This window comes from Pinus tabuliformis, chromosome 6 (genome assembly GCF_031772625.1).
Source record: "Pinus tabuliformis cultivar Carrire ecotype Pingquan chromosome 6, CPIR1, whole genome shotgun sequence".
NCBI lineage: Eukaryota > Viridiplantae > Streptophyta > Pinopsida > Pinales > Pinaceae > Pinus > Pinus tabuliformis.
This window is the reverse complement of record NC_142292.1, coordinates 776,915,059-776,987,147: the sequence shown is the minus strand read 5'-3', so window position 1 is coordinate 776,987,147 and position 72,089 is coordinate 776,915,059. Positions and strand designations below refer to the sequence as shown.

General features: G+C 36.7%; 1 protein-coding gene and 1 pseudogene across 4 annotated transcripts in view; both read right to left on the bottom strand.

The window, feature by feature from the left end:
* Nucleotides 1–12,428: 12,428 nt before the first annotated feature.
* Nucleotides 12,429–64,972, bottom strand: LOC149261027 (F-box/LRR-repeat protein 15-like; annotated as a pseudogene).
* A 6,211-nt stretch (nucleotides 64,973–71,183) lies between these two features.
* The window catches only part of LOC149261026 (uncharacterized), a 4,025-nt gene continuing 3,119 nt past the window's right edge, over nucleotides 71,184–72,089 (bottom strand). For 3 of the 4 annotated variants that reach the window (XM_089381010.1, XM_089381014.1, XM_089381017.1), the window contains exons 13-14: nucleotides 71,945–72,089; nucleotides 71,185–71,865 (exon numbers count right to left, since the gene is read on the bottom strand). The exon at nucleotides 71,945–72,089 is cut by the window's right edge and continues 491 nt beyond it. In XM_089381010.1, coding sequence (XP_089237136.1) covers nucleotides 71,717–71,865; nucleotides 71,945–72,089 — 294 coding nt within the window. In that variant the 3' untranslated portion in view covers nucleotides 71,185–71,716. Of the gene's footprint in view, nucleotides 71,866–71,944 lie in introns of all 4 variants that reach the window. The other variant, XM_089381011.1, reaches the window with a different exon arrangement.

Genomic DNA, 72,089 nt, shown 5'->3' with positions numbered 1-72,089 from the left:
CACGCTTGTATGTGTAATACTATTGATCTTTCCTATTTTTTCCTAAATAGCTTAATAAAATATTATTCATCTTTCTCATTTTGGCTTGTATGTGTAATACTATTTAAAATAGCTTAGTAAAAGAAGATCAACTATAAGGTTTGTATGTGCAATATTATTGATCATTCTTATTTTTAAAATAGCTCAATAAAAGAAGATCAACTACAAGGCTGGTATGTTTTTCTGTTCCCTGAGTAGGTGCTCTCAATTCTTGCATTGGCTCGTGTTGCTCAATAATTGGCTTTGTTTTAAAATAGCTCAATAAAAGAAGATCAACTACAAGGCTTGTATGTGCAATACTACTGATCATTCTTATTTTTAAAATAGCTCAATAAAAGAAGATCAACTACAAGGCTTGTAGGTGCAATACTATTCATCATTCTTATTTTTTTGGTTGCTCCATAATTGACTCTGTTTTAAAATAGACAAATAAAATATCAACTACTTTAGTTGCTTGATAATTGGCTTTGTTTTAAAATAGTCAAATAAAAGATCAACTTCAAGACTTGTACATGTGCAATATTGTTGATCATTCTTTTGTTTCTGGTTGCTTGATAATTGGCTCTATTCTAAAATAGCCTAATAAAAGATAAGCTAAGAAGCAGATTGAGCAGTTGTGGAAAGACATTTCGAAAGAAGGGAAGCCGGCACATATGCCATATTGTTGATCATTCTTTTGTTTCTGATGACAACTCCTCTACAATCTCTTTTCACAATGCTTGAACTAGCAGGGTTGTCAAATGAAGGAAAAACCCACATAATTGAGATTTTGAAGTGATCGATTTGGGCTTCCTTCCACATGAATCTTATCATCCCTCAAATAAGACTTATTTTGTTTTCCATGTAGTTTTGTGATGCAGGAGCATCCTTGGCCTCGGGAAATCCTCATCAACCAAAAACAAGTTTATGTTGAGTTCGTAATAAGTGTTGTTACTCTCGTGTGTTTTAAGTTGTTGATACACCCAACTAGTAGTTGTTGCTACTCCTGTAGCTACATTTTATTAAAGCAATAATTGCTTTCAAGTCAGTGACACTCTTAGGATCATGTGTTGATACCCTTGTTGCGTGGAGTTATTGACACATCCAAAAATCGACAGTTGTTTAGTTCTATTGCTACAAGACAACCACTACAAGATGCACTGTGAGAATGAGACAAAGGTTACAAATTTGGTTTGTCAGCATACTAAAAAGAAGCAAATTGACTCAATGCTAGAAGGTGAAGCAGTCAATGGTAGGGGAAGCAATTTGTTTTAGTGGAATAAGAAGAGGTCAGCAACGTGAGGATAAATTTCATGAACACGGAAGAAAAGGAGTTGTTTTTATTTTTGTTATTGATTTGTGTGGGTTCGCTTCGGGGTCTTGGACTTTTGGCTCTTAGACTGTTGGTGTTGGTTTGGTTGTTGCATGATTTTCAGAGAGCGCGACTAGCTAATGTACGAGTTAGTGAGGGTGTTTGGTTGTTGTGCGTGGTATTGTTGTGTAACAACATGGGAATTTCAAGTACTTTGAGAAATCCACTCTCAAATTTGTATTTTTATCTGTAACAATGCAGTTTGAATGAATAAAAAGATATTTGAATCATTTTTTTGTGTTCTCATGAGCATACTCGAATTACTCTTTATTTGTGCTCTATGATTTAGTCATTGAATTAATTAATATAGTAGATGAATTCCAATTGTCTGGTTTGTGTGCTCTATAATAGCGATTCAAATTTTGTAGGTGTTGTGAAAGCTACAGAAGTATGGGTTGTGTCAATTGGTATTAGAGTAGGATTCGTGCTAGGATTTGCACCTTGAATTGATTCGTGTAACAGGGTACCAAGAAACCTTGTCATTCGTTCCACAACAAGAGTGTTGAAGGTACGAGTTGGGTCATAGAACCTGGGTTGAGGTCTGTGGATGTTGGTGAGCCATTTGCAACTGTAAGGATGCCACCAAGGAGAAGGGGAGCAGGACGAGGAGGTGTAGGAAATCGAGAGCTAGAAGAGTTAATAAGAAGAATAGAAGAGATGGAGCATAAAAGAAATGGAGATGCAAAAGTAGATCCAGAGCCCGAAGAAGAATTTAATGAATAACAAGAGGTTGAGGATAGAGTCCCAACAGCGAATTTAATTTCATATTTGAGCAATAGAGGAAATGCAAGAGTTGAATTTTTTGTTGGAAATAATACTAATAGTGGGGGGGTGAATCAGTGTTTACAAATCAATAACTTTTTATTTATATAATCAGATTTATATATGCCACTTCAGTGAATGGAACTCGCGTGTGCACGCAATTGTTCTTAAGGCAACCAGAATATATCTAGTGAACTTATGATTTAGTTAATTCATCATATGTTGATCTTTAATCAATGCATCAGTACTTTATTAAACATTAAACAGTAACCATATGCAATAATAACATAATAAACTATCAGACATAAGCAACACACATGAACACCAAGATTTAAGGTGGAAACCCAATGTGGGTGAAAACCACCTGCTGTTGTCGTCTCTGTCTTCTTTTAATAATAATAAAATGTGTTTACAATCTAATACTGGTGCAGACCCATACCAATATGCAGGCAGCCACCTGCAGAAGGTTACAACCTTTTCTCGTTTGCCAGCTTCTACTCGAAGGGAGTTGCAACCCCCTAGCTCTTGTACTAGCCAATGTGTTTACTAGTACATAGGCATCGGCCTACAGAAGGCTACGACCTTCTCTCTTCTTCCAGGGACCACTTTTCATAAATTTTTCAGACTGGATGCTCCTGGCACACAACAATATACATTAAGGCCTCGTTTCATCAAATTTTCATACTAGACCCATTAGTAACATTGAAGCTCAAAATCAATCACCACTGCAATACAACCATCAAAACCAATCACTAAAACTCATTCATCAATCTCTGACATAACTGAAACCAATCATCAATCTCTGACATAATTGAAACCAACCATCAATCTCTAAATCAACCATAACTGAATCAATCAATCACTAAAACCTTTGACATACTGAATCAAATAATCATTGAACCTCTAACACAACTTAATCAACCATTCATTCAAACTTAATCAAATTCAACCTATCAACTGGAACAGACAGATCACAGTAACCAGTACACAGATCTGAACCCAAAACATTGCATCAAAAGCCAGAACCAATTATAACCTCAAAAATCATGTGTCAGACTTTATACGCTTCTTCAATGAAGCCAACCTGCGTGTATACGCACCTTCCTTTAGCCCAACCTACGTATACCTCTAAAGATACTGAATCATAAAACCTTTGAACCACAAACTGTACCAATAAGTGAAATTTTGAATATCTAATGTCATTTACAAAGTTCTAAATAGATAGTAGCAAGGATCACCCTTCTTACTCAATCAATCAATTAATCAGACACAAACTCTTTATGCATTCAGTTTTACTTTCAGATCTAAGAAGACTTCATTGACAGACAACAGTAAAACAGTAGCATTGATCTGATAGATCAGTCATCCCTGAACATCAAGCTTTTATTTTGCATACGCTACTTGGAAGAGTCGAACCAGCATGTATACGCACCTTCACCAAAGCGAACCAACGTATAGATCTGCAAATACTTACTTATAACTTCACTGCAATTCTAGACTTCAGACATACCCAGATCATCACATATAAAGGATAAAACGTGTGTTAGCAATCAGATCTAGCCTATCCATTATTAGATCACATAATGATAAGTCATTATGATCCTAATCCATCATCAAACACTCAAGTGCATACTTAGTTCAGATCAAGCAAAGCATCAGAAACCCATAACATGCATATTTCCTTTTGATCTAACACTTCATAAGATATCCATTACTTTTGCACTTAACCCTTTGATCTTCTCCTCCTTATATAGTTTTATCCTTTCTCAATACCTCGGATCCAAACAACAATCAGAGCCTGTGGTATTCTTAGACGGGATCAAATAATTGTTACTCTGCTCAATATTGTGGGCTAATACCATGGTATTAACCCTTGGTATTCTTTCACCTTAATTTCCTTAATTTTTCATCCCATACACGCATTTTCTTCTATGGAATTGTGTGCATACGTATATGTGCTTTTTGTACAGTGAACCCGCACGTACATGCTCTTTTTGTACAGTGAATCCGTGTATACAACTTAACATACCTGAAAATGTCCTTTTTCTTCAAATTCTTGATTCTAATCTGTAGTCCTTTGTTCCTTCATCCTCTTCTTTTGTACCATTACTTTGTTCCCTCTAAATAGACCTACTATAATGTGATTTGCCATTGTACATTAGTTTTGAACTGATTCCTTTGAACTGCCCTGCATTTTGTCACAGTTGTAAACACAATTTCCATGCATTCTGTCACATCTAATATCTCTCATGTAGATTCATCTAGTTACATAGATTCATCTAGTTACTATATACAAGTGAGTTGTTTTGCTACAAGTGGGTTGCCATCAAGTACAACACATGTATCATAATGCCAAAAATCTCCCCCTTTGGACTTGATGGCAACCATGTTGGTGTTGATTACTGCAAGTTGTAGAAAATGTTAGAGAAAACAAGCAACACCAAAATACTCTCCCTCTTTAACATCAAGGGAAAAGGGTGGACCAAGATACTCTTCCCCCTTTGATATCAAGGGTAAAGGGCTGACCAAAATGAAGACTTTCATATCTGAACAGTTGAATATGAACATTGATCATGCTCCCCCTAGGCACATGTTGAATTCTTTGATTAAAATCCCCCTTTGTACATGTTGAGATGCACTAGATGGTCCATGATCCCCCTAAGCACATGCAGAGTCTACAAAAAATATTTTCCAAAGGACTAACATGAATCTATAACTCAACTATGTGAGTATGACCTTCCTATCACCAATGACTCATACATACATCAATCTCCCAACCAAGTGGGGATATTCCAAATGTTTATACATGACTGAAATATAGCAATTATTACATCATCCTTCCCATGCATAGTGGGGAAACAAATTACATCATATGTCCAATAGGACTCATTCAAATATAGACTATGACAGAAGGAGTCATATCATGGGCCTTTATATGACCTTTACATCAAATGATATATGTGACATTTATAACAAAGACCAAAGATCTAAACAAGACAATGATAGTCATCAGCAACTATCATACACCATATATGATCTGCTCCATAAGCATCTGTCAGCAACATCCAGACCAACAACTGTATATGTCCATCATCAGTTCCCAAGATATGACGATGTAAATATCATCAACCTATGACAAAGTATGTCGCATATAGATATCAACTCATCCTCTTGATCTCATCAAGATCAACTTGCTATGTTTCCTTAGTAGAAGGAACCTTATCATAACCTTCAATGAATCAAGTAAGCATATGTCATATCTCCAAACAGTAACACAAAATCATATCATATGTATGTGAAAACACCATAGTCATCATCTATGATCATAGCATCATCATCAAGAACTACATGATATTTCGACAAGAGCCCTCAATATATCAACCATGTATCATCGCTAGGGAACATCCCACATCTGATAAGCATTAATCAACATATGTGAGTATCAAACCTATCATCATAAAGTAATAAGGCATCATCATTATGTGACTAAGTAAACCATGTCTATGAATATCCATGTCTTGAAATATTTGTCTTCATGAGACCTGCAATAACACCATTCTCTTGGCCAACCAACAATATTTATCAATATGCAACTTAAGTAATCATCCATGTATCCATCATAATGTATATTCATCAAAGAGATAACAATATGTGTCTAGCAAACCATGAGCTCATAGTCATTTGTCAAGTTTCCTTGATACCATCAACAGCGACAATCCTCAACCATGTGAGAGCCAATAGCTATAGGAATCCTGCATCATAACTACACCATATGAACTTTATGCATCTTTGCAGGCATGATGACAGCAACATAAAATAAATGAGTGGCTCATCGTCAAAAAATGAATTTGTGTACTCAAGCTTTGTACTTCTCCTTGTCCTTATGAAGATCACCATGTAAGCAACATATATGTATTGTATGCATCATCAAAAGTCATCCACAATCACCCATAAATCTGATCTGAATAACAACTATGTAACCCCAAGCAATACAAGTATCATCATCATAAGCAACTCATAACTACAACATAGCATGATGTATCATTTAAACACTTTAGCCACATAAGCATCATCACCATTGATAAGAATCATTAGGTACCAAAGACTTCTAAACATAATGCCAACAATGCAATATTAGAAGCATAACATATTCTCCCCCTGAACCTATGCCACTTGTTCACTGTCAGATCTGATCATTGCATATATCAGTAAGAAATATCAAGGCATCATCATCAATCAGATATACATCAAGTCATCAACAACTTATGAGGATAAAAAGCACTTCTAAATAACATCCACAGACTGTAGTCATCAATCATCAAGATAGAAAAGATAATTGATAATTGTCTGAACCATATCAGATCATTTTTATGAGTCTGTCCCACTGCTTCTTCATCAAACCAACATATACGCGATTGTACAGCTTTGAAATCGCGTATATACGCGCCTTGTCTTCATGATAACTGCGTATGAGAATTAGAACACTGAAATTTCATACTCTAAGTTTCTCCTGAGTCTGTTATGTCTGTACACTAAGCTATGCCACATATTTCTAGTTGTACTTCCTTCTTCTTCCATACCTTGGTGTAGAAAATATGTGTAAGTTAACCCAATAATGCAATATAATTCAAAGCATAATACTATAACCTACTTCTACAATCAATTTGCAGAAGCTTAAAGATTGAGCTGAACAATATAACCAGAAGAAGAAGAATCAATGACACAACACACATGAAAATAATTTGGGGAAAGCCTCAGCTTAAAACCCCACACTATTGTATTATCATACATGGTGGAAATACATAGGAATTATACGAGCCTTAGCTCTCACAGCTAGCTAGCTCTCAGTACAATCCTCACAGATGCTCACAGGCAATCTTGGCTTCTCTCTAGCCTTCCTCTCTACCCTCCAAGCTCCTATTTCCTTGTGTTGTTCCTTGTGGATGATTTGCCTTTACCAAGTGGAAAACCTCCCTTCAAAACTGTGCAATCCTCAAGGATAAATCCTTGACTACATTCATGAGTTTTCTCCATGAGAAAACACATGCAACTGATAGTACATTGTCCTTGATCATTTATCTCAACTGGGTCTTTCTCAGAATATACATGCATGAGTTTATGATGAGGGAATCTTCAGTTAACTGAAGTAGCACTAGTTGAGTGCATTAATGATTCAACTGACTGTTAACTCACTATTAGTTCCTCAAACAGTTTGGAACTAATTTAACTGGGCTTAACTCAGTAAACTTAGTTAAATAATTACAACTCAAATATAACTCAATCTTATCTCCTTAATTTAAGGGATAACTCTTGCATGACTTCAGAAATACTTCTAACATGAATTTATCCAACTAATTAATTTAAAATAAATTAATTAATTGTTTCCAAGTAGCTGTTAAGGCTAAATTCGATTTTAATTCACAATTTAATTCAAGGAAAAATTAAATTGGAATATTTTTGTTGCCATATTTCAACACTCCCTCTCAACAAGAAAGGGATTATCTGCCACACTGATCCTGTCCCTATGGAACTCGAATTTACACTTTGACAATGCCTTTGTCAAAATGTCAGCATCTTGCTCCTCTGTCGAAATATACTGTAGCAACATGATCCTCCTCGACTTGTGAAAAGCCAAGGCAACAAATATTGCCTTATGCTTCTCCACACTACCATCAGCAACTTGCTTTACCTTGTAAAGCCAACAGGAACTCACAACTGACAATTGTGACCCCATTTGTTACCATCAAACGTCAAGGTGAACTCTTGTATGAACTCGAATATCAAAAGATCGCATTTATCAAATGAATGAGTGAGGGTCGAAAATCAGCCCCAATGTCCATGTGTCATTTTTCAACATCATCCCAACCCTAACATTGTGAACAGTCTCACGGGTAGTTAGCTTGTTAGTTGGTCGAGGTAAAATGAGTATTTGGAATCAAGGTATACTTTTACCATAGTCAAGTCTGACCATAGTGGGAAGTACCACTGTTTTGGAAATAGGACAAAGCACCTACTTTATTTTATTTTATATATTAATTAAAATGTTATGTTTAAATTTATAATATAAATAATTATTATACGAATTGAATTTTGTTGCTTTCGAAAAAATTTAGATGATGGTTTTCTTCTTTTTAAATGCCTAGTATTATGTCATATTTTCATAATAATAAATATAGAATACTTTTAAATTTTATTTTTAATATTTAATTGGCTATGATATTAATAATTTAATAATCATTTTTTAATTAAAATATTATTTTAATTATTATACATGATTATTGTCATTCAAAACTTATCTCAAGAGATTAGTGATTAAAAAAAATAAAAATAAAATGACAGGCACATATCACAACCATACACCCTTTACAACTCCACTGATTCCATGTGGACAATGCCTTGGCACACACTACAACTCAGTCACCGCTTACACCGCGACGTTGCTCCAATAGACGACCTTTTAATCAATACATGCTTCAAATAGGCGATTGAGAAAGGTCACAAAATCTAGAGTTTTCAACAATGCATTTAGTATCCTTTTTAAAGCAAAAACTAAGAAATTTTTAAAAATAATAAGACTTCCATTTTAAAACATTGTGCTATATGTTGCTTTTTAAATAGAATATATTGTATTTCAAATATCATTGCCTTAAATTTTAAAGACATTTTTAAATTCATATAATAATTAATATTATATAGAACTATAAACTTCAATATAAATTATTAGTCAATAGTATAAATAGTAATATTATTTGTAAATATTGTTATAAATTTAAAGAAGAAACCAACATGTTTCCATCACCCTCAATGAATGCTTCATTTTTGTAACTATATTTATGCTAAGCAAGAGCATCTACAATATAGGCTTTTTTCAAATGCGACAATGAATTCATACCTTTCAAAGTTCAATAATTAAACTAAGCGGCAGTGAATGCTAGCTATGTTGCCTTGTTATTATCATTTTAGTGATATATCTCAAGAAAAATATTAGGATATAACCTTACTCTAATACTTAGGAAAAAATTAAATGGTGAAAATTCAATCATAAAAAATAACCTCTACTTTTTCCAATCTACATTCAATAACTTGTTGGCCTACCAAGGGAAAAAGTGTCACTTGCCATGGTAAGATTGATAAAAATTGTAATGTATCCAGTTGCCTTTATACTTCAATTGAGGTGATAGGGCATTCTAAAAACAACCCCAATGGACCATTTTCTACATTCTAATGTGGAACTTATGCAATCTTAGGTCAACAATTTAATTATGAGGCTATGAAATGAATACAAGTATTATAATACAATTCATTTTACACGTAAAATTAAATTCATTTAAGCGAAAGAAACTCATAACACGCTTGGTAGTTCTTACATTTATTTAAGTAATATATTTTCCATATTGCTAAACATCCTTAAAATAATTATCATTCTAAGCATTATTCATCAATCGGTTGCGACTAGAAAACATTTGACCCAATCGTATTCACTCTATCATAGATATCATCTGCAAGTTGGGGCAATGAAACCACAAGGGTGAAACTCTATAGCTTGACTCTAATATCTCTTTATTAACTCAATTCCCAAAATTTTCAAATAAGCAATTAATATTTCATACCTTTCTAACTACATCAATCACATTCAACTAGCCATGCTTCCCCCTTAGAGTACACAATGCCAGGAATAGAATCAAGTGAATCTATACATATCGGCCCCATTTTTGGGCAAGATATTCACTTGAAAATGGCCTATGTGGACCCTCAACTAAGAATTTTAAACCAAATTCAAGTATTTATTTCAAAAATACCTTTATCCAAGGTGTTACAATACCTTGATCAAGGGTTTTAAATACCTTGATTAAGGCCTTTTAAAACCCTCAAGTGATGTCTAAACCTTGATCAAGGGCTTGAAAGTCAAGAATACTTCTCCCTTTTTTTTAGGTTTTCATGGAGCTACAACTTATAGGAGGTGGAATCCCTTCATCTATTCCACAGCAGGTAGTGACTTGGTTCCTATACATTCATCATTGAATCCTCTTTCCAAATGACATATAAATTATTTTGTTAATTTCATATTTCAATCTTTAATTTGTTTTTTTAATTATATTTTAGGATGTTTTTTAAATAAAACTTATATGACTTTTTTCATGAATAGTGAAGCTTTCCAAAGAAATGTGTATCTTATAAACTACATGACCAAAAAATTATTTGTGCGGGTTCTCAATGGATGTTTCTTCTTCAAAAAGGTGTTTTTGATTTTCATTTTATATAAAAAGAGAAAAAAATGGTGTTGGGAACTCAAATGTGTATAAAATTTGAATGAAATATTATTTTGTCAACTTCTATATATATATATATAATATTTAAATATTGCAATAAATATAATAATTGAAATCCATTGCATTTTGTGTAGATCATGCTCATGTAATTTTTTTAAATTATACATTAAACACCAAATTAAGTGTTGGTAACAAAAGTCACTTGTAAACTTCTACACAAATTGCAAGTACAAGCATTTTATTATATCTAAATTTTGCATTTAACATAATTGCCTACAAATTAATTTTTTAGTACACTTGAAAATTAGCAAGACATATATGAGTTTAGTGGGATTCAATTTTTTATTTATTATTTTAGTGTAAAATGGAATATTTCAATTGCCACATTTCATAAAAAGTCAAACACGTCATAGACCCATTGAATCCACTTCTCTACCAAATAGTACTTCATGTTATTTCATTTCCCTCTATTGCTTCAATACATGCTAGCCAAAGAATCTCTACTACTGAGACCAATGGAATTCCATCTATAACATAATTTTCTCTCTCTCAATAATTTCCCATAAACTTAGTCTTTCTCTTTACATACTTTCATGGAAGCATAAGTGCAAAGAGAAAATTCAAAGTAATTGTTATATCAGTCCTTGAATATTGTTTTTGGCTGGGAAACTATGTCGAGGCAACAAGTTGACCTACTCTAGGCCCAAGTTGGCCCTTGAACCAAAGGGGACTCCCTCAGATGTTACGAGGCTTGCTTGTTGTTCATTGTAATTGAACAATAGTCTTTTAAGCACAGGGGCCATATTTAGGGAAATTGTCGGGGTTTGTTGAATGGTGGTTGCTAAGGGTTTCAATATCCTTGCTTAGAACAAATAAAGCCATGTCTTTCAAAGGTGCAATCAAGAGTGCCATCATCCAACTATGGCAAAACAATAACTTAAAATATGATGATAGAAGACTAAAGGAGATATCAGGAAACATCCATATTCAATGTGAATATATAAGTTAACTGATAATACTAGAAAGCATAAACAAAAACCTTCAATAGCTCAACAACATCACGGATCTTAATTACATAGAATCGGGGCAATAATCTCCCGATTCAGAGAGACAAATATAAGCAATTTGTATATTTAATCTACTCGGTGTTGACTATAATGTTGTCAAGGGAAATAAAAGAAAATGATTCTAAGCCTAGCCTTTCTTTATGTTCGACACAACTTCAAAATATACAAAGAAAATATAATAAAACACAGGAAGGTACTCAGACATAAACAACATTATTATATGCTAAAACCATAATTATTTTATTAAACTTTGAAATGTCAAGTTTTATAGTTACAAGTTTTAGGAATAAAAAACTAACCATAAACCAAAAATAAATAAAAATCCCTATTTAGATGTAAGGAATGTGAGAATAAACCAAAAATAAATAAGATCTCTATTTTGTAACAAAAAAACAGAACGAAATAAACCCAAAATAAATGAGATAGATATTTTGTAGCAAAGGAATGTGGAAATAAACTAAAAATAAATAAGATCTCTATTGTGTAGCAAAAGAATGTGGAAATAAACCAAATATAAATAATATCTCTATTTTGTAGCAAAGAAAGGTGGAAATAAACGCAAAAATAAATAAAATCTATATTTTGTTGCGAATGTGGAAATGGTAGAAAATCCTATGCCATCAAATCTGGAATTAGATTCATCAATGCTTGGAAATCCTGTACCATCAAATCCGGAATTAGATTCATCAATGTTGCTGATATATTTGGATCTATTCGTTGACTTGCCTAATTGTCCCGCCATGTGGGATATTGTGCTTGGAAATTTGGACCTATTCGTTGACTTACAAATTGTTGCCAAGTGCTTTGCCACTTAGTTATACAACAAATCTTCATAAATCTTGCTAAGAAATAACATTTTAGAGCATATTTGATTAATCTCTGGTAATTAACTTCGGTCTGTTTAAGGTGGGCAATGGAAGATTATCGCTCTTTGATTCTTCATAATTGCCCAGCCCTTTTGGTTGCTTCCTCGAAATCTGGAGGCTTTACATTAACCGCTTCCAAGCTTGGATTTATAAAATCGGCTTCTGCAATTAAAACAACATTTGCAAGCTCCCTAAAGCAACTGCTTCTTCCACAGTAAATCGTTTTCTAACAGACAATGCAAAAAGAACTCCATGGAGACCATTCTTCATTGCTTAGTAATCTATCAAACCAACTAAGCAATATGTCTTGTTGCTGTCTAAGTGGTAATGTTAAAATTTCTTGGTTGATCCATCTGGGAACAACCTACCTGTCCAATAACTTGCATGCTCTTGGCATCCAACCCAAATCATCAAAACGGGGCTGCAGCCAGGTCTGCACATTGAGAAATGAACATCCTTGGGAATCAAAACCTGGCCTTTTCTTAAGGAATGCAAATGGTTGATTACCCCTTACTCAGTGTTCTGCCATGGTCCAAATACATTTTTGCACTTCTTCATTTAAGAAGAAATGAGAAGAGTGAATAACTCAAATCCTCATGAATAAATCTGCTGAATTGAAGGACTTGTAGCCAAGTGTCCCCAGAAATATTATACCGTTGATTGTTCTCAACAAACTTACACCACTGGTCAAGCAGCCTGAACCTTCCTACCAATACCAATCTCCAAGCCTCTAGAACATTGTAAATCCTTGGGCATGTAACAAATCCTTGTAAATTCTTGGGCATCTAGTAAATCTAAGTTAAGTTCAGACTTTATCCCACGAAGGCCATCAAGTGATGCATGTTAAACGCTGTCAATCCCTGAAAATCTGCATAAGCTGACAGTACAGTCAGAGGTGCCTTCACTTTTTCTGGGGTAGCGTCCAAAAAAATGTTATCCCAGTAATCTATATAGATCTTGGCCATATTGCTTGAGAGAGCCGACCACTCCTATTCTCGTACCTTGTGGAGATGATAAATACGGTAAGGGTATGGTTTCACCACGCCCCAAGCCTCTAACCATAAGACGCAATCAGGACAGGAGATGAGAGTAGGGGCTCTTTCAAACTCAATTTCACCGCGCGCCCACACAGCAGAGACACAGAAGTTGCTCTTTCCTCCGGGAAGATGTGATACTATAGTGGATATATGTTTGCAATAATGCCATGAGGACTGTTGTAACCCCTTGTACTTGGGGATTTTATGTGGATCGAAATATCCCACATGCACAAGAATAGATATTAAAAACCTTTGAAGAATACATTTAATAATGTTTTATGAACTGTCCTCTCAACTATTGTCGATGCATGGAGTACAGTTTTGCTCCTTCAATCAAAGAAGATCATCTACCACTATTGAAGAAGATCATCTACCACGCTTGTATGTGTAATACTATTGGTCTTTCTTATTTTTTCTAAATAGCTTAATAAATATTATTCATCTTTCTCATTTTGGCTTGTATGTTTAATACTTTATAAAATAGCTTAGTAATACTATTGGTCTTTCTTATTTTTTCTAAATAGCTTAATAAATATTATTCATCTTTCTCATTTTGGCTTGCATGTGTAATACTTTATAAAATAGCTTGGTAAAAGAAGATAAATAGCTTAGTAAAAGAAGATGCAATACTTTATAAAATAGCTTGGTAAAAGAAGATAAATAGCTTAGTAAAAGAAGATCAACTATAAGGTTTGTATGTGCAATATTATTGATCATTCTTATTTTTAAAATAACTCAATAAAAGAAGATCAACTACAAGGCTGGTATGTCTTTCTGTTCCCTGAGTAGGTGCTCTCAATTCTTACATTGGCTCTTGTTGCTCAATAATTGGCTTTGTTTTAAAATAGCTCAATAAAAGAAGATCAACTACAAGGCTTGTATGTGCAATACTATTGATCATTCTTATTTTTAAAATAGCTCAATAAAAGAAGATCAACTACAAGGCTTGTAGGTGCAATACTATTCATCATTCTTATTTTTTTGGTTGCTCCATAATTGACTCTGTTTTAAAATAGATAAATAAAATATCAACTACTTTAGTTGCTTGATAATTGGCTCTGTTTTAAAATAGTCAAATAAAAGATCAACTTCAAGACTTGTACATGTGCAATATTGTTGATCATTCTTTTGTTTCTGGTTGCTTGATAGTTGGCTCTATTCTAAAATAGCCTAATAAAAGATAAGATAAGAAGCAGATTGAGCAGTTGTGGAAAGATATTTTGGAAGAAGGGAAGCCGGCACATATGCCATATTGTTGATCATTCTTTTGTTTCTGATGACAACTCCTCTACAATCTCTTTTCACAATGCTTGAACTAGCAGGCTTGTTAAATGAAGGCAAAACCCACACAATTGAGATTTTGAAGTGATCGATTTGAGCTTCCTTCCACATGAATCTTATCATCCCTCAAATAAGACTTATTTTGTTTTCCATGTAGTTTTGTGATGCAGGAGCATCCTTGGCCTCAGGCAATCCTCATCAACCAAAAACAAGTTTATGTTGAGTTTGTAATAAGTGTTGTTACTCTCGTGTGTTTTAAGTTGTTGATACACCCAACTGGTAGTTGTTGCTACTCCTATAGCTACATTTTATCAAAGCAATAATTGCTTTCAAGCCAGTGACACTCTTAGGATCATGTGTTGATACTCCTGTTGCGTGGAGTTACTGACAACAAAAATCGACAGTTGTTTAGTTCTACTACTACAAGACAACCACTACAAGACGCACTGTGAGAATGAGACAGAGGTTACAAATTTGGTTTGTCAGCATACTAAAAAGAAGCAAATTGACTCAGTGCTAGAAGGCGAGGCAATTTGTTTTAGTGGAATAAGAAGAGGTCAGCAACGTGAGGATAAATTTCATGAACACGGAAGAAAAGGAGTTGTTTTTATTTTTGTTATTGATTTGTGTGGGTTCGCTTCGAGGTCTTGGACTTTTGGCTCTTGGACTGTTGGCATTGGTTTGGTTGTTGCACGATTTTCAGAGAGCGCGACTAGCTAATGTACGAGTTAGCGAGGGTGTTTGGTTGTTGTGCGTGGTATTGTTGTGTAACAACGTGGGAATTTCAAGTACTTTGAGAAATCCACTCTCAAATTTGTATTCTTATCTGTAACAACACATTTTGAATGAATAAAAAGATATTTGAATCATTTTTTTGTGTTCTCATGAGCATACTCGAATTACTCTTTATTTGTGCTCTATGATTTAGTCATTGAATTAATTAATATAGTAGATGAATTCCAATTATCTGGGTTGTGCACTCTATAATAGCGATTCAAATTTTGTAGGTGTTGCGAAAGCTACAGAAGTATGGGTCGTGTCAACTAGTATTAGAGTAGGATTCGTTCTAGGATTTACACCTTGAATTGATTCATGTAACAGGGTACCAAGAAACCTTGTCATTCATTTCACAGCAAGAGTGTTGAAGGTACGAGTTGGGTCACAGAACCTGGGTTGAGGTCTGTGGATGTTGGTGAGACATTTGCAATTGTAAGGATGCCACCAAGGAGAAGGGGAGCAGGAAGAGGAGGTGTAGGAAATCGAGAGCCAGAAGAGTTAATAAGAAGAATAGAAGAGATGGAGCATAAAAGAAATGGAGATGCAAAAGTAGATCCAGAGCCCGAAGAAGAAATTGATGAATAACAAGAGGTTGAGGCTAGAGTCCCAACAGCGAAGTTGATTTCATATTTGAGCAATAGAGGAAATGCAAGATTTGAATTTTTTTTTGGAGATAATACTAAGAGGGGGGGTGGGTGAATCAGTGTTTACAAATCAATAACTTTTTATTTCTATAATCAGATTTATATACGCCACTTCGGTGAAGGGAACTTGCGTGTGCACGCAATTGTTCTTAAGGCAACCAGCATATATCCAGTGAACTTATGATTCAGTTAATTCATCATATGTTGATCTTTAATCAGTGCATCAGTACTTTATTAAACATTAAACAATAACTATGTGCAGTAATAACATAATAAACTATCACACATAAGCAACACACATGAACACCAAGATTTAAGGTGGAAACCCAATGTGGGTGAAAACCACTTGCTGTTATCGTCTCTCTCTTCTTTTAATAATAATAAAATTTGTTTACAATCTGGTATTGGTGCAGACCCATACCAGTACGCAGGCACCCACCTGCAAAAGGCTACAACCTTCTCTCATTTAGCAGCTTCTACTGGAAGGGAGATGCAACCCCCTAGCCCTTGTACTAGTCAATGTGTTTACTAGTACATAGGCATCGGCCTATAGAAGGCTACGACCTTCTCTCTTCTTCCAGGGACCAAGTTTCATAAATTTTCAAACTGGATGCTCCTGGCACACAACAATATACATCAAGGCCTTGTTTCATCAAATTTTCATACTGGACCCATTAGTAACATTGAAGCTCAAAATCAATCACCACTGCAATACAACCATCAAAACCAATCACTAAAACTCAATCATCAATCTCTGACATAACTGTAACCAATCATCAATCTCTGACATAATTGAAACCAATCATCAATCTCTGAATCAACCATAACTGAGTCAATCAATCACTAAAACCTTTGACATACTGAATCAAATAATCATTGAACCTCTAACACAACTAAATCAACCATTCATTCAAACTTAATCAAATTCAACCAATCAACTGGAACAGACAAATCACTGTAACCAGTACACAGATCTGAACCCAGAACACTGCATCAAAAGCCAGAACCAATTGTAACCTCAAAAATCATGTGTTAGACTGTATACGCTTCTTCAATGAAGCCAACCTGCGTGTATACGCAACTTCCTTTAGCCCAACCTGCATATACCTCTAAAGATATTGAATCATAAAACCTTTGAACCACAAACTGTACCAATCAGTGACATTTTGAAGATCTACTGTCAATTTACAGAGTTCTAAATAGATAGCAGCAAGGATCACCCTTCTTACTCAATCAATCAATTAATCAGACACAAACTCTTTATGCATTCAGTTTTACTTTCAAATCTAAGAAGACTTCATTGACAGACAATAGTAAAACAGCAGCACTGATCTGATAGATCAGTCATCCCTAAACATCAAGCTTTTATTTTGCATATGCTACTTGGAAGAGTTGAACCAGCATGTATACGCACCTTCACCAAAGCGAACCAATGTATAGATCTGAAAATACTTACTTATAACTTCACTGCAATTCTAGGCTTCAGACATACCCAAAGCATCACATATAAAGGATAAAACGTGCGTTAGCAATCAGATCTAGCCTATCCATTATCAGATCTCATAATGATAAGTCTTTATGATCTTGATCCATCATCAAACACTCAGGTGCATACTTAGTTCAGATCAAGAAAAGCATCAGAAACCCATAACATGCATATTTCCTTTTGATCTAACACTTCATAAGATATTCATTACTTTTGCACCATGGAAAATTTTAGGGGCTAATGTTCGCCCAGTGGGCTAATTTTCCATGATTTTTCCACAAAAAGGATTCGCCAATTTCCAATTTTATAAAAGATGATTCGCCCAAATTTTAGAATATAAAATTATTTTACCTTAAAAATCGCCAACATTATATAGAGACTATATATAAAATAATTATAAATTTGAATAATTTTACAAATATATCAATAAACATTTATAATTTGCATATTAGGGATTAGTGAGATTCGCCAATGTTTTAAACTTCAAGAAAATTTTCCATCCTTAAAATTTTCCTTGTTTTGCACTTAACCCTTTGATCTTCTCCTCCTTATATAGCTTTATCCTTTCTCAATACCTCATATCCAAACAACACTTAGAGCTTGTGGTATTCTTAGACGAGATCAAATAATTGTTACTCCACTCAATATTGTGGGCTAATACCATGCTATTGACCCTTGGTATTCTTTCACCTTAATTTCCTTAATTTTTCATCCCATACGCGCATTTTCTTTTATGAAATTGTGTGCATACATATACACCCTTTTTGTACAGTGAACCCGCGCGTACATGCTCTTTTTGTACAGTGAACCCATGTATACAACATAACATACCTGAAAATGTCCTTTTTCTTCAAATTCTTGATTCTGATCTATAGTCCTTTGTTCCTTCATCCTCTTCTTTTGTACCATTACTTTGTTCCCACTAAATAGACCTATTATAATGTGATTTGCCATTGTACATTAGTTTTGAACTGATTCCTTTGAACTGCCCTGCATTTTGTCACATATGTGAACACAAATGCCATGCATTCTGTCACATCTAATATCTCTCCTGTAGATTCATCTAGTTACGTAGATTCATCTAATTACCATATACAAGTGAGTTGTTTTGCTACAAGTGGGCTGCCATCAAGTACAACACATGTATCATAATGCCAAAAATCTCCCCCTTTGGACTTGATGGCAACCATGTTGGTGTTGATTACTGCAAGTTGTAGAAAATGTTAGAGAAAACAAGAAACACCAAAATATTCTCCCCCTTTGACATAAAGGGAAAATGGTGGACCAAGATACTCTCCCCCTTTGATATCAAGGGTAAAGTGCTGACCAAAATGAAGACTTTCATATCTGAACAGTTGAATATGAACATTGATCATGCTCCCCCTAGGCACATGTTGAATTCTTTGATTAAACTACCCCTTTGTACATGTTGAGATGCACTATACCGTCCATGCTCCCCCTAAGCACATGCAGAGTCTACAAAAAATATTTTCCAAAGGAATAACATTACTCTATAACTCAACTATGTGAGTATGACCTTCCTATCACCAATGACTCATACATACATCAATCTCCCAACCAAGTGGGGATATTCCAAATTGTTTATACATGACTGAAATATAGCAATTATTACATCATCCTTCCCATGCATAGTGGGGAAACAAATTACATCATATGTCCAATAGGATTCATTCAAATATATACTATGACAGAAGGAGTCATATCATGGGCCTTTATATGACCTTTACATCAAATGATATACATGACATTTATAACAAAGACCAAAGATCTAAACAAGACCATGATAGTCATCAGCAACTATCATACACCATATATGATCTGCTCCATAAGCATCTGTCAGCAACATCCATACCAGCAACTGTATATGTCCATCATCAGTTCCCAAGATATGACAATGTAAATATCATCAACTTGTGACAAAGTATGCCGCATATAGATATCAACTCATCCTCTTGATCTCATCAAGATCAACTTGCTCTGTTTCCTTAGTAGAAAGAGCCTTATCATAACCTTCCATGAATCAACTAAGCATATGTCATATCTCCAAGCAGTAACACAAAATCATATCATATGTATGTGAAAACACCATAGTCATCATCTATGATCATAGCATCATCATCAAGAACTGCATGATCTTTCCACAAGAGCCCTCAATATATCAACCATGTATCATCACTAGGGAACATCCCACATCTAATAAGCATTAATCAACATATGTGAGTATCAAACCTATCATCATAAAGTAATAAGGCATCATCATTATGTGACTAAGTAAGCCATGTCTCTGAATATCCATGTCTTCAAATAGCTATGTCTTCATGAGACCTGCAATAACACCATTCTCTTGGCCAACCAACAATATTTATCAATATGCAACTTAAGTAATCATCCATGTATCCATCATAATGTATATCCATCAAAGAGATAACAATATGTATCTAGAAAACCATGAGCTCATAGTCATTTGTCAAGTTTCCTTGATACCATCAACAGCAACAATCCTCAACCATGTGAGAGTGAAGAGCTATAGGAATCTTGCATCATAACTACACCATATGAACTTTATGCATCTTTGAAGGCATGATGACAGCAACATAAAATAAATGAGTGGCTCATCATCAAAAAATGAATTTGAGTACTCAGCTTTGAACTTCTCCTTGTCCTTATGAAGATCACCATGTAAGCAACATATATGTATTGTATGCATCATCAAAAGTCATCCACAATCACCCATAAATCTGATCTGAATAACAACTATGTAACCCCAAGCAATACAAGTATCATCATCATAGGCAACTCATAACTGCAACATAGCATGATGTATCATTTAAACACTTTAGCCACATAAGCATCATCACCATTGATAAGAATCATTAGGTACCAAATAATTCTAAACATAATGCCAACAATGCAATATTAGAAGCATAGCATATTCTCCCCCTGAACCTATGCCACTTGTTCACTGTCAGATCTGATCATTGCATATATCAGTAAGAAATATCAAGGCATCATCATCAATCAGATATACATCAATTCATCAACAACTTATGAGGATCAAAAGCACTTCTAAATAACATCCACAGACTGTAGTCATCAATCATCAAGATAGAAAATATAATTGATAATTGTCTGAACCATATCAGATCATTTTTTTGAGTCTGTCCCACTGCTTCTTCATCAAACCAACATATATGCGATTGTACAGCTTCGAACTCGTGTATATACGTGCCTTATCTTCATGATAACTGTGTATGAGAATTAGAACACTGAAATCTCATACTCTAAGTTTCTCCTGAGTCTGTTATGTTTGTACACTGAGCTATGCCACATATTTCTAGTTTTACTTCCTTCTTCTTCCATACCTTGGGGTAGAAAATATGTGTAGGTTAACCCGATAATGCAATATAAATCAAAGCATAATATTATAACCTACTTCTACGATCAATTTGTGGAAGCTTAAAGATCGAGCTGAACAATATAACCAGAAGAAGAAGAATCAACGACACAATACACATGAAAATAATTTGGGGAAAGCCTCAACTTAAAAACCCACACTATTGTATTATCATACATGGTGGAAATACATAGGAACTATACAAAGACTTAGCTCTCACAACTAGCCAGCTCTCATTACAATCCTCACAGATGCTCACAGGAAATCTTGGCTTCTCTCTAGCCTTCCTCTCTACCCTCCAAGCTCCTATTTCCTTGCGTTTTTCCTTGTGGATGATTTGTCTTTACCAAGTGGAAAACCTCCCTTCAAAACTGTGCAATCCTCAAGGATAAATCCTTGACTACATTCATGAGTTTTCTCCATGAGAAAACACATGCAATTGATAATACACTGTCCTTGAACATTTATCTCAACTGGGTCTTTCTCAAAATAGACATGCAGGAGTTTATGATGAGGGAATCTTCAGTTAACTGAAGTAGCACTAGTTGAGTGAATTAATGCATCAACTGACTGTTAACTCACTATTAGTTCCTCAAACAGTTTGGAACTAATTTAACAAGACTTAACTCAGTAAACTTAGTTAACTAATTACAACTCAAATATAATTCAATCTTATCTCCTTAATTTAAGGGATAACTCTTGCATGACTTCAAAAATACTTCTAACATGAATTTCTCCAACTAATTAATTTAAAATAAATTAATTAATTGTTTCCAAGTAGCTGTTAAGACTAAATTCGATTTTAATTCACAATTTAATTCAAGGAAAATTTAAATTGGAATATTCTTGTTGCCATATTTCAACACTCCCTCTCAACAAGAAATGGATTATCTGCCACCCTGATCCTGTCTCTATGGAACTCGAATTTACACTTTGACAATGCCTTTGTCAAAATGTCAACATCTTGCTCCTCTGTCGAAATATACTGCAGCAACATGATCCTCCTCGACCTGTGAAAATCCAAGGAAAAAAGTATTACCTTATGCTTCTCCACACTACCATCAGCAACTTGCTTTACCTTGTTAAACCAACAGGAACTCACAACTAACTTGTTCTCTAGTCTCGGAACCATGTCCTAAACACTGTTACGAACTATGGAGTCATACTCCTCCACCATAGCATCAACCCAAATCGGTTGCTGCCTGCTTCCTCAAAGGAAGATGACTTGATCTCAACACATTCCCTAGCAAGCGCCATGTATCCAGTGTACCTCTCAGGTGGCCTCCTTTGTCTGCATTGAGAAGATGGTGCTCCCACATTCTCTCTCACATCCTCCAACAATCTGTCATCTTCTCTTGTGCGCTTTCGTCCATCTCTAGAAGACTCTGCTTGAGTGGATGTCTCCACTCTTGGAACCTCTGCATGTGGCTACTCCACATTAGTCTAAGGCTCCTCCTCCTCAGGAACCAACAGTTCCTCCACAGCCTATAGTTGGAGCTCCCTCTCAAGGGAAACTCGCATGGCCTTCTGCTCATCAAACTTGAGATCTCTGCGAACCACTGTCCTCTGACTAGTAGGCAAGTACACCTGATAGTTGTGAGGTGTATCAATGTACCCCACAAATATCCCCAACTTTGTTGTCGGCTCAAGCTTCTTTCGTGCATCCTTTGTCACATGGCAATATACCGATGAGCCAAAGATCCTGAAGTGACCCACATCTAGTCTCTTACCGGAGAAAGCTTCCTCTAGTGTCTTCATCCCAAGTATGCAATGCGGGCTTCTATTCTGCAAATAGACCATTGTGTTGCATGCCTCAGCCCACAAGTGAAGTGGTAGGCCTTGGTCATGTAGCATTTCCCGTGCTGCCCCTACAATAATTATGTTCTTCCTCTCGGCCACCCCATTCTGTTGTGGGTTATGAGGTTCCGTCAACTCTCGTTTAATTCCTTCCTCTACACAAAGTCCTTAAACTCTTGAGAGACATATTCTCCACCGTTGTCTCTTCTCAAGGCCTTGATCTTCTTCCCTGACTCTTTCTCGACCAAAGCTTTGAACTGACAAAACTTTGTGAAAGTTTGGTCCTTCTTCTACATGAAATAAATCCAGCATTTACAAGAATAGTCATCAATGAAAATCACATAATACCTTTGCTTCATTGTGGATGTTGTCGAGAATGGTCCACACAAATCAGTATGAACTCGCTCTAAGATAACCTCTGCTCGACTGTCTCGATCATGAAAGGAAGACTTGGTGTAATTTCCTAATTTATTACCTTTCCATGTGTCAACTTGCTCAAGTTTACCTTTGGGAAGTCTTGTAGATATCTGTTGCATTATCTTCAAAGCCCCATGATGCAAATGGCCCAACCACCTGTGCCACAACTCGCTAATGTCTTGGCTTTACACCAATTCTGCTTTCATACTCAATGCTGCATAATCATCTACCTCTAGTTTATAGAGATTCTTCACCCGAATCCCTATCCTCTTGGTCTGACCCGTGGCTATGTGTCTTAGGAACGCCTTTCCTTTACTGAAGACAACATCGTAGCCTTTGTCCTCCAACATCGCGACCGATACCAAGTTCTTTTTCAGTCCAGGCACATACATCACATCTTTCAAGGTGAGAGGAGCTCCATGCTCCCTATGAAAAGCAACCGTGCCCACTCCTGAAACACTATACCTTCCGTCGTCACCCATCTCTATGCACATCTTGAGGTCTTTCTCCTCCAAGGCACTGAATAAATTTTTATCACCGATCATGTGGAATGAGGCTCCACTGTCAAGATACCAGACACAACCCATCATCAATGACACCATGCATGCGATGAGGGTAAAGTCCATTTCGAACTGAGAGGCTAATGCCTCACCTTCCGAGGATCCCTTCTTGGACTTATTCAATGGGCAATTAGTCACATAATGTCCCATATTGTGACAATTAAAGCATCTTACTTTAGACGTGTCACCCTTCTTCCCTCCATGAGAAGAATTCGATTTGAAATGGGAAGCCTCCCCCTTCCCTTTCCTTGCCTTACTTGATAAGGCCAGATTTTCTTCATCATCATTCTTGGATGAAGAACCATCTCATGTGCTCCTCCTGATCTCCTGCTGCATAAGATCCGACCACAATCGTTCCCAATCCGGAAGTTTCTCCCTTCCATTCACAAAGTCTTGGTAGTTATTCCAACTCTTTGTAAGGCCAAGGAGAGCAAGGCTCACCATATCATCATCGGCAGTAGTTATTCCCACACTAACAAGCTCATCTCTACAGGTGGTGAGCTTGTTCAAATATGTGGAAATAGCATCGCCCGTCTCCATCTTGATTCTTCGAAGCTTATCCTCAAGCGCCAATTTCCTCTGGTCGCTACTGTTGTGGTAGAGGTCCTTCAATGTCTTCCACATTGAAAATGGAGTATCCCTCTAATGGAGACTCGAGACAATATTGTCTCAAACTCCCTCAAGGATGATCTATCTCGCTTTCGCCACACACTTCTTCCACTCAACCAACTCTTGTGCATTAGTTGAAGTTGGCTTTGGGATTTCTTTATCAATGAATTCCTTCAAGCCATTGACTTCTAATATAGCCTCCATTCTATCTTTCCATGCTATGTAATTCGATCTACCTTACAAGGCATACTCGAGTCTCAAGCCATAGAACACCATTGGCCAACCTTGAAGTATGATATGAATTCGATTTGCACCTGCAACCCCGAACTTCAAACTTCGAATTCTCTTCTCAGTATATTGTTCACAGCTCTAATACCATGTAGAAACTCTGTGTAGGTTAACCCGATAATGCAATATAAATCAAAGAAGAATACTATAACCTACTTCTACGATCAATCTGTGGAAGCTTAAAGATCAAGTTGAACAATATAACTAGAAGAATAAGAATCAACAGCACAATACACATGAAAATACTTTGGGGAAAGCCTCAGCTAAAAACCCCACAATATTGTATTATCATACATGGTGGAAATACATAGGAATTATACAAAGCCTTAGCTCTCACATCTAGCCATCTCTTAGTACAATTCTCACAGATGCTCACATGCAATCTTGGCTTCTCTCCATCCTTCCTCTATGCCCTCCAAGCTCCTATTTCCTTGTATTGTTCCTTGTGGATGATTTGCCTTTACCAAGTGGAAAACCTCCCTTCAAAATTGTGCAATCCTCAAGGATAAATCCTTGACTGCATGCATGAGTTTTCTCCATGAGAAAACACATGCAACTAATAGTACAGTGTCCTTGAACATTTCAACAGTTGGAGTGTGATGATGTTTGCTCCTTTTGGTACGTTGGCCGAATTTTGCTCCTGCATTCTTTTGCTATATGCCCAAACTTGTTACAAGCATAACATCTTATATGTTTCATATTCCTTCTATAGCGGTTAATGACTTTGTGATCAAACATATTGCAGGAAAAAAAATATCCCTTAAAGTACCTGGAAGTTGATGATCTTTCTGTGTGACAGTTATTAGCTTGAATCATTCTACTTCTGCATATGGCTGCAACATGTCCAAAATTATGACATATAAAACATTCAGCATTGTTCATTAGAGGAAAGAACCAACTATCACTTTCATAGTTAGGAGTAAATGATTTTCTTTGAAGTCTGTATTCCCTTAGTTGTTGATGGGGTTGACCTCTTATCTCCTTGTTGAGCATTTTAGGGTTTTCATTAGAGTTCCTTGCTTCATTTTGCGAGCTAGATTCACCTTTAACAGTTTCATGAAAACCAAGACCAAATTTGACAGCAAGAGACCTTTGACTACTAAGAATATCATCCAAAATCTTAGCACTATCTTGAAATCGTAAAAGTTTATCCTTTTCTTCTAATTTACCTTTTAGGATTTTTACCTCAACCCAATATTGCTCTTCCTTTTCAAGATACTTATTCTTCTTGATTTCTTCAGCGTTTCTTCCTTCTTCCACTTGTTGCCTTAATTCGAGAACTTCATTTTCTTGTTCTTCAAATGCTTGGAGTAGTTCTTCATTCTGCCTATTTGAATTTTTGAGATCTTCTTCTAGAGAAATGACCATAGCTTCAAGACCTTCACAGCAGCTAGTTCTCTATATAAGTTCCTTGGTTGTTGTGTCCTTTTCATTCACTTCATTTCTCAATGATGTCACTTCATCCTGCAGCCTTTGACTTTGATCTTCCTTTTCTTTATATTGCTTCTTTATTTTGTTTCCTTCCTCTAACTGGGCTTTTAACCCGGTAACGTCTTCTTTGTAGGTGTTATGATCCTCTAACAATAGGTGTCATAATTCATGATTGACTGGTAAAAGTCCCTAATATGTTCATCCTTTCCCTGCTGCAAAGGTTCCATATTTTGAAAAAATCAAAAACTTAAAAAATGTAAAGAGGGTATGCCCTAAAAGAAAGATCAAAGGGCAAAAAGAATGAAATGGTCAAAAAAGAAAAGAAATGAACCCCAAATAAAGAGGACCAGGAAAGTGTGCTAGTTCAAAATGCCACTACTATTCTGATTTTTGCAATAATCTGATGGTGTGCAGTTTGTTAACTCTTGCCACAGTTGATGAATGGCCAAACAGCTTAATCTTGGCCAGCTCACATTTTAATTTCCTGTTTTAGAGATAGAGAATGAAATCTGTTCAAACTTGGCAGATAGATAGTTAGGTAGAGAAGCAAAGGAGCTCAATTGTTAAACCTGAGCCCTTGGATGTAATAAGGGCAGATCTAGATAGGATTGCAGCAAAAAGAAAAGAAGTGAATGAGGGTTTGCTAGTTTAAATGCACCCAAGGAAAAAGGAAGAAAAAATGTTAGGTATAATAGGCTGGGTAGGTAGTTTTGGTGTTGCAGAAGCATGCTTATGATTAATTTTTGTTTCTCAAGAGGTTCATCTTATTGTTATCATAAGTACCATGGCAATTGTTTGGCTACAAATCAAGTGAGGCATGACTAACTTCCCTTCACACTTCTCCCAAAATCACTTATTAACCTCCCCCCAAGGATATTAAGATCTGTTTAATATCACTAATTCACTGCATCTCATTTCATAAATCGCCCAAGTAAAGCTCTATTTTACTAAGGAAAAGAAGCCACATTTATTGTGTAAAACCTCTATTTTCTCCTAAGCCTAAGTTGTTGAACATTATGCTTAGTGCGCATTTACTTTCAAAAAAGCTTCATATTAACAAATTAACCGTTATTATATTAAATCCCTTGTAAATCTTCCCAATCCCCGTATTATGTATATATAGATATATAACCCCCAAACATTAATATCCCGCCCCGATTTTATTATAAATCATAATGTTGTAAGCCCCAAGGGATAGCTCAAATGGTCGAGTTCACGTTGCTAAAGCACTTTCCCAGTTTGGGAGGTCACGGGGTCAAATCTCCTCGGCGCCCTCGGGATTAGGCCTGTTAAGATTGGCCGACAGGCAGATCCCTTCGGGTGGATCTACCCCGATATTTTCCCGTGGATGTAGTGGCCACTCAGTGACCGTGAACCATAACTTGAAAAAAAAAAAAAATAATAAATAAATAAATAAATCATAATGTTGTTCATCGGGAATTGATGGTTTATCTGAAATAAACTAAGAACCCTCCCCTGCTCATAAGGGGTTAATTAACCTCACGTTAATTAACAAACCTAATCAAGACCCCGCAACCTCACAAACGGATGGTAAATGACCCCGATGCGATATAAAACTTTAAATATGTTGTATGGACCCCGCGCCATAACCTTGAACCACCTCCAATGAACGCCAACCGTCCGATTGACGCTCGCTCATCGGACAGCCCATGATCATATCACACTCCCCCTTCCATCTGACCGTTAACTCCTGGGGAGTCGGCGATATTACCGCCGTACCAGGGACACGCGGTGCCCTCCCGCCATGCTCGCAGCACTCCCCACCAAAACCGTTTCAGCCGATAAGCAGTGCGGGCCGATACCGCTTATCGCCCTCCCGCTAACCCCGCCCGCTGATGTCATCACCACGTCACCGCCACATCAGCATCCATACCCCCGCGTCACGACAAAACATCACATCCCAATGACGTCATCTGACCAAAAAGCGCCAAAAAGCCCCGCGAAGCCAATTTTTGTTAAAAAAACTCGTGAAAATGTCATTTTCGCCCATTCTCATTCGTTCTTCTCTGCGAAACTGTTGCATACAAACTACGTCCAAACAACTGCTCGAGCGTACAGTCCGCCACCCGGCCAAACAAAGTCCAGCATCCTGTTCCGCAGCTCATCGGTCAACCTGCAATTGCCCTATTCACCTCCAAAATACAGGTATTTACCCCGTCCCACCTCCCGAACCTATATTTTTGGTTTTCCTCTGTAAATTATACCTATAAAAGCCAAATTCAAACTGAAGCAATCCATAGTTGCTATACCAAGACATCCAGAACTGCTCTTTTGCCATTTTTTCCACAGAAATTTGACCTCCAGTTTAAAAACACAGAGAACTGAACATGGAAGCCCCTGTGGCCCTCAATGTAATGCCCCTTAATGCACCTCATAAAGACCAGAATCATCTACCCTTGGCCGACAGAGATTTCCAAATAAAAGACCCGTCTGGTTGCCAAAATCATCTTCATACTTTCTGCCTAATCAGAAATAGTCATCTGAACAACTCTGATATCTATGGAATATGGGAATCCAATCTCCCCAGGTATTACCTTCCCTCAGTCAATGTGTTCCCAGATATTATTCGCCACTGCTGTGCCAATTATGACCCTGTCAGTAAAGCAGTTATGACTCCATCACAAACTGTTCTCTTTTACATAACTGCTGAATCTATCAATGAGATGCTACACTTCCATCCAGTTCAGCCTCTTGCTCCTCTTTCCATGGGATTTTGCTTGAGCAAGGCTCTCAACTATCCAGTGCAGAAATAACCCGGATTGCTAAGTTATTCATGAAACCAGATTGCCAGCCCCAAGGCCCACCTCCCTATTTACATGTCTGGTTCAATGAGACTAGAAGAATTATTCTTGACATGATATCAGTGATCTTGGGATTTAGGTCCAGTGAATATGTGGATGAGATTGTCCTGGTTCTGTTATCCACCTTTACTCCAAGATAGCCCCCTGCTATTAAGTATGACTATGCCTATTTCATTGCTGACAAAATCCATGCTCAATTTATGAATTTGGAAAGAGAATGAGTGTTTAAATACACTACTTTAATGTACCATCTCCTGTTGTATTATCACCCAGATAGTTTTTTATTTCCCATCGGGAAATTGGATTCCAAAGGAGGAGGTTTGTAATCTTTTGGACCTCGGTCTTCCACAATGTTGGTGAATCCTCTTATACCTACTGTGAATTCATTAACGGGTTTATACATCCAACCTCCACTCTATTGATAGGAGCTCCTCCTCCTAGGCTCTCTGGTGACATAAAAAAGATTTTACAGCTCTCCAAAAACTACAGGATAGGTGACTGGTACTTCTACCAGGATCACACTAAAATCAGAATATATGGCTGTGAGCTATGCCCTTATAAGCTGCCCAAATATTGTGCCTATGAGATTGTTTGCACTAGAGTATTTCAGGGAACTTATCAATGCAGATTTAACTCACTTTTGCAATGTAAAGAAAAAGGCTCAGCTGAGAATAAGAAACCAGTTAGGCCCTTTTATCATTAATAAAAAGGAGGCATGGGAAGATGATGATAGGATATTGGGGGAAGAACTTAAATTGAAGAAAAGTTTTTGGTGGGTACCATATGACCCAAATAGCTTTATAAGTGACAGAAAAGTAAAAAACCGGCTGTCAACTTACATACATCATAGGATTCATGAAGTAGAACAATTTGCTAATCAAGATGAGTGGGTAGAGGGTACATTAATAGAAGAACTTACTCAACAAGAAAAGATGGAACAAGCTATGAAATATTTAGAAAAAACCCTTGACCTGGACTCTTTTGGACAGGTATCTTTCAAGCTGCCTCATCAAACCGGAGTGGGTACATCTTCTACTGGAACTTCACAGCAACCTGTACAAGAAACCAGCACACCAGTTTCAGGTTCTTCTAAGGGCAAGGAAGTGGAATACACGGAGCAACAAACAATGGTTGATCAGCAGGGGAAAATTCCTTCGCTCCAGACCAAAGCAGCAGAGAGTCCTGCACTACGGACTCCTCTAAATGAGGAAAAAAGCAAGAAAAGAGACAGAGAAGAGGCCACACCCATCAGTGGACCTACAGAACAACCAGGTGCAAAAAGGCAAAAACTGAATCCTCTATCTGAATAGGAAATCATTGAAGAAACAATAGAAAGTCTAAGAGGTGAGAGGGTAACTAGCCCACAGACCTCCCCAGTGATAGACACATCAACCAGCTCACACAGGCAAGAGCTAGAAAGGCAGCATAGTGTGGAAGTTTCATCCACTAGGCCACCAAGTAAGCAGACCTCTGATATCAAAAAAACATTCACAGAGATAAAGGCTAGAAATGATCCATTGAGGCTGCAAATTTATAACCAATATCTTAAGATGGCCCCCACAAAACAGCAAAGATTGATGTCTGCCTATGACATAAAGGAGGGAAAAATGATCATGAGCTATTTCAAGCCCAAGGTGCAGCAACCACAATCGGCAGCTGATTATATCAGGACAAATCTGGAAGTCTTGGCCAAGGACATTCATCCAATAGACCAGATTGAGCTGCACAAACAGACTGGAGAGATGGTGTATTCCACGCTAGCTGATAAAGCAATGTTGGCTCATAAATTGCAAAATTCCTTAAATAATACCTCTGCTCAGTTAGACTTAGAGAAAGCTTCTTCTCTAGCAAAGGACAACAGGATAAAATCCTTGGAAGATATTATCATTGAACTGGGACATGATCCCAAAGATGCCAAAGGCATAAAAGCACTAATGAAGAAAAAGGAAGAGGACATTGTTGCCCTCAGAAAACAGCTCAAAATGCCTCCTTCTATGCATCCACAGACAGCAGATGTTGTACAGCAGAAGTCCGAAGAGGACATGATGGACCTGCTCATGAGGTTGAATGAGAGATTAAGTGAGACAGAGCAGGCATTGGAGAAAGCACTACAAGAAAAGCAGGGAGAGTCGACCTCCCAGCCACCTGAAGTAGCTCCAACAGTCACAACTACCCCTTCCACAGTTATAACAGCAGTGCCTCCCATTGTCCCGACATCAACAGCAGAAATCATCACAGGAGCGACATCAACATCAACAGCACCAGGCAGCAGTACAGCTATGACTACAGAGCAATTAATAAAAGCCATGGAGGAGTTGAAACTCCAAGTATCAGAGTTGAAGCAGGTCAAAGAAAAATTGGCAAAGGTTGAACAAAGCTATGATAAATCCAAGATGAATGTGGCAGAAAAAACAAGGGAGGTCAAAGCATTAGAGAACAAGGTAAGAGCCTTAGAAAAGGATCTCTCTCTGGATAAGCCTCTGGCAGAAATCAGAGGAATTTTGTGGACCAACATCACTCAATCCCTTAGTGATGTGTGGAGGTCTATTCAAACCATTTATGAACAGATTGATTTGATAAGAGTGGCCCAAGTGGAAATTTAGAAAACAAGAGCCTTATTGGGACAGATGCCTGAGCAAGCTAACAGGCTAATACATTTTTTGAATACCAAGACCAGTGAAGAACTGGAAGCACTGGATATTAGAGACAGAACAGGTACCATTCTAGACATCAAGAGAGTTCTAACCATGAGAACTCTAATGCAAAACTTGGACAGAAGATGCCAGGACATGTAGGTAGAGATTGATTCTTTCACAGAAAAATTTACACTCCTGCATCAAAAAGGTTTTCCAAGTCCTTTGGGAAATAATGATCGTCTGATGAAACACAAGGACTATGTACATAAATTAAATACATATTTTTTCAATCAAGCTAATGCATCTTCAAGCACCTCAGGAGAAAAAGCACTTCCATCTGGCCAGTCCCTTTATGACAGCCTGGAAAATCCATTCTACATAGAGCATGAGGTGAAGCATCTGTTCACCATCCCACCTAATTTCTTCAGGTACACAGAGACTGACGAGACTTTAAGGAAGCTACAGAGACATAAATTACCAGGACCAGAGTGGTGGCAGAGCATGCTAGAGATCCTATAAACTTATCTTTGGTCAAAACAAAATTGTGCACCATCTGCTATAATGTGGAGAACAGAAATGAATCACGGTCATACGGGTCAGAGCGTATCACATCAGAGTTAAAGAAAGCCCGGCCAAGGCAGAATAACCAGCACAGAGGATCAATAGCAGACGGTCATGAACCGACTTACAGCACCTACCTCCAGTACTTCTCATAAATACAGAACAACCAGCGCAGCATGAATTTATTGTCTCCCTGTTTTCGAGATTGTCTGTCTCTATCTGTGTAAAAGAAGCATTAATTGTCAGCAGATATTATTTCTATTAGATATTTTGTATGATATCTTGACATTTTTGTATAAATACCCCCCAGACGAAGTATTTGGGGTTGGTTGGTGGTGGATGTTCATAGTTTTGACTGTAATACTGAACAATTTTGGAAATAAAAAGTTGTTGGAACCATTTTTGTCGAGCTCACTGGATGAAGAATCGATGCTAAGGAGCATGTTAGAGAATTCTTGAATCGTTTTATGGATAAATAAGTCCCTTCTAACTTGTGTCTTGCAGTTTCTGTGTTTACTATATCATATATGTTTCATGATCTAAATAATAGAGAAAAAGAATAACTTAGAATTTGCTTGTTTTCACTCTGTGTTCAGTGTTTGTTATTATTAATGTTTTCTTCAGAATTAGCATAAACAGTGAATTCTTAATTGCTCCTGTTTCTCCTTATTCTTTCACCTTGAATATTTGCTAAGGAATTCTTAACTGCTCCTTAACAATAGTCAGCCATTTTCCCCCTGTCAACATGATGAAGGATTCTTAATTGCCCTTCACCCATTGACTCCATTCCATCTTATTCCAGCCTATAAATTGTTCCATATTTGAGTACCTTGATCTATGATAAATCCTCTGGTAAGAAACCTAACCCAGGAAGCCATCCCTCCTTTGACTCCATCATGCCCAATGGACTGAAATGTTTCAGTTTTACCTCACTGTGCTATTGAGTCCCCATCCTTCCAACCAAACTCAAAACAAAACCCTTGTACTTCATAATTAGCCTAATATACCTAAAAAAAAAGCTAAATTATAAAGAGAGAGCCCTCTCTGGATGCAGATTGGCTAGAACCTGTATCTAAAAGATTGGCCTGTGGTTATTTCGGCTGTATTCCCTTACCTACAACTTTGGGGAACAGCCTGAATGATAACATCATTGGTGACTCCGCTAGGGACCTGAATAATTGTTTGTTATTGTTGTTTAATTTTCTAAAGCTACAGATGGAGCCTGAAGTTAGCCAGGTAGTCTTTGAAATTTCTTTTGCTATGCAATTGCAGGAGTAAATAAAAGTTGCTTTAGTCTATCTCCAGTCTAGTTTTAGGCTTGGAACAATTGTCTCAAATACTTGATCAGTCCCTTGTTTCAATAGATCTTCAGGAAAATTCAAAACTCCCATATTCAAAACTTCCTAGAAAGATACTATCAAAAGTTGTATCCTTCAAATATTTCAAGAAAAACAAAAAATATATTCAGAAGCTGGCTCCAAAGAAGAAGATCTGTTACACTAGATCAAATCCAGATCCAAATCCCCCACCTGTGTTTCAAAATCCTAATCTGATTCCCAAGAACCTTAGAAGTCAGCAGAACCTTATCCAATCTGAGCTTACTCCTGGAAAAGCACCAGTCCTTTCTGCCATTACTGTTACTTCTCCTAGTTCACCATCAGCACTTCAAACCATCTTTTTCACTCCTCCATCCACAGCACATATGTCAACTGGTATCCCTGCTCTTCCGGTTGCTACATTTATCTCTGAAAATATGGCAAACCGATATGCTCCCCTGTAATTACCTGCAAATCCAGGGGCTATGCCTCAAGATTATCAAAGAAAAATCACCTATTTTGATGGTACTGGCACTTATACAGCTCAACAACACACCAAGAAAATGATAGATTATTTTGAAAACTATGAGATTGATGCTGATGATGTGAGAATGAAAGTCTTTGTTCAAAGTTTAACTGGAGATGTTAGGACCTAGTTTAGGGCACTCCCTGCAAACACTATTGCTGATCCAGAAGCCCTTTATCAGACTTTCTTGAACAGATGGGAAAAGAAGAAAGATCCTCTACACATCCTATCAGAATATGAAAACTTGAAAAGAGGCCCACAAGAAACTGTTCAAGATTACTGTACCAGATTTAACAATGTATACAATGCTATTCCTCAGAATCTCAGACCTCCACTAGACTTGGCCTTGATCAAATTTCCTGATGCATTTGACTCTGACATGGCATACCAGCTTAGGGAAAGAGCTCCTTGAAACCTAGAAGACATGCAGAGTATAGCTATCAGTGTTGAGGCCAACCTAATTTCTAAACGAGCTCGGGCTAGAGCTGAAAGGAGGATACCCATCAAAGAAGAACCTTCTGCCTTTGAACAAAAATTAGATGTTATCATTAAAGGAATGGACAGACTTGGTGATAGAGTAGAAACAATTGAGAGAAAATCCCCTTGGGATGGTCAACCGAGCAACACTGGAAGAAACCCAAATTTCAGAAAAAATCAGAATCCCAATACTGGAAAGGCTGGCCCTGACCAAAACATTAGACCTCCATTCCAAGAAAACTATGTTGAAGCTTCAACTTCTAGCGAACTAATAGAAGACACTCAAATTAACTTAATGGGGCTCAATAGTGAACAACAAAGTTTCTTGACCCAAGAATACCAAGAAGCTCAAACAATTGGTTAGTTCCAAATTCAATCAGGGGAATCATTTGATTTTAGGGAGGGATATGACACAGCCATCCATGAGGTTCACAAGCAATATAATCTGAGAAGCAGGAGAATAGATATCCCTGATGACAATAAATAGAAAGAAACCAAGCAACCTACCAAAGCTAAAATCAAGAACCCTCCTATACAAACTCCTCCTGAAACAATTCCTAACCCAGACAATCCAATAGTTTAAGATGGTTTAGATAATCAACAACCTAATAAACAGTCTTCAACTTCCATTCCTTCTAAAGAAATTGTGGGAGAACCTCTAGAAATTGACATACAAGCAACTTCAACCCATAACACTACTCATGATAAAGGAAAAAGCATTAAAAAAACAGCAGAAAAATAAAATCTCACTGCCCGAAATGCAAAAATTCAAACAGAAAAACCTTTCAACCTTGAGACTGAAATAGGAAAATTAAAGATAGCAATTCCATTGTCAGAATTGGCTAAACACAATGTCTATAGAGAACAAATCAGCAGATCACTTCAAATTTCAGAAAACAAAGATGCAGTAAATGTCCTTGATGACCAACCAGAATTAATTTTTGGCCCTGAAGTAAACGGAAAATAGGTAGATGGAGGGGTTCCTCCTTTCTATGTAAGTCTGAATATTCATGATAAGATACTCCATAATGCAATGTTTGATTCTGGAGCATCTCATAACTTAATGCCCAAATCTGTAATGGAGAAGTTGGACCTAGATATCACCAGGCCATACAAAGACCTATTCTCTTTTGATTCTAGCCAGGTCAAATGTCTAGGATTAATCAAATATTTATGTGTATCATTAGTTCAATAACCTGCCAAGACAATTTTAATGGATGTAGTGGTAGTTGATATTCCACAAAAATATGGCATGTTGCTATCCAGATCTTGGGGAGAAAATCTCCAGGGATCTTTACAGTTGGACATGTCCTACGCCACCATTTCAGTATTTGGCCAGCCAAAGAGATTGTATCGAGAAACTCTGATGAAATATATGGTCAGAAGCCAAGAGAAACCCCATAATTTTCCCATTTACTCCATGCATTCTGATATGGACTCCTTCATCCTATACAATGCTGAAATTTATCCCCCAACTAATGACAAGGTTTTAGCATTTGAACAAGAAGAGATCATAAACGAAAAACCTAGTGCTCAAACCCAAGAAATTTTTGAAATAATTGTTATAACAGACACTCAAGGGAAACCACGTGAAACTGAAAATCCAAATCTCCCTAGTAAGCAAATTTCTAATACTCCTGATACTGCCTATAATCATGAAATCCTATGGTATTTGGAATTTGATGGATCAGTCAATAAACTAGGGGTCGGAGCTGGGATTTGGATACATAATATGGAAAATTATCATGCTGAAAGACATGCATACAGGTTGAATTTTAGATGCATTAATAACATGGCTGAATATGAAGCCCTCTTGCTATGACTCAAATTGATCAAAAGCTTAGGGGCAGTTAGGGTATCAATTTTGGGAGACTCCGATTTAGTTATTCAACAAATGAAAGGAAACTTCCTCACAAATGATCTCAGATTAAGATCTTATAGAGGGGCGGCAATTTAAATACTCAATACCTTTCTAGAAACATAGCTTGCCAAAATTCCAAGGAAACACAATTTGCATGCTCACAGTTTAGCAACATTTTCCAGTTCTTGTAAACTGCCATTTGAGCCTAATCATCATTTTATAGCTGAGATTAAACACAGGCCAACTGTACCTGACAATATAAAAAACTGGCAAGTGTTTGACAATGACACTCATATTGATAATTTCCTGACCTTAAAAGAAGAATTTTCCAGCACTAACATAGACACAGGCACTGTGGGAGAAGTCGATCAAATAGACAAAATTGAAACACACATTTCAGCTGAAATAGCAACTCAAATACTACATCCAACAAAATTTACCAGCAAGGAGTTGCAAGAGCTTAAAGAAATAGACTTTGATGAAACTATTGGAGGAGACTCTGAAGTTATTGATTTAAAGGACAATTATTTACCCACAGGATTAACTCCTCTGGAAGACATTTTTTATTTTAATGATATTTCAAGGAAGCCCAAAATACAGCCGCTAAATGCAGAGATTGAGGACTGTAACATAGGAACTGAACAAAATCCTAAAATGATAAAATTATCCAAAACTTTGCCTCTCGAACCAAAAGCTTAAATATGTTGAACTGTTCAAATAATTCCGGGACGTTTTTGCATGGAGCTATGAAGATCTCAAATCCTATGACACTTCTGTGATTCAACATACAATACCCCTCAAAGAAAATCAAAAACCTTCGAAGCAAAAACTCAGAAGGGTCAACCCTGTACTCCTCCCTCTAATTGAAAAAGAAGTCAAAAGAATGTATGAAGCTTGGATAATTGCACCCATTAGATTTTCAGAATGGGTCTCTAATTTAGTGCCCACTAGGAAGAAAATAGGAGAAATTAGACTGTGTGTTGATTTGAGGAATCTAAATAAAATCTCTTTAAAATACCACTACCCCTTACCTAAGATGGACCACATTTTACAAAGGGTAGTAGGTGCTTCTAGAATTTCACTCTTGGATGGGTTTTCAGACTTCAATCAGATTTTAGTTCATCCTAATGATCAGGAAAAGACTGCTTTTACAACTCCATGGGGAACTTTCAAATATGTGAAAATTCCATTTTGACTCAAGAATGCAGGGGCAACCTTCCAACGTGCAATGGATATAGCTTTTGCTAAAGAAATTCATGATTTCCTGGTCATATACCTAGATGATCTCACTATTTTTTCCAAATCAAATCAGCAGCATTTAGATCATCTGAGACAAGTGTTTTTAACCTACAGAAAATATGGTATATCACTAAATCCAAAGAAGTCATTATTTGGCCTAGAAGAAGGCAAACTGTTAGGTCACATAATCTCAAAAGATGGCATTAAAATTGACCCTGACCGAATAGAAGCCATTTTACAAATACCACACCCTAGAAACATCAAAGAACTTCAAGCCTTCCTAGGGAAAATTAAATTTTTAAGAAGATTCATACCAAATCTGGCTAAACTAATTAGACTGCTGAATAATATGCTGAAAAAGGATTCCAAGGTTAAATGGACAGTAGAAGCTAAGCAAGCATTTGAAGAAATCAAAATAGCCTTGACCAAAACACCAGTCCTTACAAGCCCAAAATTTGACAGAGACTTCATAATATTTTCATTTGCATCAGAACACACTATTGCTATTGTTTTGCTACAGAAAGATGATCAAGGATGTGAAAAACCCATAGCCTTCTTTAGCAAAGCACTGAGGGATGCACCTCTAAAATACCCAATCATGGAAAAACAAGCTTATGCACTTGTGAAAGCCATCAAATATTTCAGAGTCTACATACTATACTCTCATATAATAGCCTATGTGCCAAGCACTGTTGTCAAAGATATCCTAACCCAAGAGGGGATTGAAGGCAAAAGAGGTAAATGGATTGCTACTATATTAGAGTATGATATTGAAATAAAACCTACAAAGCTTATAAAAGGACAAGGATTGTCTAAAATCATGACTGAAACCAATTTCCAAGCCCTAGATATTAACGAACTGGATAATGAACAGGAGAGGGTGACTCCACAAATCAGCCAGGCCTTCCTAGAATCACCTTGGTATGTTGATATATGTTATGTATTATTGAACCTGTAGGCTCCTCCAGGGTTATCCAGAATAACGAAAAGGTTTATAAAAATGAAAGCTTTAAAGTTTTGTATTTTAGATGGTTCTCTCTTTTGGAAAAATCATGAAGGTATTCTATTAAATTTTCTAATAAAAGATGAAACTGATAAGGTACTCAAAGAATTTCATGTAGGGGACTGTGGTGGACATTTGTACTGGAAATCAACTACTGATAAAATCCTGAGGGCTGGATTTTACTGGCCAACCTTGTTTGCTGATGTCAAAAAGTTTGTCACTACTTGTCATAAGTGTCAAATCTTTGAAGGCAATAGGAAACTTCTATCTTTGCCCCTTAAACCAGTTTCCACTGAAAGACCATTTGAACAATGGGGTTTAGACTTCATTGGGGAGATTCATCCTCCCTCTTCTGGCCAACACAAATGGATCCTCGCCGCCACTGATTACTTCACTAAATGGATAGAAGCCATCCCTTGTAGACAAGCCAATGATTTAGTGATCATGCAATTCTTAGAAACCAACATCATGTCTAGATTTCGATGTCCTGAAAAGATTATAACTGATAATGTTGTTGATTTTAAATCCAAGAGAATGATCAATTTCTGTCACAAATACCACATTACCTTAGGCCACTCCACAGCCTATTACCCTCAAGGTAATGGTCTAGCTGAGTCATCCAATAAAAGCCTTATCAATATCATTAGGAAGTATTGGAAGAAAACAAGAAAAATTCGCATAAAAAGCTTATAAATGCACTATGGGCAGACAGATTGACCACCAAGAGATCCATTGGAACTAGTCCCTGTGAGCTTGTCTATGGTATGGAGGTTGTATTTCCTTCATCCTTAGGGGTATCTATAATGAAATTATTGCAACAAGTCCAAGTACAGCCCAATGAAATTCAAAGAAGGATAAATTAGACCATACATTTGCAGCAAACTAGAGAAGAGGTATATCAAAGATCTCAAGTACTACAAGAAAAACTCAATAAGATATTTGATAAAAGGACTAAGGCAGAAGATTTTTACATAGGAGACAAAGTTTTTAAGTGGGACTCCAAAAGAGAAGATAAAGGAAAACATGGGAAGTTCGACTTCCTATAGAAGGGACCTTTTATTATTCAGGCCTCACAGGGAAACAATACCTACTTTTTGAAAAGCCTGGATGATACAGAAGAAGAAGATGGACCAGTTAATGGTCAGATGCTGAAACACTATTTTGATCCAGTTTGTTGATGTATCCTGACTCTGACTTGTATATATGGAAGCTTAGTTTATACATTTTTTACAGCAATAAGAATTGAAAGGAATGGGCAGAAAATTTTGAGGAACAGTCAAGGAACTTTACCACCTTTTTTTTGTGTTACCTTTTTCTTTTTTTGTTTAGCAGAAATTGTAGAAGACTTGGGAGCTGAAAATATGAGAACAAACATTCAGACAAACTATCCAAAACATAGGTGCAATTGTTTGAATCAGCTCATGAAAGATGTGTATATTTTACATGATCCTATGTACAGTTTTGTTTACTCACAACAAAGGAAAATTTCAGAATGCAGCAAGAATTGTACATAAGGCCATCTCACCTGTTGTTCTTGACTTTTCACCAGGAAAAGCCATCCCCAAGTGGAGCCGATGTTATGCTCCTATACAAATAAGTGTCATATTTCATGATTGACTATTAAAAGTCCCTAATATGTTCATCCTTTCCTTGCTGCAAAGGTTCCATATTTTGAAAAAATCAAAAACTTAAAAAATGTAAAGAGGGTATGCCCTAAAAGAAAGATCAAAGGGAAAAAAGAATGAAATGGTCAAAAAAGAAAAGAAATGAACCCCAAATAAAGAGGACCAGGAAAGTGTGCTAGTTCAAAATGCCACTACTATTCTGATTTTTGCAATAATCTGATGGTGTGCAGTTTGTTAACTCTTGCCACAGTTGATGAATGGCCAAACAGCTTAATCTTGGCCAGCTCATGTTTGAATTTCCTGTTTTAGAGATAGAGAATAAAATCTGTTCAAACTGTTCAAACTTGGCAGATAGATAGTTAGGTAGAGAAGCAAAGGAGCTCAACTGTTAAACCTGAGCCCTTGGATGTGATAAGGGTAGATCTAGATAGGATTGCAGCAAAAAGAAAAGAAGTGAATGAGGGTTTGCTAGTTTAAATGCACCCAAAGAAAAAGGAAGAAAAAATGTTAGGTATAATAGGCTGGGTAAGTAGTTTTGGTGTTGCAGAAGCATGCTTATGATTAATTTTTGTTTCTTAAGAGGTTCATCTTATTGTTATCATAAGTACCATGGCAATTGTTTGGCTACAAATCAAGTGAGGCATGACTAACTTCCCTTCACACTTCTCCCAAAATCACTTATTAACCTCCCCCCAAGGATATTAAGATCTGCTTAATATCACTAATTCACTCCATCTCATTTCATAAATCGCCCAAGTAAAGCCCTATTTTACTAAGGAAAAGAAGCCACATTTCTTGTGTAAAACCTTTGTTTTCTCCTAAGCCTAAGTTGTTGAACATTATGCTTAGCGCGTATTTACTTTCAAAAAAAATTCATATTAACAAATTAATCGTTATTATATTAAATCCCTTGTAAATCTTCCCAATCCCCGTATTATGTATATACAGATATATAACCCCCAAACATTAATATCCCACCCCAATTTTATTATAAATCATAACGTTGTTCATCGGGAATTGATGGTTTATCTGAAATACATTAAGAACCCTCCCCGCGCTCATAAGGAGTTAATTAACCTCACGTTAATTAACAAACCTAATCAAGACCCTGCAACCTCGCAAACCAATGGTAAATGACCCCAATGCGATATAAAACTTTAAATATGTTGTATGGACCCCGCGCCATAACCTTGAACCACCTCTAATGAGCGCCAACCGTCCGATTGACGCCCGCTCATCGGACGGCCCACGATCATATCGCGCTCCCCCTTCCATCTGACCGTTAACTCCTGGGGAATCGGCGGTATTACCGTCGTACAGGGACATGCGGCGCCCTCCCGCCATGCTTGCAGCACTCCCCACCAAAATTGTTTCAGCCGATAAGCGGTGCGGGCCGATATCGCTTACTGCCCTCCGGCTAACCCCGCCCACTGACATCATCGCCATGTCACCGCCACATCAGCATCCATACCCCCGCGTCACGACAAAACATCACATCCCGATGACGTCATCCGACCGCAAAGCGCCAAAAAGCACCATGAAGCCAATTTTTGTTAAAAAACTCGTGAAAATGTCATTTTCGTCCATTCTCATTCGTTCTTCTCTGCGAAACTGTTGCATGCAAACTACATCCAAACAACTACTCGAGCATACAGTCCGAGTCCAGCATCCTGTTCCACAACTCATCGGTCAACCTGCAATTGCCATGTTCGCCTCCAAAATACAGGTATTTACCCCGTCCCACCTCCCGAACCTATATTTTTGGTTTTCCTCTGTAAATTATACCTATAAGAGCCAAATTCAAACTGAAGCAGTCCATAATTGCTATACCAAGACATCCAGAACTGCTCTTTTGCCCTTTTTTCCACAGAAACTCAACCTCCAGTTTAAAAACACAGAGAACTAAACATGGAAGCCCTTGTGGCCCTCAATGTAACACCCCTCAATGCACCTCATAAAGACCAGAATCATCTACCCTTGGCCGATAGAGATTTCCAAATAAAAGACCCGTCTGGTTGCCAAAATCATCTTCATACTTTCTGCCTAATCAGAAATAGTCATCTGAACAACTCTGATATCTATGGAATATGGGAATCCAATCTCCCCAGGTATTACCTTCCCTCAGTCAATGTGTTCCCAGATATTATTCGCCACTGCTGTGCCAATTATGACCCTGTCAGTAAAGCAGTTATGACTCCATCACAAACTGTTCTCTTTTACATAATTGTTGAATCTATCAATGAGATGATACACTTCCATCCAGTTCAGCCTCTTTCTCCTCTTTCCATGGGATTTTTTCTTGAGCAAATCTCTCAACTGTCCAGTGCAGAAATAACCCGGATTGCTAAGTTATTCATGAAACCAGATTGCCAGCCCCAAGGCCCACCTCCCTATTTACATGTCTGGTTCAATGAGACTAGAAGAATTATTCTTGACATGATATCAGTGATTTTGGGATTTAGGTCCAGTGAATATGTGGATGAGATTGTCCTGGTTCTGTTATCCACCTTTACTCCAGGACAACCCCCAGCTATTAAGTATAACTATGCCTCTTTCATTGCTGACAAAATCTATGCTCAATTTATGAATTTGGAAAGAGAAGAGTGTTTAAATACACTACTTTCATATACCATCTGTTGTTGTATTATCACCCAGACAGTTTTTTATTTCCCATTAGGAAATTGGATTCCAAAGGAGAGAAGAGGTCTGTAATCTTTTGGACCTCGGTCTTCCACAATGTTGGTGAATCCCCTTATACCTACTGTGAATTCATTGACGATTTTATACATCCAACCTCCACTCTATTGATAGGAGCTCCTCCTCTTAGGCTCTCTGGTGACATAAAGAATATTTTACAGCTCTCCAAAAACTACAGGATAGGTGACTGGTACTTCTACCAGGATCACACTGAAATCAGAATATATGGCTGTGAGTTGTGCCCTTATAAGCTGCCCAAATATGTGCCTATGAGACTGTTTGCACAAGAGTATTTCAGGCAACTTATCAATGCAGATTTAACTCACTTTTGCAATGTAAAGAAAAAGGTTCGACTAAGAATAAGAAACCAGTTAGGCCCTTTTATCATTAATAAGAGGGAGGCATGGGAAGATGCTGATAGGATATTGGGGGAAGAACTTAAATTGAAGAAAAATTTCTGGTGGGTACCATATGACCCAAATAGCTTTATAAGTGACAGAAAAGTAAGAAACCGGCTGTCAACTTACATACATCATAGTATTCCTGAAGTAGAACAATTTGCTAATCAAGATGAGTGGGTAGAGGGTACATTAATAGAAGAACTTACTCAGCAAGAAAAAATGGAACAAACTATGAAAGATTTAGAAAAAAACCCTTGACCTGGACTCTTTTGGATAGGTATCTTTCAAGCTACCTCAGCAAATCGGAGTGGGTACATCTTCTGCTGGAACTTCACAGCAACCCGTACAAGAAACCAGCACACCAGTTTCAGGTTCTTCTAAGGGCAAGGAAGTGGCAGACACGGAGCAGCAAACAATGATTGATCAGCAGGGGCAAATTCCTTCGCTTCAAACCAAAGTAGCAGAGATTCTTTCACTACAGACTCCTATAAATGAGTAAAAAAGCAAGAAAAGAGACAGAAGAGGCCACACCCATCAGTGGACCTACAAAACAGCCAGGTGCAAAAAGGCAAAGACTGAATCCTCTATCTGAAGAGAAAATCATTGAAGAAACAATAGAAAATCTAAGAGGTGAGAGGGTAACTAGCCCACAGACCTCCCTAGTGATAGACACATCAACCAGCTCACACATGTAGGAGCTAGAAAGGCAGCATAGTGTGGAAGTTTCATCCACTAGGTCACCAGGTAAGCAGACCTCTGATATCAAAAAATCATTCACAGAGATAAAGGCTAGAAATGATCCATTGAGGCTACAAATTTATAACCAATATCTTAAGGTGGTGCCCACAAAACAGCAAAGATTGATGTCTACCTATGACATAAAGGAGGGCAAAATGATCATGAGCTATTTCAAGCCCAAGGTGCAGCAACCACAATCGATAGCTGATTATATCAGGACAAATCTGGAAGTCTTGGCCAAGGACATTCATCATGTAGACCAGATTGAGCTGCACAAACAGACTGGAGAGATGGTGTATTCCACACTAGCTGATAAAGCAATGTTGGCTCATAAATTTCAAAATTCCTTAAATAATACCTCTGCTCAGTTAGACTTAGAGAAAGCTTCTTCTCTAGCAAAGGAAAACAAGATAAAATCCTTGGAAGATATTATCATTGAACTGGGACATGATCCCAAAGATGCCAAAGGCATAAAGGCACTAATGAAGAAAAAGGAAGAGGACATTGTTGCCCTCAGAAAACAGCTCAAAATGCCTCCTTCTATGCATCCACAGACAGCAGATGTTGTACAGCAGAAGTCCGAAGAGGACATGATGGACCTGCTCATGAGGTTGAATGAGAGATTGAGTGAGACAGAGCAGGCATTGGAGAAAGCACTACAAGAAAAGCAGGGAGAATCGACCTCCTAGCCACCTAAAGTAGCTCCAACAGTCACAACTGCCCCTTCCACAGTTATAACAATAGTGCCTCCCACTGTCCCGACATCAACAGCAGAAATCATCACAGGAGCGACATCAACATCAACAGCACCAGGCAGCAGTACAGCTATGATTACAGAGCAATTAATAAAATCCATGGAGGAGTTGAAACTCCAAGTATCAGATCTGAAGCAAGTTAAAGAAAAATTGGCAAAGGTTGAACAAAGCTATGATAAATCCAAGATGAATGTGGCAGAGAAAACAAGGGAGGTCAAAGCATTGGAGAACAAGGTAAGAGCCTTAAAAAAGGATCTCTCTCTGGATAAGCCTCTGGCAAAAATCAAAGGAATTTTGTGGACCAACATCACGCAATCCCTTAGTGATGTGTGGAGGTCTATTCAAACCATTTATGAACAGATTTATTTGATAAGAGTGGCCCAATTGGAAATTCAGAAAACAAGAGCCTTATTGGGACAGATGCCTGAGCAAGCTAACAGGCTAATACATTCTTTGAATACCAAGAGCAGTGAAGAACTAGAAGCACTGGATATTAGAGACATAACAGGTACCATTCTAGACATCAAGAGAGTTCTAACCATGAGAACTCTAATGCAAAACTTGGACAGAAAATTCTAGGACATGCAGGTAGAGATTGATTCTTTCACAGAAAAATTTACACTCCTGCATCAAAAAGGTTTGCCAAGTCCTTTGGGAAATAATGATCGTCTGATGAAACACAAGGACTATGTACATAAATTAAATACATATGTTGTCAATCAAGCTAATGCATCTTCAAGCACTTCAAGAGAAAAATCACTTCCATCTGGCCAGTCCCTTTATGACAGCCTGGAAAATCTATTCTACATAGAGCATGAGGTGAAGCATTTGTTCACCATCCCACCTAATTTCTTCAGGTACACAGAGACTGGCGAGACTTTAAGGAAGCTACAGAGACATAAATTACCAGGACCAGAGTGGTGGCAGAGCATGCTAGAAATCCTGTAAACTTATCTTTGGTCAAAACAAAATTGTGCACCATCTGTTATAATGTGGAGAACAGAAATGAATCACGGTCATACGGGTCAGAGCGTATCACATTGGAGTTAAAGAAAGCCCGGCCAAGGCAGAATAACCAGCACAGAGGATCAATAGCAGACGGCTGTGAACCGACTTACAGCACCTACCTCCAGTACTTCTCATAAAGACAGAACAACCAGAACGGCATGAATTTATTGCATCTATTTATTGTCTCCCTGTTTTCGAGACTGTTTGTCTCTATCTGTGTAAAAGAAGCATTAATTGTCAGCAGATATTATGTCTATCAGATATTTTGTATGATATCTTGACATTTTTTGTATAAATACCCCCCAGACGAAGTATTTGGGGTTGGTTGGCGGTGGATGTTCATAGTTTTGATTGTAATACTGAATACTTTTGGAAATAAAAAGTTGTTGGAACCATTTTTATCGAGCTCACTGGATGAGGAATCGATGCTAAGGAGCATGTTAGAGAATTCTTGAATCGTTTTATGGATCAATAAGTCCCTTCTAACTTGTGTCTTGCAGTTTCTGTGTTTACTATATCATATATGTTTCATGATCTAAATAATAGAGAAAAAGAATAACTCAGAATTTTCTTGTTTGCACTCTGTGTTCAGTCTTTGTTATTAATAATTTTTTCTTCAAAATTAGCATAAACAGTGAATTCTTAATTGCTCATGTTTCCCCTGATTCTTTCACCTTGAATATTTGCTAAGGAATTCTTAACTGCTCCTTAACAATAGTCAACTATTTTCCCCCTGTCAACATGATGAAGGATTCTTAATTGCCCTTCACCCATTGACTCCATTCCATCTGATTCCAGCCTATAAATTGTTCCATATTTGAGTACCTTGCTCTGTGATAAATCCTCTAGTAAGAAACCTAACCCAGGAAGCCATCCCTCTTTGACTCCATCATGCCCAATGGACTGAAATGTTTCAGTTTTACCTCACTGTGCTATTGAGTCCCCATCCTTCCAACCAAACTCAAAACAAAACCCTTGTACTTCATAACTAGCCTAATATACCTCAAATAAAAGCTAAATTATAAAGAGAGAGCCCTCTTTGGATGTAGATTGGCTAGAACCTGTATCTAAAAGATTGGTCTGTGGTTACCTCAGCCGTATTCCCTTTCCTACAACTTTGGGGAACAACCTGAGTGATAACAGTAGGCACATTCCCTTTTATCAATTTGATATTTTTGATCTCTAATTGTGTCTGTGAGATTTTTAAATTCTGCCTCTATTTGATTTCTTCCTCTTTCACCCATAATAGAAAATTCAGTTGTTTCGTTGTCACTTTCATTATCTTCAAATGAACAGAGAAATGTATCACTAGAAGACAAAAAATTTGTACCTAATATTTATTTTGCTTGTTCATCTTCATTCTAAGGTGATTCTAAATCTGAAGAGTTTCTTCCACATAAAGGCCAATCATCTCTCCCACTATCACAGTTCCTTTGAGATGTCTTCTTCTTTTGAGGTGCTTTCTTCTTTAGCTTCTTTCACATTGTTACTACTGATATCCTTCAAGCGATCAAGCTTCTGTCAAAGGACCTGCTTTGATACCAATTGTTGGAAATAATACTGAGAGGTGGGGGTGAATCAGTATTTACAAATCAATAACTTTTTATTTCCATAATCAGATTTATATACGCCACTTCAGTGAAGGGAACTCTCGTGAGCACGCAATTGTTCTTAAGGCAACCAGTGTATATCCAGTGAACTTATGATTCAGTTGATTCATCATATGTTGATATTTAATTGTTGCATCAATACTTTATTAAACATTAAATAGTAACCATGTGCAGTAATAACTAATTAAACCATCACACATAAGCAACACACATGAACACCAAGATTTAAGGTGGAAACCCAATGTGGGTGAAAACCACCTGTTGATGTCGTCTATGTCTTCTTTTAATAATAAGAAAATATGTTTACAATCTTGTACTGGTGCAGACTCATACCAATACGCAGGCACCCACCTGCAGAAGGCTACAACTTTCTCTCGTTTTCCAACTTCTATTAGAAGGGAGTTGCAACCCCCTAGCTCTTGTATTAGACGATGTGTTTACTAGTATGTAGGCACTGGCCTACAAAAGGCTACGACCTTCTCTCTTCTTCTAGTGACCACTTTTCATAAATTTTCAGACTGGATGCTCCTGGCACATAACAATATACATTAAGGCTTTGTTTCATCAAATTTTCATACTAGACCCATTAGTAACATTGAAGCTCAAAACCAATCATCACTGCAATACAACCATCAAAACCAATCATTGAAACTCAATCATCAATCTCTGACATAACTGAAACCAATCCTAAATCTCTGAATCAAACATAACTAAATCAATCAATCACTGAAACCTCTGACATATTGAATCAAATAATCATTGAACCTCTAACACAACTGAATCAACCATTAATTCAAACTTAATCAAATTCAACCTGTCAATGGAACAGACAGATCACTGTAACCAGTACACAGATCTGAACCCAGAACACTACATCAAAAGCCAGAACCAATTGTAACCTCAAAAATCATGTGTCAGACTGTATACGCTTCTTCAATGAAGCCAACCTGTGTGTATACGCAACTTCCTTTAGCCAAACCTACATATACCTCTAAAGATATTGAATCATAAAACCTATGAACCACAAACTGTACCAATCAGTGACATTCTAAAGATCTATTGTCAATTTACAGAGTTCTAAATAGATAGTAGCAAGGATCACCCTTCTTACTCAATCAATCAATTAATCAGACACAAATTATTTATGCATTCAGTTTTACTTTTAGATCTAAGAAGACTTCATTGAAAGACAGCAGTAAAATAGCAGCACTGATCTGATAGATCAGTCATCCCTGAACATCAAGATTTTCTTTTGCATACGCTACTTGGAAGAGCTAAACTAGTGTGTATACACACCTTCACCAAAGCGAACCAGCGTATAGATTTGCAAATACTTACTTATAACTTCGCTGCAATTCCAGACTTCAGACATACCCAGATCATCACATATAAAGGATAAAATGTGTGTTAGCAATTAGATCTAGCCTATCCATTATCAGATCACATAATGATAAGTCATTATGATCCTGATCCATCATTAGATCTCATCCATCATCAAACACTCAGGTGCATACTTAGTTCAGATCAAGCAAAGCATCAGAAACCCATAACATGCATATTTGATTTTGATCTAACACTTCATAAGATATTCATTACTTCTGCACTTAGCCCTTTGATCTTCTCCTCCTTATATAGTTTTATCCTTTCTCAATACCTCGGATCAAAACAACACTTAGAGCCTGTGGTATTCTTAGACGGGATCAAATAACTATTACTTCGCTCAATATTGTGGGCTAATACCATGGTATTGACCCTTGGTATTCTTTCACCTTAATTTCCTTAATTTTTCATCCCATACGCACTTTTTCTTCTATGAAAGTGCATGCATACGTATATTCTATTTTTGTACAGTGAACCCACGCGTACACACTCTTTTTGTACAATGAACCCGCGTATACAACTTAACATACCTGAAAATTTCCTTTTTATTCAACTTTTTGATTCTGATCTGTAGTCGTTTGTTCTATCATCCTCTTCTTTCGTACCATTACTTTGTTCCCTCTTAATAGACCTGTTATAATGTGATTTTCCATTATACATTACTTCTGAACTGATTCCTTTAAACTGCCCTGCATTTTGTCACATCTATAAACACAACTACCATGCATTCTTTCACATCTTATATCTCTCCTGTAGATTCATCTAGTTTCCATATACAAGTGAGTTGTTCTGCTACAAGTGGGTTGCCATCAAGTACAACACATGTATCATATTTCCAACATTTTCTTGTTATGATTGAAATATGAGAGTTGATGTGCTCATTGATTAGATTTGAGAACTCGAGAGATACTTCGAGTATGAAAATGTTCAGGATCCAAATAGGGTAAAATTCACCATGATAAATTTGAAAGGTCATGTTGTACTATGGTGGGGTATGCTACACAAAGACAGAGTAAATAATTAGCTAGAAAATATCAATACTTGGAGGAAGATGGTCAAGAAGATCAAGGATAAATTTAATCCTGTTGATTACCAATAGAATTTGTATAGACAGTTCCAGAATCTAAGACAAAAGGAAACCTCTATTATTGAGTACACTAAAGAGCTTTTCACACTGTCACTTCAATCTGATATAAAGGAGCTAGAATTCCAAAGAGTCGCAAGGTATGTGAATGGACTGAAATACTTGATTCAAGATGAAATGAGTACACATTATTTCTGAATTGTTAATGAAGCCTACCACATTTCCTTGTAAATAGAAGAAATTTTGAAGAGGAAAACACACCATAAAGGTAGAGGAAGAGGTTTTAGAGGCAGACATAATGCAGAAACTAGCAGAGGCTATGAAAAGAAGAAGAATCCACCAGTCATTCAGGTGGTAGAGGTGGAAATATTGTTGGAAGAGGTAGAGGAAGTTTCGGAAGAGGAAAGGGAAAGTATGTAATTACTTGTTATTGTTGTGGAGTTGAAGGACATAAGAAATTTGGGTGTCTGGAAGGAAAAAATTTAGAGAGAAAAGATGAAGCCAGATCACAAGTTACACAAGTTGGTGGAGCTTTTGTTGTTGGATAAAATGTGATTGTTCTTCAGCAATAACAGGGAGAAAAATTGATGTTTCACAAAGTATTTCTCAAGCCTAAGAAAAATAGAGTGGAAGAACCAGAACAAAGAAGGAATGTTTTCAAAACTAAATGTAAGGTCCAAGGAAAGTGTTGTAACTTGGTCATAGATGGTGGAAGTACAGAGAATTTAGTGTCCATTGAAGTCATGGACAAGTTGAAACTCAATATTTTAGTCCATCCAAACCCTTACAAAGTCTCATGGTTACAAAAGGGACAACAGGTGGTTGTGACTAAGCAATGCTTGTTGAATTTTCAAATTGACAGCCTTCAGGAGCAAGTATTGTGTGACGTGGTTAGCATGGACACATGCCACATACTTCTTGGAAGGACGTGGTTGTTTGACAAGAAATTTCACCATGATGATCGAGAAAATACATATGAGTTCAGGAAACATGGACAGCGGTACAAACTCACCCCAATGTTGGATAATACAGTTGTAACAGCAGGAAGTTGTAGAAGTACTAGCTCACAAAAAGATAGAAAAGATAGATCAACGCCTTAGAAATAAGCCTCTTCGAGGGGTCAACCTCTTTTACATTACACAAATGAACAATTCTTAGATGATTCAAAATGACAAAACCTAATTTCTATATATAGGAGTCTAAGGGGTCACAATATAACCAAAGTCGACCTAACAATAATAATATAAAGGCACAAAAATAACAATAGTGGGATTCTATGGGGCACAATAATAACAATATGGGGACAATAGGGGCACAACAATAACAATAAGGGATACAATGACAATAGTAATGGGGGAATCACTAGTATTATAGGGACCTAACATGCCCCTCTCCTTCAAAAAATTGTTGTCCTCAACGCTTGAGTAGCTCTGGATGCTTCTGTATAAAATTCTCATCCTCCCATGTGGAATCTTCAACGGGCAAGTTCTTCCACTTGATGAGATACTCTGAAATTGATCGATTTCATCGCTGTCAAGTTCTCGTTTCTTTGACTGCTTCAGGTTCCAATATGATTTTTCCTTCCTCATCAAGTTCTGGCAATATTGTTTGAACTGGAAGCTTGTCACTTATAGCCTTCTTTAAGCATGAAACATGGAAAATTGGGTGCACTCGGGAAGCTGTAGGAAGCTCCAATTTGTATGCCATAGTACCTATCTTTTGCAACACCTTGTACGGACCATAATACTTTGGTGATACTTTATTATCCTTCTTAACTTGCCTGAGGGAAATTTGTTTATATGGTTGTAGCCGTAGGAATACCCAATCACCTACATCAAAACTTCTTTCATTGCGATGTTGATCTGCCTGCTATTTCATTCTATTCTGCACCAAGGTGAGGTTATCCTTTAAGAGTTGGAGAACTTGTTGCTGATGCTCGATGTGATCTTCCACTGCTTGAACCTTAGAATTTTCTCTTAAATATGATGTGATGGATGGTGGATGATATCCATAAAGTTCCATAAATGGGGTCATTTTTGTTGCAGTATGGAAGGAAGTGTTATACCATCATTCAGCCAGAGGCAACCATTTGACCCATTGTGTTTGTTTATCAGATACAAAGCAACGAAGATATCCTTCCAAACATTTGTTTACTATCTCAGTTTTCCCATCAGATTGAGGATGATAAGATGAGCTATGAGCTAACTGAGTACTAAGACAAGAAAATAATTATGTCCAAAAATTCCCAGCGAAAATGGGATCTCTATCACTTACAATAATCTTTGGGTTTCCATGTAGCTTTTGAATTGTTTCCATAAATGCAGTAGAAATTGAACTCGCTTTAAATGGATGAGATAATGCACAAAAGTGTGCATACTTGGTAAGTTTTTCAACTACCACCATGATAACACTCTTTCCTTCGGACATGGATAAATTTGTGATAAATCCATTGAAACCTCCTCCCAACATTGGCTTGGAATGGATAAAGGTTGTAATAGTCTCGGGGTCTTAATTGTTTCAACTTTATTTTGTTGGCAAACCAAACATTCCACCACAAACTTTTGAATGTCCGATTTAAGGCCATCCCAAAAAAAATCCTTCTTAACCCTGTGGTAGGTTTTTAGAAATCATGAGTGCCCTCCTAAGGGAGAGGTGTGCAATTCCCTAAGAATCTTTGTTTGAGTTGGGAATTCTTACATAGGTATAACCGATACTTGTAACATAACGAATCATTTTTCCAACTAAATGTATCAAATGTACTGGGATATTATTGTATCTTTTGAAAGAGTTCCCACACTTCCTCGTCATTCTTCCATTCATCCCTTACTTCGTTTATCCAATCTGGCTGGGTAATAGAAATGGCGCAAAGAAACGCTTCCACATCCTCATCCTTTCTTGAGAGTGCATCTACCACAACATTTTGCTTCCCTTTTTTGTAGATGATTTCAAAGTCATAACCCAACATCTTTGTGACCCATTTTTTCTGCTCTTTTGAAGATAATCTTTGTTCTAAAAAGTATTTAAGACTATCATTATCTGTTTTTACCTTGAAGTGTCTTCCCATTAGGTAGGGTCACCATTTCTTAAGTGCATGTAGTATTGCCAACATTTCCTTCTCATAAATAGCTTTGTGTAAATACTTTCCTTTGATTGGACTGTTAGAAAATTATATATTACTGAGCAATTGAACACATAAAATATTGCAGAAATATAAACACAGAAAACACATAAAACAAGAGAGACACAGATATACATGGTTCACCCAGTTTGGGCTACGTCCACGGAGAAACATCCAGTCCTTCTTTTATTATATTATCCATCAAACTGAAGAGGTACAACCTACAGCAGATCCGTTGTAACTCCCTCTTCGCTCTCAATCTCCTCTCTCTTCCTCACTCAGAATACAGATCTTCATAGACGCAATACAATTCCCTCATATATAGTGAGGGGTTACCTTCTAGGGCAAAAAACCCTAAATTAAACATAACTTCTACCATCAGATCATCCGCCTAATGAACGGCCCAGATTGACTAGAAATTACTAGACTTTTACAAGGAAATTTTACATCCATTTTTAGCTTCGGGGGCGCTGCCCCCGGACCCCCCAGCTGGGGGGGACAAGTCCCCCCCGTGTGGAGGGGTGTACACTCTTCCTGGGGTATACATCCAGCTGAATACAGAAGATAATCAGGCTCCACACCCAACAATCTCCCACTTGGAGACTGATTATAGCAACTCCACCGCTACTTCATTTGCTAGACAATGACTCCACTTTGGACCTGGTTGTTTTTCATCTTCTTCATCATACTTTAAGACCAATTGAAACTGAGCATATTCTCAGTTTCTCCCTGGTTACAACTTTTGTTAGCATATCTGCAGGATTCTGGCTAGTGTGTATCTTTTCCAGCTTCAACTGTCCATCTTCCAATGTTGACCGTATGAAATGGTAATTGAGTTGTATATGTTTAGTCTTGGAATGAGATGCAGAGTTCTTTGCAAGATGTATGGCACTCTGGTTGTCACTGTATAACCTGCCCAACTCCTGCTTCTTACCCAATTCATCCAAAAACCTTTGTAACCAAATCATTTCTTTACTAGCCTCTGTAGAAGCAACATGCTCTGCTTCTGTTGTTGAAAGTGCAACAACACTTTGGATTTTTGAAACCCAACTGACGGTTGTTCCACCTACAGTAAATACATATCCTATAGTGCTCCTCATGTTATCTCTGTCACCTACCATATCTGCATCAACATATCCCTGTAGAGCAATGTTTGAACCATCCAATGTTATTTTCCTGGATTGTTCATGTACTTGCTTACAACTCCCACTGCATGTGCAATATCAGGCCTTGTGCAGACCATTGCATACATTGAGCTTCCAACTGTTGATGCATATGGAACTTTAGACATATGAGCCATTTTTTCCTGAGTCTTGGGACACGCCTCCTTAATTTGAAATGGCTAGCCAAAGGTATACTAACTGGTTTTTCATTCTGCATATTAAATTTTTTCAACACCTTTTCTATGTACTCACTATGAGACAATGTTAATTTGTGATTCTTCTTGTCTCTAGTTATTCTCATACCAAGGGTTTGTTTTGCAACACCCAAATCCTTCATTGCAAATGAGTTTGCCAATTTCCTTTTGAGCACATTTATTTCATGCATGTTAGAACCTGCAACAAGCATGTCATCTACATACAATAACAATATGATATAGCTACCATCATTTTGCCTTTTGAGATAAACACAATGATCAAAGTGACATCTAGTATAACCTTGTTCAGACATAAACCTGGCAAATTTTAGATACCACTACCTTGGAGCCTGTTTTAAGCCATACAAGCTCTTCTTCAACCTGCACACTATTTTCTCCTTCCCTTTTACCTCATATCCTTGTGGCTGCTACATATATATCTCTTCCTCCAAATCCCCATGGAGAAAGGTTGTCTTTACATCTAACTGCTCAAGATGTAAATCTTCAGCTGCTATTAGACTTAGAATAGTTCTTATTGAAATCATTTTCACAACAAGAGAAAATATTTCATCAAAATCAATACCTTTCTTCTGTGCAAACCCCTTCACCACAAGTCTAGCTTTGTACCTCTGTTTTCCTCCATCTTCTTCCTTCAGCCTGTAAACCCATTTATTCTGCAATGTTGTTTTACCTGCAGGCAACCTAACTAAGTCCCAAGTCTGGTTATGTGCTAAGGAGTCCATTTCTTCTTTCATGGCTTGCTCCCACTTCTTCCTGGTTTCTACCTGCACTGCTTCTTCATAACATTCTGGTTCACCAGAATCAGTCAACAATACATAATATAATGAAGGAGAGTATCGTTCAGGGGGTCTACTTATCCTGGTAGATCTTCTAACACCACTTTCAGGTGCTTGAAGTGCTTGTTGATGTTGTGGTTGTTTTTCTAGCTATTGATCATTATGATTTTTAGGCACCATCACTTTTCCTGTGATATCGTCAAGCACTGTGTATTCTTTGTTTTCTTTTTCATGTTTCTTTTCCTGCAACTCACTCTTATTCAAGACCTTTTCATTGAATATTACATCTCTGCTCCTAATGATTTTGTGATTTTCATAATCATATAAGTGATAACCAAAATCATTAACACCATATCCAATAAAGGTACATTTCTTTGATTTTGCCTCAAGCTTTGTTCTATTTTCCTTATTAATGTGCACAAAGACTTCACAACCAAAAGTCTTTAAAAATAAATAGTTTACCTTTTTACCTGTCCATGCCTCCTCTAGAATACCACCATCCAAGGAACTTGAAAGCCCTCTGTTTATTAGATAAATAGCAGTAACTACAGCATTTGCCCAAAATTGTAAAGGCAATCCTGCATGCAATCTCATGCACCTTGCACGCTCCATGATTGTCTTGTTCATCCTTTCTGACACACCATTTTCTTGTGGTGTTCCTGGAACTGTCTTCTCTTTGTGAATTCCATTCTCTGAATAGTACCTATCAAACTCTTTGCTACAATATTCACCTTCATTATCTGATCTGAGACACTTCAACCTTTTCCCTGTCTCATTTTCAACCAAAGCTTTCCATTTCTTGAAAGTATCAAATACATCAGATTTATTTCGAATACAATAAATCCAGGTTTTTCTGGTTGCATCATCAATAAAAGTAACATAATAACAAGAGCTACCAAGAGATGATACCTGAGCAGGTCCCCATACATCTGTATGCACAAGCTCTAATTTTTCTCTCTTCTTTTCTTTCCCAGCTCTAAGGAATCTAACTCTCTTCTGTTTTCCATAAACACAATTCTCACAAAATTTTAAATCAACATGCTTCAAACCTGGCAACAAATTTCTTGAGTGAAGAATCTGCATCCCCTTCTCATTCATGTGCTCGAGCCTATGATACCACAATGTTGTATCTTCTCCTGTATAGGTTAAAGCATTCCCAGAATTAGAAATTCCATTGTACAAGTACAATGTACCAACCTTTTCTCCTTTCGCTATTACCAGGGATCCTTTAGTGACCTTCCAAGTTTTATCTATGAAAGTACTTACGCAACCTTCACCTCCCAACTGCCCTTTTGAAATCATATTTTTCTTTAGATCTGCAACATGCCTTACCTCCTTTAATAGCCATTGATTTCCATTTTGTTGTTTTATGAAAACTGTACCCATTCCAACGATTTTACAGGGTTTATCATCACCCAACCGAACCTGTCCAAAATCTCCTTGAACATAATCATGAAAATGTTTCCTATCAGGTGTGGCATGGAATGAGGCCCCTGAATCTACCACCCAGGCATCAATAATATTTTCTAATGAAAGAATCAAAGCATCTTGCAACACATCACTTGTTACATTTGCTTCATGATTGTTTTCTTGTTGCGCGTCTCCTTCTTTTCCCTTTCGAGACTTGCAATCTTTCTTCAGGTGTCCTTTCTTCCCGCATTTCCAACACACTATCCCCGATCTAGACTTGGATCTGCCTTTTCTTGACTTACTGCAATATCCTGGGATTTTTCCTCTTTCCATTTTTCTTCCCCTAGTCTCTGCAATCAAAGCATTACCTAATGTCTCACCGGAGCTTTTCCGTCGCATTTCCTCGCTAAGGATTGCACCAACAACATCATCAAACTTTAAAATACTAGATCCAAAGACAGAGTTACTAATTGCCATAACTAAACCATTCCAACTTTCTGGAAATGAGCACAGAAATAACAGAGCCCTAACTTCGTCATCAAAGTTTACCCCTACAGAACTTAACTGACTTGTAACTGTATTAAAATCATTTAAATGATCAGCAACAAATCCATCCTCTGACATTTTCATATTAAATAAACGCTTCATAAGAAATACCTTATTTGACGCCGAGGGTTTTTCATATAGTTTGGCTAATGCCGACATTAAACCATGTGTTGTTGTTTCCTTCGAAATGTTGAAGGCGACTGATGCTACGAGGCACAACTGTATTGTTCCGAGTGCCTTTCTATCGAGAAGGTTCCATTCTTCATCTATCATACTCGTCGGCATCTTTGTTTTTCCACCCAATGGTAGGTACAGATCTTTTTGATACAGATAATCTTCCATTTGTATCTTCCACAGCGAGAAGTTTTGGCCGTTAAATTTCTTGACCCTAAACCTACCATCTTCCTCCATTGCTCCCACTCGAACCAGGAACCCTTCTCTCCTACAAGTTTATCAGCCAAATAGACCTTCGGCTCTGATACCAGTTGTTAGAACATTATATATTACTGAGCAATTGAACACATAAAATATTGCAGAAATATAAACACAGAAAACGCATAAAACAAAAGAGACACAGATATACGTGGTTCACCCAGTTTGGGCTACGTCCACGGAGAAACATCTAGTCCTTATTTTATTATATTATCCAGCAAACTGAAGAGATACAACCTACAGATGATCCGTTGTAACTCCCTCTTCGCTCTCAATCTCCTCTCTCTTCCTCACTCAAAATACAGATCTTCATAGACGCAATACAATTCCCTCATATATAGTGAGGGGTTGCCTTCTAGGGCAAAAAACCCTAAATTAAACATAACTTCTACCATCAGATCATCCGCCTAATGAACGGCCCAGATTGACTAGAAATTACTAGACTTTTACAAGGCAATTTTACATCTATTTTTAGCTTCGGGGGCGCTACCCCCGAACCCCCGCCGGGGGAACGCTGGCTCCCGGACCCCCTAGCCAGGGGGGACAAGTCCCCCCCATGTGGACGGGTGTACAGTCTTCCTGGGGTATATATCCGGCTGAATACAAAAGATAATCAGGCTCCACACCCAACATGGACGACTTTCGAAAGCAATGGGTCTTTCTTCTTGCTTTAAAATAACACCAATTCCATTTCTTGAGGCATCACATTCCACAATAAAGGTCTTTGTGAAGTCCGGTGTAGCTAAGATTGGTGCTTGGCACATTTCCTCTTTAAGATGTTCAAAGGCTTTCATTGCTTCTGGAGTCCATGAAAATGCATTTTCTTCAATAATGTTGTTAGAGGTGCTGTTATTCTCCCATAATTCTTAAGAAACTTGCGATAATATCCTGTCATCCCGAGAAATCCTCGTAGATGCTTTATGGATGTGTGGATTTTCCATTCCTTAATGGTTTTAATTTTGCTAGGGTCTACCTTAACACCTTCATGAGATACAATATGACCCAGATATTCCACCTCTTGTACTCCAAAGAAACATTTGGAGATTTTTGCATATAGTTGTTTCTCCTCCAATAGTTTGAGCACCATGTCAACATGTTGGACATGATCCTTCTAATACTTGTTGTAGATTAGTATATCATCAAAAAATACTAACACAAATTTTCTAAGGGTTTGAAAATGGAATTCATCAAACCTTGAAATGTAGAAGGTGCATTACTAAGGCCAAAAGGCATGACCAAAAATTCATAATGACCCTCATGAGTTCTAAATGTTGTTTTTGGAATGTCTTCAGTCTTCATTCTAATTTGATGATATCCTGAACGAAGATCCAACTTGGCGAAGTAAATTGATCCATGCAATTCATCAATGACAGGAATGGGAAATTTATCTTTAATGGTGAGCTTGCCTATAATCTGGACACATGCACCATGATCCATCCTTATTGTGAACCAATACTACTAGAGCAGAGAAAGAACTTTCACTAGGTTGAATTATACCAACCTCTAGCATTTCTACAACCATTCGTTCAATTTCACTCTTTTAGACATAGGGATATCTGTAAGGCCTGATGTTTGGAGGAACACTTCCTGGAATAAAATTAATAGCATGATCATGATCACGAATAGGTGGGAGGCCTTTGGGAGTCTCAAATACCTTGGAATGATTGTCCAAGACTTTTTGGAGATCTGGAGAAATGGATGATTTCAATGTTGGAACCTCTAGTGAACATAATTGTGCAAATATGCCTCGTTGTTCTTTCTTTAGAAGCTTTGTCATTCCGTTAGAGCTTATTGTCTTTCCCGGTTTCCCTGCGATACCCATTAATTCAACTTCCTTTCCTTCTGAAGATAATTTCATGAAAAGTTCTTGAAAAATAAAAGCTATTGTACCCAAGGATTGTAGCCATTGGACTCCTAGTACAACATCAGCACCACCCATTGGAATGGAAAGTATTGAGCTATTCAATACATATTCTCCCATTGATAGCTTGATATTATGGCACTTTCCTAAGAAATTTATGGTTCCTCCACTTGCAACCATCACTTGACACTTTGGTGTTGGATATAGGAAGCAATTCAATTCCTTGGCTATCATACAATGAATAAAATTATGGGTACTTCCTTAATCAATCAACACTATTACCTTTTTCTTCTTGATATGCCCTTCTATCTTGATAGTTTCAGGAGTGGTAATTACAGCCAATGCATTACAAGATATGGTCGGATTCATTTCTTCTTTTTCTAGGGTTTTTTCTTGGTGTATATCCTCTTCTTTTGACATTTCTTGTTTCTTTTCTTCCTACTCTTCACAATCTATGTAAAATAATTTCTTCTCGGCACACTTATGACCTTTAGTGTATTTGCTATCACAACTGTAACAAATCCCTTTTGCTCTTTTTGCTTCCAATTTTTGTGGTATCAACCTTGTAGGTTGTGGATGGCTAGGGGCAGCTACACTTCCATCTTTATGATTATGAGTGGTAGGCTTCCTTGTTGCCATAATTTTTCTTTCCATTTTTCTTGCCAACCTGAATGCCTTCTCCAATGAATCTGGTTCCCAAAGGCGAACCTCATGTTGGATGTTATCCTTTAAAGTCCCTATGAACACATTAATCCTATGCTCCTCTGGAATATATTTTACCCTTATATTCAATTTTTGGAAGTCCTCAATGTGCTCCATCATTGAACCCTTTTGTTTGAGATTTATCAATTGGCAAAAAAAAGTGTTTCTTTTTGTATCCTCATAATGTGTTATCATTTCATCCATAAAAATAGCCCAAGTGACAATTTTTTTACGAGAGAAAAGCCATAGATACCATACAAATTGATTTGGTTCTAAATATAAAGTTTCAATGCGTACCTTTTGTGTGTTTTTCACATTATGGAGATCGAAAAATTGCTCCATCTGTAGTATCCATGTTCCAAGATCCTTGCCATCAAACTTCCTCATATCGATCTTTGGAACATGGTGGTTCTTCGATCCAATGTTAAAGTCTATGAAATCATGATTAACATTTATTTTGTTCTCATCATGAGTTTCACTTACTACCCTTTTGCCATTAGTAAGCATTTCTTGTAGAAACTTTGTCAAATTTGTCTTCAAATATGTCTTCAAATCTTCCATGTTAGCTTCCACTCCATCCATCTTAGCTTCCACGTCATTCATCTTAGCTTCTACGCCTTTCTTTAAACCATCCAACTTAGCTTCCACGCCATACATCTTAGCTTCTGCGTCTTTCTTTAAACCATCCATATTAGCTTCTGTTGCTTTTTTTGCGAGTGAAATTTGTTGCACTTGGTCTCATAATTTTGATATATCATGGTGCATTTCTTCCTCTTCTTCATGAGTCATGCTAGAGATTTCAGGTTTCTTACTAGGTGTTTTCATTTTCTTTCTTTGGGGTATCAATTACTAATAATAATGCTTCACTATGCCCTTTGAATTCCTTCAAACTAATTTTTCAAACCAAGCTTATGCAAAAATTAAAAAAAAACTACACACCTTTTTTCACTTTGTAGGAGCTCGATATTGAATCTAATGTATCTTTGTAATTTTGGATATCCAAGGTCTGAAATTTCTTCCTGCGATAACCCTCTGAGTAATCTTTCTAACCCCGCAAGTCTAATCAAGATTGGATTCTCCAATGAAGAGTTATGCCAAATCTCCCATGATGGCCTGAGTATAGACTGGTTCAGTAAAGTGAACTTGTACGACGTGCCGCGGGTCACTGTTTCAACCTTAGGTTCCTAAAATGATACCCAAAAAACTACAGTCCGTCCTCTTTCTGTAACTTCTTTCGAAAATTCAATCTGATGCTCAGACCGAAAGTTATGACGATTTTCCCAAGGTCACATGTTTGGAATGTAATTCGAAGGTCTGCAAAAACCCTAAATTCCTCAAATTATATCTCCGAAAATATAGCGAGAAAAGATCTGAAATTTGGCCCGAGGTTTAGATGGATTCTGTCTCAAATGAGTTTTTTTTTAGCTTCTAAAACTTTGTAGCGCAAAAGTTATAGCGAAAATTCCACAATTACCTGTTTGGAGCAGTGAAACCCTAGAATCCAAAGCTCTGATACCAAATGTTATGAAACCAGCTCACAAAAAGATAGAAAAGATAGATAAACGCCTTAGAAATAAGCCTCTTCGAGGGGGAAACATCCTTTACATTACACAAATAAACAATTCTTAGATGTTTCAAATGAAAAAACCTCCTTTCTATATATAGGAGTCTAAGGGGTCACAATATAACCAAATCCAACCTAACAATAATAATATAAAGGCACAGAAATAACAATAGTGGGATTTTATGGGGCACAATAATAACAATATGGGGACAATAGGGGCACAACAATAACAATAAGGGATACAACGACAATAGTAAAGGGGGAATCACTAGTATTATAGGGACCTAACAATGTGTAATAACAAGATCATGTTGTGTTCATCCAAGGAGTTTTTACATGAGGAAACGAAGGTGAAATTATGTTTAGAAGTGATTCCAAAGGCTATGCTAGAGGAAGTGAAATTAGAAACTATCCCGACATAAATTAATCCTTGTTAGATGAATTCAAGGAGATTGTTGTTGATGAATTGCCAAAAGGACTACATCTGGTGAGAATTATTGCTCATCATATTGACTTGATTCTTGGATCGAGCTTACACAACAAGGCACCTACACAATGACCCCAGCAGAGAATGAGGAAGTAAATAAGCAAGTACAAGTGCTTCTTGATAGAGGATTAATAAGAGAAAGTTTGAGTCCATGTATTGTACTAGTAGTATTGGCTCCAAAGAAGATAGGTGAATGGAGAATGTACACGGATTCTCAAGCCATTAATAGGATAACCATCAAGTCCTGATTTCCTTTGCCAAGGATGGAGGATATTATGGAATGTTTGAGTGGGGCTACATATTTCACAAAGATACACTTGAAGAGCGTTATCATCAAATCTGGATCAGGGAAGGTGATGAGTGGAAGACTGCTTTCTAGGTGAAGGATGGATCTTTTGAATTGTTGGTTATTCCATTTGGGTTGATCAATGCCCCAAGCACATTCATGAGGCTCATGAATGAGGTCTTGAAACTATTCTTCGGAAAATTTGTTGTAGTATACCTCAATGACATTTTGATTTTCAGCAAAACAAATAGGAACACTTGGAACACATAAGGCAAGTGTTGCAGCGGTTGAAGGAAAAGTAGTTGTTGATCAATTTGAAGAAATGGACATTCATGCAGGGTGAACTAGTATACTTGGGAGTTTTATCTCCAAGGAAGGGTAGAAGATGGACTCTAAAAGGTGAAGGCCATTTTGGATTGGCCAACACCTTAGTCTATTTTGGATTTGCCAACACCTTAGTCTACTTCTGAGGTGAGGAGATTTCATGGAATGGTAAACTTTTACCGGAAATTCATTAAAAATTTCAGCATGAATTTTGCACCCCCTACTGATTGCATGAAAAATGGAACATATCCATTGGTAAGAGTCCATTTCATATTGTTTATGGGTGGTCACCAAAAGGTACCGTGGACCTGATACAGTTGTCAGATTTGGAGGAAAGGAAGAGTGTTGATGCAAGTGATTTTGCAAACAGCTTGTAGTTAATACATGAACAGGTGAAGAAGTGATCGTAGCAAAGTAATAACAAGTATAAGAAAAATGCAGATTGAAAAGAAAAGAAAAAAATATTCTCTGAAGGAGACCTAGTAAGGGAACATTTGTGGAAAGAGATGTTTCCCAAGGGTGCCTACGGCAAGTTAAAATACAAGAAAATAAGGCCATGCAAAATTCTTCGAAAAAATCCTAAAAACGCCTACAAGTTGGAGTTGTCGAGAGACTTGGATATCTCTCTTATATATAATGTAGTTTATCTATATGAGTTTCGTGAAGGAGAAGGGAATGAATAAATAATTACTCTCGTTGAGTGGGAGGAACAATTACCGGTCAAACCTATAATAAAAAAATTGGCCACCAGGGTTGGAGAGAAGACTTGTTGCAGGGAGCATCTGGGGTATTTGGTCAAATGGAAGTAAAAGGGATTCGAAGATGCATCGTGGATGACTAAGAAAGATTTATCAAACCTACAAGGGACTTCAATCTCTGAAGGAAATACCACATGATTTGGTAGCCCATATTTTCTTACCAAGGTTGTCTGATGCAGGAGCATCCTTGGCCTCGGGCAATCCTCATTAAGCAAAAACAAGTTTGTGTTGAGTTTGTAATAAGCATTGCTACTCCCATGTGTTTTAAGTTGTTGATACACCTACTATGTTAGTTGTTGATACACCCAGCTTGTATTTGTTACTACTCCTGTAGCTACATTTTATCAAAGCGAAAACTGCTTCTGAGTTGTTGACACTCCTAGGGTCGTGTGTTGATACTTTTGTTGCGTGGAGTTACTGATACATCCAAAAATCGACAGTTTGTTTAGTTGCCCTACTACAAAACAACCACTACAAGATGCACTACAAGAATAAGACAAAGGTCACAAATTTAGTTTTTCGACATACTAAGAAGAAGTGAATCGACTCAGTTCTAGAAGGTGAAGCAGCTAGCAGCACGGGAAGCGATTTGTTTTAGTGGAATATGAAGAGGTTAGCAACGTGAGGATAAATTGCATGAACACGGAAGATCAAAAGGGCCTTTTTTTTTATTTTTTCTATTTATTTATGTTATTTCACTTCAGGCTCTTGGACTTTTGGATCTTGGACTATTGTCGTTGGTTTGGCAGTTGCACAATTTTCATAGATCGCGACTGGTTGTTGTACGAGTTAGCGAGGGTGTTTGGTTGTTATGCATGGTGTTTTGTGTAATAGTGTGGGAAATTCAAGTACTTTGAGTACTCCACTCTCATATTTGTATTCTTATCTGTAACAGCACTTTTTGAATGAATAAAAATATATTTGAATCCTTTTTTGTGTTTTCATGAGAAGACTTGAATTATTCTATGTTTATGCTCTATGATTTAGTCCTTGAATTAATTAATATAGTAGTTGAATTTCAATGGCTCGGGTTGTGCGCTCTGTAAAAACAATCCAGATTTTGTAGGTGTTGTCAAAGCTACAAAACCTAGGTTGTGTCATTTTGGATCACTATAAGAATTCTTAGCCTAGAATCTCAAATTAAGTCCATGCATATTAACACCTCTATTCAAACCCAAATGAGTGAGATGCGGACACCATGCCCAAATTTATTCAATTGCAGATTGGCTTACAGTGCCATGACATTAATCCATGAGTGCCATAGAATTAATCCAACTCACAAAGCTTTGAAAGTGCTCTTCCCCTATGGAGTGGAATCAACATTGGATTCTCAAGATATTCGCAAGCTTGAGGCTTCAAAACCTTTAATTGTGGAAAAGAATCAATGATTGGTTGTAAGTTTGTCAAGAATATGTAAGACAAATCTAAAAGTGTTGAATTGGAGAGTCTTTGTAGAGCCAACAACCCCTCTGGCCTAATATTGGTGCACAGCATCAAAACCAACAACTCAACGGAAGCAACATAAAAACAACAATGATTTCAATAACAACTCTGGATTTTCCCATGGATAATATGACTTAGTAAGAGTCAACTAATCCCTACATGGATTAATGGCCAATGTTGTCTTCTTGCTTCTTTCCCAAGCATCAAAAATTTTGATTGAGTCATTTTGAGCTACAACATTAATAATGAATGAAGAAAACATGTGCATGTCCAAAAATCAGAGGTATCGTATCGCATCTTTCCCTCCTTCCGGACAACTAATCTCATACAATAATATAATAAGAATAAACAAAGGTTAAAAAACTTAGGTTAAATGATTGGAAACAAAAGAATATTATCATTTCCTCTTAACCCCTAAGCCCCCTTCTTACGCACTCATGGGTTCATATCCCTCTTTCTTCCCCCACACTTGCTGACCCATAAACCCTTTTCATTTCCTTCTCCTCTTACAACATGTAGTGATATTTCTATATGTTTAAATGTATATATTTTTATAAAGCCAATGTTCATTGTTTATTTAGATCTAATATGTAGAGGATCATAGCCATTTAATCATTACATATACATTCACAATTTAGGGGTAAAAACTAGGGTATTGCATCTTCTCCCCCTTCATATTAGCATGGTCCCTGAAGTAATTTAAAAAAAACAAGTATACTTCCAGCATAACATCCTTTTATCTCCCACGTTGTATCATCAAGAATGTGATGTGTCCATTGGAACTCTACTTTCCCAATGGCTCTATTCTAGACGTCATGTCTAATATGCAAATTGGTTGTATCTGGAACTCAACCATATTTGTTCCACTTTGACTTAGTTGATTTTATTGGATTTGGTTCTAAATAAAAGAGGTTGGAAACTCTTTTTCCTTTGGTCATGTTTTTCTTTCTTCTTATACTTCCAATACTTTCAAAATTCAAGTCTACTGTTACAGTTTTGATCATATAACTATTTGGACTTCTAAATTGCTTCTTCAAGACACTTAAGTTCATCAAATTGAATCTTATCCTAGTAGAATGAAGGTAATAAACTTAGGAAATGTTGTATCTTACCTTATCATCTAGAACATATCCAATCAGTGATTCTATAAACTATTTATCATACTCCTCTATAGTCATATTTCCAAATTGAGATCATGGAACTCTTACATTTTCTTGTCATAATAGTGTTTAAAGAGATATTTCAATTGAAATTATTTATTGAACTACTTTCTATAAATATTTCTTGCATTGATTCTCTTTACTTGCCTCAATGGGTCCCACTAAATGGAAGCCTTGCCTTACATACTATATGTAGAAATTATAGCCTCCAAGTTCCCTGAAAAGTTATGTAGTTGGAAATACTATCATCCCCATCAACTAGACTTCAACATCGTGTCTAGTTTTGTTCTTGCAAACAAATATAGGTTCCTTAATTTTGCAAATTCTCCTTGCATGGTATCTTCTTCTTCTTTGGTGTCTAACTAGGGACATATCTAGGTTTCTCAATGTATATTCAAAAGTAGATAAATCCTTCATGGAGGAATTAGATGGAGAAGGATGATACCTCTTATTTATGGTGACTCTTCTGGACTCTTGGGGTCTTCCATGAGACTCCCCCTTATAGTGACCTCTAAGTTCTTCCACATCCATCAAATCAAATCTACATTGCAATTGTCTCTACAATGGTTCAAGCTTTGAACCAATTGTTTGTTTATCTAATTTTCCCTTTCTTGAGCTTTTATCATCCTTTAATTGTCATCTTGTATCCTATGAACTTCAATTGAATTCAAGCTTCTCATGGTTTCCACTAGATTTAGAGGCTCTTTTGATTCTTGTCTCCATTAGATTATGTCTCTTCATTTCTCATGATTACATTTGGTCCTTTAACCTCTTCCTTAGTTGAAAGGGTCTTTTCTATCCTCCATATTCCATCTTCAAAAGCTTGATCTTGATTATGGCCTATAATCGTATCTAACATAGCACTATATTTACAAAAATTCCATGTAATACATCATTAGAGACATTTCACTTCCAAATAGGCAATATAAAATTTTAAAGAGTTTTAGAAACTATACACATTGACTTTTTTTCCAAATCAAGGCTACTTGCTCTTTCTTCTGAAATTTTGCAAAAATCAAAAGTACTTCTCTAACATGTAAATATTCAAGCATATTCCATAAAAAAATAGCTTTTCAACAATTATATTCTTGTCTCATTCTAAACTTGAAGTTGAGAGTTATAATTCCCAAAATTTACTATGTTGGTGCAATTAAGGTTGAAGGCCAACCTCTTCCATCTATGAAAGAAAAATTGAAGAGGAATTAGAAAACATTTTTATCAAATGTTGATGGTAATTTTCATTGTGACGAGTCGACAATCTTCATCTTCATGAAAACTTTAATGATTTTCTACATCAATTTGAAAAAATCAATTGGGTGCAAACATTGTTTCCCAAACAATACAAAATTGGAAAGTTTTTTCTTCGACAAAGTTGTCCACATCATTAAGAATATCAAAAGTGTTGATTAGGAAAATATTTCCACTTTTTTATATAGGTCACTTTCCTCCAAATACGTTGACAAAATTATTGAAACATGTTCCAAAATAGTGGAATTAAGCATAAGTTTTCAATTTTATTCCAAATCCTTACGAGCCTAACCAGAAAATCTTATGGGTTTTTATCATGTCTACCCCTCTTAGCTATCCAATTTTTGTCACCAATGGAATTTCTAAAAACCATCGTAGATTCAATTTAACTGTCCCAAAATAGTGGAATTAACCATAAGTTTTCAATTTTATTCCAAACCTTAGGAGCCTAACCAAAGAATCTTATGGGTTTTTATCATGTCTACCCCGCTTAGCTATCCAATTTTTGTCACCAATGGAATTTATAAAAACCATTGTAGATCCATCTTAACTGCAAATCTATCAAACGCCATGAGGGACCAAATCCCTTGAGGTGCAAAGCTTTTTTTTAGTGTAAAACTTGATGAAAGGTTTGCATCTCAAGATATTTAATCCCTCTCGACGTTTTTTAATGCCATTGTAAGCCCTGATTATGGGACCTCGCCCCAAGGGAATCAAAGAGAGTCAAACATGTGATCAGCAATCAACAATATCAAAGAACTTCACATATGGCTTTAGGCCTCTTGAGCTAACCCTTGGGGCTAAAAATTTGTAGGCATTGGGTGCCTCCCAGGGAAGAAATCCAACCTCCCTCTCAACCTAAAGGCAACAAAGGTTTGTCAATACTAAGCCAACTCTTAGTGTAGACTCACTTACGAATGCAACAAGTTACTATATTCTAAAGCATAAACATGTCAACATACGAGATTTGCACTCTGGTGGGGAGGATAAAAACTATTACATAAGAACACCATTTGTAAAACCATATTACATATGCTATATATGTTATATTACATAAGAATATCGTTCATAAAACCATGGGTTGTCAAAACCTAGAGCCCAAAAAGTGCCAACAATAAATTAACTCTATGACCTCAACTAACAATAATTTTATTTTATTTTAAATAATTTGAATTTTATTATTATTTTTATTTTATATTTATTTTAACCAAGTCAAAATGTTTACATAACATAACAAGACATTATAACCTCTTCCATACTAAGTTGGAGAGCACCTCTCTACTATCTTATTCTTTGAAAATCGTCATTTAACAATCCTTTGAAGAATGGAGCCAAATATGCACCTTTGTCATCAATTGGGATTCTCTCCACCTAAATTCAATACTCGCAAGTAACACAATGAGCTTTCATGTAAGAGCATATATTGTAATGACTCAAAACATGTATATTCCTCATATAAAATATAAGGGTATTTTCCATGTGATTATATAATATAAGCACTTGTTCCTCAAAGACATTTTTATAAATCTTATCATAGTGGACTTCCATCTAAAATTTAAACTCATCCCAAATTCATATGCTCTAGTTATATTAAAAATAATCTAGACTTTTTCAACAAAAAAATTCTTTGGCATTATTTATATTTACATTTTGCTTTTATGGCATATGACATGTCAATTGTATACATGGCATGCAATGTGGTGTCCACCTTAAACTTATGTCTCTTTACATGGTACTATCATGTTATCCACCTACACAAAGAATAACATATTCTAATTCACCTTCATATTTTCATGGTCCATGGACCTTTTACTCAAATTCACACTTACTATTTATACTTACATCTTTTATGTCAACCTTTAGTGTTATTTTATTACTGTCCCCTTGTTCTACCTTTACCCAACATTCCACTAACGTACTATCTACATTTTCTTTCTGACATCCTTTAGCGTTTTTCACACAACACATTTTCTAACTTCAATGTGACTACAAGTCCCCCCTATTCTACCACTCCCTAAACTCCCTCTAAAGTGGTATACTACTTAGACATATGGCAAGCCATCATTTGTGGCATTTCCACCCAAAGTTTAAAACATTAAATCTTTAACATCATTATAAATTATAACCCTCTTTCCCACCATGCAATTTATAACACATTCAAAATGAGGTGTTTTTCTCTACAAAGGTGCACTTTTATAAATTGGAAGGCATTTCTCTATAGAATTGAACCTTTATAACTCACACCAATTAGGATGCAAGTCATGTTATCCTCCTCCACATCCTTCATTTCATTGAGTAATATTTGCTTCCAACCCCTTCTAATATCTCATACATGCTAAGCTCATTGTGATCTCATCTTCCCTTAGGGTTTACAATGAATCCATGGATACTTCATGACTCTAATTATGATACGATCAATTTTTACCATAATCTATTGTAGAACAACCACAAAACACTCAAATTAACATTTTCCCTTGGTTATACAACTATCCATATCATATCCAATTGCTCTATGATAATCTATCTTAAAGATTAAAGCAATTAATCTAAATTTAATGACTTTAAACACTTTTCCCTAATTTTTTCTCATCCAATTTATCCCACAAATTACATGCAAGCTACACTTTTCTTCTAAACTCCATTACTTTAACCATGAGCTCATGAGCTCTAATACCATCTTGTAATGTACCCAACCACCTCTATACCCAAATTAATGGACCAATCCAAAAACCACAATACACCATTCATGCATTCTAATGAAGAATTAATGCAATCATAGGCAAACAATTCAATAAAGACCCTATAATGAATTTCTTTCACATATGGAAAATTATAGTCATTTAAACAAAAATTTACACAATTAAAACAAACAATACAAGTTCATTAATGTAATTTATTTACTATGAAAAGCTATATTCACTTAAGCAAAATAAATTATAAAATAAATAATTTACATATACAATAAAAACAATGTTCACTTATATTAGTAAAGAGAAATACTTTTCTTTCTATGAATTATAGAGCAACAAGCTACAACCAAAAAAAACATTACACAAAATTGAAACAACCAAATTCCCTATAACAACTATCAAGAAAAAGATAACATTTTATACTTTTATAATTACAACAATCTCATTCAACTAACCTATCTTCACCATTAACTTACATATGACCAAAAATGTGATTTCCTTATCTATTAAACAATCTACATTGCTAAAAAAATTCTATATTAGATAAAACCAAAAATACTCTAATTACAATTTTTCATAATAAATGTATTGAACAAAATTATAATAAAATAAAATAAAACAAACCACATTCTTCATTAAATGTCCATATAACTTAACCCTTTAAATATTTCATTTCTCCCTTCATGAACTTGTACCCTCTTTTCATTTTTTTAAATCTTTCCTAATATTTATATTATTTTTTAATATACATAATTACAAAATCAATAATAATTCTTTCTTTTATATATCCAATATTATATCCATTTTATCATCATATATTATTAATAATCTATATACCTTCATAATATATATTAACCAAAATCAAAATATATCTTTGGGTTAAAAATAAATATCAATTTTTTTTATGAATTGCACTATATCATTTGAAATATTTTAACAGTAATTTATAATGTACACGTTACCTATATTTAAATAGAATACAAAACAATTTAAAATCCAAAAATCACTTACCCCTATTCCTATGAGATATACTGCATCTTGATAATGCACATTCTAGGTATTGAATATCCCTATGTACACAAGTTCTTGAAATGTAACATTCTATGTATTGAATATCCCCATGTACGCAACAAATTTTGAATTGTAAACTCTTTTTACTGAATGCTTTCACAAACTGAACTCCCAATAAAAATTGCTATATATTAAAAATAAAAGGTTGGCACACACAAGTACCTTCGAAGTGAAACTCAATTTGGCCATCGACATCCAAATTCTAGACATGCTTTCACACAAAGGTATTTTATTCAAGGTTTCTACAAGTCAAATTAAAATTACGCCTCCAATGACTGAGTTTGTCATGTTTCCCTTCCACAGCTAACGTGGGGCATTAATTGCTGGCATTTGAGAGCCATGTGCTTTTTACAGTGGAACCCACCAAGATTCGGCGCTATACGGACACCCGTTGGAAATAATCATATTTGAAATATATAAAATGCAGGCATACACATGCAATCTGGGCCAATTGCATGCACACATCATGTCATCACTGTGTCCCTAATCGAAGGCTTTCTGTCTTCTTCCTGTAGAAACTCACCCTTTCTTGTTTTATCAATAAGTAATTGCACTCTTAATGAACGATCTGTATGGTGCACAAAGGAATGGAAGCCTGTTTTCGAATATTAATTGTGGTGTTGTTTTCATGTCGCTTCCGTAACCGAATCGCTGGGCTCGTGACCGGAACGAATTGGAGACGAAGCCGAAGTTGCGTTCGCCGTTGCAGAGGCAGCCGCTTGAAAGTACCATGACTTCCAAGCATTCATGCAGTGCGCGAACATTTGGTCCATGGCTGTCAGAAAACAGTAAAAATCAATGCAAAATCCTTATTTTTGGCTTTTATGAAAGAAGAGAAGAAAATGGAAGCTTACCTTCATTCTGGTACTGCATGGAAAAGGGGTTTGTTACTTCAGATTCTTGAGATGAGCCTTCCGGATCTTGATTCTCATCAGGCCGATCGTTTGCACGGTCGAAACCTTGGGGAGGGTAGATGCCGGCTAAACATTGCTGTTGTAA